General features: G+C 46.1%; 5 protein-coding genes across 6 annotated transcripts in view; 3 read left to right on the top strand and 2 right to left on the bottom strand.

The window, feature by feature from the left end:
• The window catches only part of TMCO1 (transmembrane and coiled-coil domains 1), an 18,747-nt gene extending 12,318 nt beyond the window's left edge, over nt 1-6,429 (top strand). The window contains exons 6-7 of one of the 2 annotated variants that reach the window (XM_074151897.1): nt 719-863; nt 6,071-6,429. In XM_074151897.1, the coding sequence (XP_074007998.1) occupies nt 719-863; nt 6,071-6,169 (244 nt within the window). In that variant the 3' untranslated portion in view covers nt 6,170-6,429. The remainder of the gene's footprint in view (nt 1-718; nt 864-6,070) is intronic. The other variant, XM_074151898.1, reaches the window with a different exon arrangement.
• A 1,746-nt stretch (nt 6,430-8,175) lies between these two features.
• On the top strand, nt 8,176-16,966 carry ALDH9A1 (aldehyde dehydrogenase 9 family member A1). The gene is made up of 11 exons (XM_074151587.1): nt 8,176-8,450; nt 9,049-9,194; nt 10,277-10,406; nt 10,710-10,844; nt 11,338-11,534; nt 12,382-12,522; nt 13,242-13,430; nt 14,462-14,549; nt 14,945-15,086; nt 15,565-15,677; nt 16,064-16,966. The coding sequence occupies exons 1-11, from the start codon at nt 8,270-8,272 to the stop codon at nt 16,156-16,158; spliced, it is 1,557 nt and encodes a 518-aa protein (XP_074007688.1). The 5' UTR covers nt 8,176-8,269; the 3' UTR covers nt 16,159-16,966.
• A 203-nt stretch (nt 16,967-17,169) lies between these two features.
• MGST3 (microsomal glutathione S-transferase 3) lies at nt 17,170-24,682 on the bottom strand. The gene is made up of 6 exons (XM_074152338.1): nt 24,584-24,682; nt 20,999-21,122; nt 19,805-19,878; nt 19,055-19,112; nt 17,816-17,888; nt 17,170-17,409 (listed from the first exon to the last, which is right to left on the bottom strand). The coding sequence occupies exons 2-6, from the start codon at nt 21,113-21,115 to the stop codon at nt 17,300-17,302; spliced, it is 432 nt and encodes a 143-aa protein (XP_074008439.1). The 5' UTR covers nt 21,116-21,122; nt 24,584-24,682; the 3' UTR covers nt 17,170-17,299.
• Nucleotides 24,683-26,868: 2,186 nt separating this feature from the next.
• LRRC52 (leucine rich repeat containing 52) lies at nt 26,869-31,046 on the bottom strand. The gene is made up of 2 exons (XM_074151772.1): nt 30,416-31,046; nt 26,869-27,125 (listed from the first exon to the last, which is right to left on the bottom strand). The coding sequence occupies exons 1-2, from the start codon at nt 31,044-31,046 to the stop codon at nt 26,869-26,871; spliced, it is 888 nt and encodes a 295-aa protein (XP_074007873.1).
• A 1,069-nt stretch (nt 31,047-32,115) lies between these two features.
• Nucleotides 32,116-48,998, top strand: NUF2 (NUF2 component of NDC80 kinetochore complex). The gene is made up of 13 exons (XM_074152153.1): nt 32,116-32,341; nt 34,102-34,176; nt 34,986-35,062; nt 35,749-35,810; nt 36,762-36,859; nt 37,457-37,530; nt 39,409-39,505; nt 40,472-40,534; nt 41,316-41,453; nt 42,403-42,543; nt 43,351-43,526; nt 45,390-45,525; nt 46,561-48,998. Exons 1-13 carry the CDS (start codon nt 32,219-32,221, stop codon nt 46,708-46,710), a joined length of 1,410 nt encoding a protein of 469 aa, XP_074008254.1. The 5' UTR covers nt 32,116-32,218; the 3' UTR covers nt 46,711-48,998.
• Nucleotides 48,999-68,708: the final 19,710 nt, after the last annotated feature.

Below are 68,708 nucleotides of genomic sequence, written 5' to 3' on the forward strand. Positions count from 1 at the left end.
GCCTGATACCCTGGAATGTGGACCTGGAGGAGTTCCAGGAGCAGGACAGGCCCCTTGGAATATGTGGTATCATCATGCCTCTGCACTGCTTTCATCTTCAGAGTTAACGCAGGGAAGACTGTTGGTATTAAGCAGCATTCTGTTGATATCTCTCTTAAACATCTGTCCTGTGCTGAGAAGTATAGCTGCTCTAGGAAAGGAAAAGGTGTCTTTTTTTTAAGCAGAGCATAAACCAAATGCTCTTCTGCCTAAAGCAAAGAGTTGATTTACTTGCATTAACTGCAATATAGTAAGGTGATAGTTATCCACCTTTTATTCGAGTACTGACTGGGTTCTGAGAAGTTACCTGCTAAATTTGACGTTTAAATATGCACCACTAAACTGCAAAACACCAACCAAGGCTTTATGGACCAACAGTTTGTCCAGCTGATCGCTTAAATAACTGTGAAACAATTTGGCTCTGACTATGGCAAAGCTGTTATTGAGGGAAGCCTACTAACCTTGTGGATGATTGGGTGTGGAGGGCTTTGTGACAGAAATGTATTTAGCCTCCTTGGTGTAGTGTATATAGAGGTGGGCTGGAGAAGGCAGCATGGCCTTTTAGCTTTCCGTGAGGCCTTATCTGCTCTGGTGGCCTGTTGAAGTCACTCACTTGTTCTTTCTATAGCTGAAGACTCTTTTACTGTCTCCAGTTGTAATCCAGTGCTCTCTCTTCTAGATTTGATGGCCGAGTGGTGGCAAAGCTTCCGTTTATCCCCCTCTCATACATCCAAGGTCTCTCCCACCGCAACCTTCTGGGTGAGGATTATACCGACTGCTCCTTCATCTTCCTTTACATTCTCTGTACAATGTCAATCAGGCAGGTGAGTACATTGCTGTGTCCCTTGCATGCGAGCAGGGAAAGCACATCTACATCCATAAAGAGGAGTCTATTATTCCTGTCCAGTTTACACGTATAATCTTTGATCTGTTTGTGATTTTTGTGTTTGCCTTCATTCCTGTGCTTCGTATTGAAAGCAGTTCTAGGTTGGGAGCATAAAAACAACCACTATCCTGGACTGGTGTGGAAGACTTCCCTGGAGACTTGCACCAGGATGCCAGGGCAGAGTTGGCAGAAATGGGTTCCTTCATTGCGTTTCTGTGTCTGATAACTTTGTGGATTGCTGTACTAAGAGATTGTCTCCATCAGAAGCCAATCTAAGTACTGCTTCTTAGTAATTACTGACTTACAGAATATAAGAAAAGGGAAGCGTAGCATCTTCGGGGAAACTTTCTTGGTGGGTTGAGGTTCTATAAAGGTTCAGTCAGTTCATAAATTTGCTAGAAAAGTGAGGAGAGAGTTAAACCTGTTCTTCTGGGTTTGTCCTTCGTGTTTTTGCTGACTGCCTGATTTTTTTTTTTTTTATCAGAGTCTTAAGAATCTTGCTTTTGGTGTCAAGTCTCTCCCGTGTTAGGGATGTGACACAGAAAGGGGATCTGGTATCGTAAGCCAAGAGTAGGTTATGCATTGGTCTTCAGCAAGGCTGCTTAGTCCCACCTTTTGAAAAAGAGAAGCATCAGTGAGAATAAGGGAAGTGCCTGTTCAGGAAGGCTCGCTAGCAGCTTAAGTGGCAGAATGGCTGGTGAGGACAAGTGGGCCTTCTCAGTGCAACCAGAAGTCTACTTTTTTTTTTTTCCAGATTTCTCCAGAGAGTGCTGGGGATAAGTTAATAGACTCTGGGGGCTGGATGAATGCTGGTGCAACTAGCTGCAAACGATCTGCTCCCTGTATTTATATTTCCTTTTTTTTTGATTCACTTCCTGAATTCTTGCTGCTTTTCTCCTTGACCGACTTGTTGCTTTTTCTCAGGGGGTGTCAAGGCACTTAGAAAGACTTAAAGTAGATCAGCAAAGGAAAGTGGCGTGTTATGCCAGCTGCTGTCAGAAGTTTGGATGAGCTTGATGGAGCAGCTTAATAATAGAGAGTTCTTTTAGTCACAAAGTGCATGCTGGTGAATCGAATTCTCCATAGTCCTCTGTATTGGGTCCTTGGTACCAAAGTCCAGGGGCTTCCTCATTCTGTTTGCTGCAAGACAAATCTTGTTTCACTTCCCGGTAACTGGGGCAGTGTTTGCTGCTTTTAAAGAAATGAGACCCTTTGAGCTCTTCAGATCATCTTCCTGAATTCCTGGGATCATAGAATGGTTAAAGTTGGAAAGGACCTTTAAAGATCATTGGGCTCCCACTAGACCAGGTTGCTCAAAGCCCCATCCAGCCTGGTCTTGAACGCTTCCAGGGATGGGGCATCCACAACTTCCCTGGGCAACCTGTTCCTTCAGGGTGATGTGGATGACATGGTCTGATGCACCGGACAAGATTGCCTGAAGGAACAGCTGCTCTGTTACTCACCTGTTACCTGGGAAGTCTCTTCTTTTCAATGTTGCAGATTATTATACGAAACTAAATAAAGGTAGCAAACCTTTTCTGCACCCCTTGGGTTGATAGGGGAACTCCCTTGCTGAAAAATCCCCTGTGGACTTTTTTTGTCCAAAAATATAATTCCTGTGATTGGTTCTAGTCCTGGGAATTTCCTGATGTCTCCTGTTGTGAAATCAGTAGACAGCATGAACTTGAGTGGTGGTCCAGTCTGGTTCTGGGCAGAAATACTGAGCTGTTTGCAGTGGGTTGGGCTTTCAAGAGACATTCCAGGAGAAAATTGCCCTGTGCTTGAGAGTTCATGCTGATGGCCCTGTGGAGGACAGAAATTACTTTATTGCTTTGGAGAAGGGTGGTTTTGCTCTGAAGTGTTAGATTGCAGTCTTCATAGTGCTGCCTTATGTACATGGTTAACTATACCTACAATTCTCCAGCTGTTAGGCAGCTCAGTTTCTTCCTCCTGGCTGCATAGAGGGAAGGGCAGAGACCAGCCATGTTAATTTGTGCAACAGCTAGGAACCAAAGTTGTGATTGCTGGCATCCTGCTCATGGCTTTATTACTATTTGAAGCAACTTAGGTGTTAACAGCATTGGGAAGAGGACTTGGAAGGGCTGAGAGAGGCCAGGGGAGAGGGGAAGAAAGTAATTAAGGGCTTAAAATGGTGCCAAAGACTTGCTTTCCGTGCTTTCAGTGACCTTGGAGGTGAAAGTTTTGTGACCTTTGTGTTTCACTGTGTGCAAAAGGGGAAATCTCCCCAGGTCAGCTTCAAAACAGCTGTTTGCCCAAGGGAGGAGAACTGATGTGGGAGTTAGTATCTGGCTGCTGACACAAGAGGAGAAGTGGAGGTGTACCAAAAGTCAGGGAACAGTTTGTGAACAAACTAAGGACACTATACATCCTTCAGCTTTCCCTTAAATCCTGGAGCTGCCTGTGAAGGGATCAAAGGCAGGGAAGAGAGATGTCCCTATGGAGCCTAAAAGTTGAGGAACTCTTCTGTGTGTGAAAAAACAGTGACCCGGTGGGAAATGCAGGGGAGTATGTGAGGGTGGGGAGACTAACTGGACAGTGATTAAACTAACATTAGTGGGATGGGTAGTAGCAGCATCAGGCAGTCTCTTCACGCAGTCCTCAGGCATGTGGGGGGTGATAAACTCTTCAAACGCTGACTGGGAAGCTTGCTGCCTGTGACCTGGCCAGCATCTCCCAAAATAGTCAACTCGCAGTGAGTAACTTCCTTTGCGCTGTTCCCAGCTCTCCCTGGCACGTAAATCCTGTCCCCTAGTTCCTCCTGCCTTCCTGTTTGGAGAGGGGAGGGTTGCTGGGAGAGGCATTCCAAGGGTCCTTGAGCTGTTGGGTTTCAGCTGGGAAAGTCTGCTGCTGGGTTGGGTGGGAGGCATAATGTCAGGGTTACATCCTCTGTCCCCCTCCTGTTTCTGAGCTCCCAGCCTTCACCTGTGCTATTTGTGAAGAGGAATATGCTGCTGTTCCTCAGGCGTTTGCTGGTCTTCATTTCCTTTTCACACATGCCTGAACTGTAGATTAGGCTGCTTCTCTCTGATATGTGTTCCCAGTGGGAAGAGGAGCCAGTAATTATTCCTACTGCCAGGAATGCACTTTCCCACATGGCCTGATCTTGAGGCATGGAACCACTGCCTTGCCTTTGAGGCCCCTTCTGGGTTTGAAAACAAAAGCAGAAGCACCTTCTGTTCTTCCTGAAGTCAGTTGAGGAGAGTTCAGATGAGGAATTTGAATCCTTAGGTCTTGCAGTCTTCCCTCCCTGCTCCTGAAGGTGATGGTCTTATTTGTATTGGAAGTAGACTCTCAGGCTTCCTTGTGCAACATGGTGGACAGAAAACAGGCCAGTTTTCTGCTGAACCTTGCCCCAACCCTGGTGTTTCCAGCTGTGTACACTTTAGGATTGCTGTCCAGCAAAACTTGATTTGCAGCTAGTGCAGGAGGCTTAGCTGCCTTCCACAGCAAGGAGTGGACTCCTATGGAAGGATAATGCTGGAGGGTGACTATAGTCTTGAATCCACATACAGACAAGCCATCCTCTCTCTTCTTCTTGGAACTGCTAAAGCAGATGGAGTAAACCTTAGCACCACAGTTCTCCTCCCTTGATACTTAAAGGAACAGGGAAGTGGCAGCGCTTCCATACGTGCTCTGCTCCACTGGTGAGCCAGTACAAAGCTGGTAGGATCCTGGTCCTTTCTGTTGCTGACCCTGCAGCACCCTCTGGTGTTGCTGGATCTGTCCACTTGCCTCCTTTGTTTTCTCCCTTCTGTCTATCTCTTGACTAAGGAAGCTCTGAGAAGAGGAACCACATGAAGGAGTCTCCCACAGTGAAACGCTCTCATACATATTCAGTTGCTGAATATCAGCCAGTGGGTGATCTATGCAGGCTATGAACTAAAGCTGATGTAATTTTTTCAAGTGTTCCCCTACTCTCCTTTCATGCTTGTGTGGGGGCTGAAACCTTCCTTTCCATAGTCTCCACCTGGAAAGATTTCCAACTTTTTTAACTTAGCTACTCTAGAATTACGAAGCTCTGTGTGCTGCTTTTTTTTTTTTTTTCATTCTCCTTCCATGACCAAAAAGTTCAAGAACCCTATGACCTTGCTATATGACCTATCCTGACAGTTATTTTGGAGAGGATACTCAGGTTTGAAGAGAATCCCCCTTTCATTGTCTTGATAGCCAGGAGTCAGCTGGTGACATGAGGGGGGCACCATGTCACGTCTTGTTTTCTTCTTTCCCTCACATCAGACCCTATTTTGCCAGCATTGCACGAGCATCTTGAGCTGCAGTCACCTACAGTGAAGGATGAAACTGAAAGAACTGGTAGCTCTTTGTAGTTGCACTGCTGCAAAATTTAAAAGGGATTTCACAGAAATCAAGAGAAACATCAAACTTCTAAATATTCTGCTGTGAGGTTTTCAGGTAATGCATGTCTCCACTGAACCATTGTTCTGTCCACATCACTAGCGTTCATGTTAATTCTGTGCCTAAGCTCCTGAGTTGAACTTGGCACACGCTCTGGTTGCCATGTTGCTGACCCAAATTCCATCTGTGTTAGGAGAAAACCTTCCTCGCCAGCTTGCAGACCCTCAGGCTCTGATAGCCACTGTCAACGGGGGTTTCTAGAACATGTGAAAACCAAGGGCTGCGTTGGTTCTGCCTGTGAGCAGATGTTAGGAACCTGCAGCTGTGCGTGCACTGCAGTCAAATTGCAAAGATAACTATTGCAGGTTGATTTTTAAACCCGTGTGTGTAGACATTAACGAGGTACTTGCCAGCTGGCTGTGTAGTGTGTAGCTGGAGGCGGAAAAGAACGCTCAACCGAAATGTGGATTTAATGATCAGAAGGTTTTTGCTGAAGTAGGGGTGAGTGGCCCAGCTCTAATTGTAGCTGTTGCGGATAGTTGTCTGGCTCTGTGCTAAGCTTTTTTTGAATGTATAGGGATAGAAGTCCAATATATAGTAGTCAGACTGGTAAGGCTATGTGGGTGAGAACCTGAATCTGTTGAAACTAATGGGAAGGTTATATTTGTAAGGAGAGTTGGTTTTTTTGTGTGTTTTTTTTTTTTTTTCTCTTTTGGTGTCTCCCTTGTCATGGTCTGACACTATCCTGCTCTTCTGTTCTTGTTTTTGCAGAACATTCAGAAGATGCTCGGTCTTGCTCCTTCCCGGGCTGCCACCAAGCAAGCAGGGGGCTTCCTTGGCCCACCACCTCAGGCTGGGAAGTTCTCCTAAAGCACAGTTACAGCCTTCACTGAAGGTCTGACCAGTGCACAAGACTGCCTTTGGGAGGTAACAAGATGGGATTCTGCACCAGGCTTCATATGTCCTAAACCAGCCTTTGCAGTATTTGCCACAGTCTTGGAAACATCTTCCATATGGAGTATTCTACCAGCGGTCGCTTGCTCATCAAACCAAGAAAGTTCTCAGAAGATCACCTGACCTTTTATTTCTGAGAAATAAATGGCATGGGCATGTTGATTTAGATGTCTCTTAATTGTGCTGTAGGACAAGTAGAACATACCTTGATGTAGTGCGGTTGATATAGTCTATGGCATGGAAATCAACTTGGGTAGCGAGAGTAAGATCTGCAAACTAGATAACTTGGAAAATCCAGAGCAACCATGCTGTGAGTGACTCTCGTCTTAGACACACTAGCTGTAGCATTGTGTAGTATGGACCTGGGCGAGAAGGTGTGCTCACCTCCAACATGGAGGGTGAGTTTTTTCTTGGCTGTGGTGACAGGAGGCACTGGAACCTGCCCCTGTGCCAGGCTGTCTTTCTGGAGTTTGCAAGTATTTCTGGGCATCCTGTCAGCCTGGGGCAGAGTAGAGTCCTACAGAGGCTTCTGTGGCATTATACAGCTTCTGTAAAAGTCAGTTCCTTAAGCAGAATCTACAACAAACCTTACTTTCACACTTTACTTGAGTGAACTGCTAAATTATGCCAGTGCCATCCACTGCTACTGAACCCTTTACTGCCTGAGTGGTTATGGCAGCAGCGGTTTTGCTCGTGCTCCTTGGTTTTTTCGCTAAACAGCCTGATGACCAGTCTGCATCTTAAATGGTTTCCTCCTCAGGCCAGGAAGCTCTCTACTCTGTCTTCTGCTTTGCCAAATAATTCTCTGTTTCAGCCTCGTTGGCTGGAACCCACTCACCTTGTTTAAAAGGGGTGAATAAATCTTGCTGCTGCTCTCAAGTTAGGCTGGCGTGCTGACCCATGGGGGCTATTGAGTTCTTGCTTCTGTGACCAGAGGTTTATCACGTGGTACCTCTTACTGGGAGTTTTTGACTAGAGGCCTGGCAAGAGGATGGATCCGTGCCTTATGGCTGTGTGGAGCATGTGCATTACCATATTACAGGATTAATCCTCGCTAATAAGTATGGGGCATTTTTCTGTCATTATTTAAAGATAAATTATGAGTGTGGAACCCCTGTACAGTGTTCTGCCTCTCAAAAACAAATATTTGGCAGGTGAAGGAAAGCATCTGGCATACACTGATGCTGCATTTTTGACCTACCACCATGTCCAGTGTAGTTATAAATTTCAACCTGGAGCAGCCCCGGCTGCCTAATTCCTGTTTTGCTTGTGGAGCCTCTCGTAGTTTAAGGGCCTGATCCCACAGAAAAGCCAGAAGAGCCCCAGCTGTTACCTGGGTGCATCAGCTTTGTTAGAAGTAGCTTATTCCGCAGCCTGTGGTTGTGGGATCTTAACGAAGACAGCCCAATCTGATCGAGCATAATGACAAACTGCACCTTGATGACTTTGGAGGTGATACGTGCAGTAGGGTAATCTTCCCTGCTACTGTCAGAAACTCCCCTCAACAGCTCTGCCCACCTTGCATCACACCACACTTTGTCGCTTGCACATCCCGAAATTACCTGAAAATTAGGCTAGAGCGGATCGCTGCTTGCCTTCTGCTGTCGTTGGTTTGATACAGTAGTTCCCTGGGGGCTGTTAATCGTTACAATGAACCGGGGAGAACAGCTTTCCTATCCTCAGCCCCCTAAAAGCTCTGAATTCTTAAGAATCTACGAAATCGAATGAAAAAAAAAAAAACCAACAAAACACCAGCTTTATGAGCGCAGGGAGAGCGCTTTGGAGCGCTGCTGCCTCCGCGCCGCCAGGGGGAGACAGAGCGCCTGGGGGGCCCGCGCCCCTCCCCGCACCGGCACGCGCCTGCGCGGCGGGGCGGGACGGGACCCGGGGCCCCGCGGTAAAAGGCGGCCGGGGGGGGGGGGGGGGGCGGTGTTTCCCGGGGGTGGATCCACGGGGTGGGGGGGAAAGCAGCTCCTCGCCGGTGGGGTCGCCCCAGCCCACCGCCTGCCCACCCGGATGCTGGTGCAATCGCGGTTGCCGAACCTCCTGTCCCGGCTCTGCGCCTTCGCTCCCAGCCTCGCCATGAGCAGCGTTACCGGCACCCTCACCGTCCAGCAGCCCCTCAACTACCGGGCGGGGGCCCGCGTTCAGCCGGCCGACGGCGGGCAGGCCGAGGAGGTGTACGAGCCGGCCACAGGTACCGCCCCGCCGCCTGCTCGGGGTGTCGGGGGGGGTTCGACCGGCGCTGCGGGGCCGGTTCCCCCTCTGTTGCCTCCCGTGTTCCTTGCCCCCGAGGGCCGGGTGCCTTCGGCTTCTCCTGGCCGCCCTGGTCTTGGCAAGTGACGCGATTTAAACACTTCCAATTTTCCGTTATTATTATTTTTAATTGGAGATCCCGAAGTTTCAGCAGAATCACTGCGAGGAAGAGAGCGTTTAGCCCTTCTGGGGAACGTGTAATGGAGTCCTGGAGCTGCTGGTAGATGTATAACGAACTCCAATGGGAAAGAGAGGAATTCTGTAGCAATTAGAGCTAATTAGTAACTAGAAGGACTGTGGAGAACGGCGTATCTTTTAATTCAGACCAGCTGAATCGCAGCACTTCTTCTGCAGCCAATTACGAGTCAGTGGGACCCGTACCATGAAGTTCTGTAGCTCGGTATAGGTGGCTGGACTGATGTCTTTGGGCTTTGATGCGAGATAAACCGTATTTATTTTCTTTTCTTTTTTTTTTTTTTTTTTAATGCCCCTCTTCTGAGATTTCTGTCTTATTTATTTCCTGCTTTAAATGTGCCCAGGTCGTGTGATATGCAAGCTGCTCTGCTCTGGGGAGAAGGAGGTGGATCTGGCCGTGCAGAGCGCAAAGGCTGCCTTTAAAATATGGAGTCAGATGTCTGGCATGGAGAGGAGTAGGGTGATGCTGGAGGCTGCCAGGATTATTCGGGTACGTTTTGGGAACTCGCCTCCCCTTTTGGAGAGGGGTGGTTCTGTCTCTGAGCTTTCTTGTGGGTTAATGTGGCTGTTGGGGCCTTCCAGGAGGACTTCCAGAGCTCCAGGAGGAGCACAGGGGTTAAATGCACCTTTGACCAGAAGAGACAGTGGGTTGGGCAGGGCTTCGGTCTTATCGCTCTGTTCAAGGCCGCTGTGTACCTTAATTCTGGTAACGGACATAAAGCTGAAGCCATCCAGTCAAAATCTTGCAAGGCTCATACTTCTCTTCACACCTCCAAACGTTAAGCTTCACTGCACGTGATTTCAAAGCTGAAATTGCGTAACTGTAAGATTTTTGAACTTTCAGCCTGTGGGACGCTGTTGTCATGTGACTGGAGTGTGTCTTGTTTCAGCCATAAAAAAAAAAATTCAGGAATGCTGGTTTCTATCTTAGACACCAGATAATACGTGTGGGAAAGAGGATGCAAGTAAGCTAGCTTTGTCACAAACTTCTTTGCGAGGTAAGATGTTCTTGGGCACTGGAGTTGACTCCCATCGAAGCACAGATCTGTAAGAAACCAGACCTCCTTCCCCCAGTGTGTAAACACGATGAGAAGACTGTTTTCTTTCTGCCAGACTTCTGCAGCAGGGTGGCATTTCTTCTCCGGGAGATGGTCTGTTAAGGGGCGCTTCCCAGCTGTGTTGCTTTGTCCATCCTTCACTAAGTCCTCTGCATCCATTTGGAACTTACTGTTTGCTGTTCCTCCCGCTTTAGTTCTGTGAATCTTAATCGTTGTTTGCCAGCTGGCTTCTGACTTCAGGTTTGCTCATCTTTTAGGTAAGCAGGGGTGTTACGCAAGACTGGACTAGCGGTGAACCCCAGCGGCTGTCTGTTTGACTTTCCCCTGTGGTCAGTCGCTACTGGGAAACTGATAAATAGCAGCTGCGACTGTAACTTTTAGAGATGACAATTTCTCACGGCAGAGCCTGGCTTACTGATGGCGGGGCCTTGTTCGGGAGTTGCATGCTTGAGAAGTGGCTGTCTTCTACTACGGGCTTTTCTGACGCGTTGTCACCGTCCTGTGCCTCTTACAGGAGCAAAGAGAAGAAATTGCCACCTTGGAAACCATCAACAATGGGAAATCCATCTTTGAAGCCAGAGTGGACATCGACATATCGTGGCAGTGCCTGGAGTATTATGCAGGACTGGCAGGATCTCTAGCTGGTGAGAACGTTACTGGAGTTTGCTCTTTACTCTCTGTCCTGCCACTCGTATGCTCTGGTAATTTCCGTGGCACGAGACCATCTTTGCTGTTTATTTCTCTAAAAGATGGACTACTCCTTTTTCTAAAGGTCTTGGAAGGATTTTCAGAGATCTCTACCTAGTGCTGCCGTGCTCTGTGGGCACTTATGCACCTTCTGTGTGACTCTTGGTCCCAATCAAAGTGAGATCTGGCTGCTGAGGCTCTGGTAAGACAGGAAGGGACTTTGCTCTTCTCTACCTTCTGGCTGTTTTTCTTCTTTGCAGGTGAACACATCCAACTTCCTGGGGGATCCTTTGGGTACACTCGGAGAGAGCCCCTTGGGGTGTGTGTTGGGATTGGAGCCTGGAATTACCCTTTCCAGATTGCCTGCTGGAAGTCTGCCCCGGCCTTGGCTTGTGGTAATGGAGACGCTCTGCCCGCGCAGGCTTCTCTTTGAAGCCAAACGATCGTGTGGGGGAGAGTCATTTGGGGGATAAAGTGTAAGATTCCCTTGAAGGAGGTGTTGAAGGATTATCAGAACCTTCAGGCTGTTGCTCTTGCAGAAAGGGAAAGGAAATGGAAGCGGGAACATGGTATATGCTAAGAGGGCAGGAGTGCATCAGGAAAAAGGCAGATCGCTTGGCTTTGTGCCGGACAAGGAAGGTCCCTGGAAGTGTCTACCAGTGCAGGACCAGCAGCCCCATCTCCCCCAGCCCTTCCCAGCAGGAAGGTGCAGTTCCTCCCTTCCACTGGTGCAGTGTTCAGCTGAAACTGTTTCCTCCTCTCTTGAGGGGATTTTCTGAGATCTGTTGAGACAAACTCATTGTGTTGGGTGGTTTGTTTGTTTGCTGTTCTTTTGCCTAAAGCAGTTTGGCTGTTAACCCCACCTTCCCTCTGTCTGGGTTCCCCTAGGCAATGCGATGGTCTTCAAGCCCTCTCCCTTCACCCCTGTTTCGGTGGTGAGGTTGGCAGAGATCTTCACAGAGGCTGGTGTGCCCAAAGGGCTCTTCAACGTGGTGCAGGGTGGAGTGGCCACAGGCCAGTTCCTCTGTCATCACCCAGATGTGGCCAAAATCTCTTTCACCGGCAGTGTGCCAACTGGCGTCAAGGTAAAGGCACCTTCTCACTCAAGAGACACAAGAGATCTGTAGTGCCAGCCTTTCTGGTGTGCTGTGGATGTCGATACCTCCTTGAGCTTTTGTGCGTGGGGTTTGTATAGATGGGGTGCAAGTTGGCATTTTGGGGTCTGAGCAAGGAGCTTGCACGTACAGGGTTACGCTGGGGCTCCAGTTAGCCCACTGGGCCATGGGCTTGGGCACTCGGTCCTTTCAGAGGAGCCCCTTGGTCATCACTTGTTTAGCCCCTGGTTGCAGTGAAGTCTCTGAGCTGCTACAGTGGGTATCTATGTGGGGAGGAGGGTAGGTAAGGCAGAGCAGCACTGGGAAAATGTGTGAGCGTTTCTGGCAGGAATAGTTTGGTTTAGCTGCATACTACTCACTGGTTTTAAGCAAGAAGTTAGTTTCTGTGAATTTCTTAGCCTCAATTTATTTTTCGAAAAATTAAAAGTTCCTAAAAAGACTTAAAAGAATAAATTCTGATTTGAAAGAGGAGAAATGTTGCCCCTTGTATTCTCCTTACCTGTGTGTACCTATGGGGTGCAGTGACACAGATGCAGTTACAGCTGTCCTCTGCTTTTGCTGAGCACAAGACTTCCTGCAAATGACTCCTCAGGTTTTGTTGATTTTTATCTTTGTCAAAAAAACAAACCCCAATCCCTCTGAGACTGTCCCCAGTCTGAACTAAACACATCTAGGAAACCCAGCTTGCCTTTCGTGCTGCCTCTGTTATTGGTGAAGGGCCCTGTGGGAACTCTCCTCTTGAGCATCTCTTGCCTCTTCCCACCAGCTTCCCATTTACCAGTGGGTCACTTGTCTCTTCTGTCCTTGTTTCCCTCAGATCATGGAGATGGCAGCTAAAGGGATCAAACCGGTCACCCTGGAGCTGGGGGGCAAATCCCCCCTTATCATCTTTTCGGACTGTGCCTTGGAGAACGCCGTGAACGGAGCCCTCATGGCCAACTTCCTTACGCAGGGTGAGGTATGTGTCTGCAGGGCAGGAGCAGTCATCCTCGCTGCGGCAGGGTGGTTTGAGAACCAGGTGGCAGAGCCAGCCTGTGACCCTGTGTGATGAGGGATGCCCTGAAGCACCCATCTCAGTGCCTATTTCCCTGTGCAGTGTCACAAGGGATCAGAAGGGATGCTCTTGCAAAAGCCAGTGCAGGGCGTCCCAGTAAAGCGTGCCTTGGCCGATGTCCTGTTCTTCCCAGAAGTGGAGCCTCTTTAGTACCTGGTACCCAGATCAGAGCAGCTGCTCTTGTGCCCGGTGCACAGAGCTGAGAAGAAGCTGTGCTGGTTTCAGCAGGTTCCAGTCTGGTGTGCTGAGCCACAGCCCTGTGGGGGGTCTGTCCGTCCGAAATTTGGGATCTCCCCACATGCTGCAGGTTTTCTGTAATCCTGTTGGAAAATTGTCTTACCAGGGTCATCTCTGGGAACTGGAAAGTCATCTCAAGTTCTCTCCTGCTTGTGACTTGATGCGTTTTTGCCACATGGTGGCATCAATACCACTGTGTTCAGCATGACCCGTTCAGTGCAGTCAGGAGCAGCAGGGTAATCTGGTCATCTTTGTCACTGGGGACAAGTTAGCTATTTTAGCAGCTGTGGAGGGGTTTTTCTGAGAGGCCCTGTAGCAGGACCCAAGCAGGGAAGGGCTGCAGAGTGCTGCGTGTCTGATTCTGAGCTGCCTGTCCTCCGTTCCAGGTCTGCTGCAATGGCACACGGGTGTTTGTGGAGAGGAAGATACTGGATGCCTTCACAAAGGAGGTGGTGAAACGCACCCAGAAAATCAAAGTTGGAGACCCGCTTCTGGAAGACACACGGATGGGAGCTCTCATCAACCGGCCCCACCTGGATCGTGTCCAGGGCTTTATCAAGCAGGCAAAGGAGCAGGTGAGATTGTGATGCTGCTTTGTGACTGCCCTGAAACATGTCTCTCTCTTGTTAGCCGGACAGGCAGCTGCTTTCCTGACTCATGCCTTCCCAGTTAAGCTGTTTTTTTGTTGTGTTTAAATTCCTCGATAGGTATTTTGGGCCACTAGATTAAAAGTGACCCAGTGCCTGTCTCTGAATCAGCGTTGAAGGTGACATGGCTTTTCATATCCTGATGTTGCCAAGTTCTAGAGTTTGTGAAGTACCAGCATGGCAGTGTGTAAAATGGGATAATCCGTAATGTTTGGGCTGGTTTTAAGTTGTGGTGACACCTTACACACTTGGCCGTTATCTCATTTGGGTTCCAGTTTTGTTGGTTGGAGAAAGAGCCTGCTAAGGATCAAAGGCCAAATTTACAGCCTGCTGGTAACAATCTCTTTAAAAGCAGTAAGATCTACCCAGGCTTTTTTGTTTTTTCTCCAGCTTTTATTGTAAAGCGTAAAGATGTTGTAAATGTCAGTCCTAGGTATATGACTACGTGTAGCCAATTTGGGGGTGTGCTGGAGAAGAGGAACTACAAGTGAAAGCCAGGAGAGCTAGATGAGAATTTGCAAACAGGAAGAGGAATGGGGGAGGAGGGAAGAAATGCCCATCTCTAAAGTGGGGCATTTGATGGAGGTAGGTGTTTCTTGACAGATGGAGTACTAAAGGACTGGTAGACTCACTAATGAGGGAATTCACACCATGTGAAATTGTGGAAGTTAATGTGATGCCAGCTGAGAATCTGCTCCTAGTTCTAGTTGCTTCCCTCCAACCTGCACTGGCTCCTGTGGCACTTGCACCCCAAACCAGCATTGTTTGGGTGTTTAGAATGGGTCTCGCTCCCTGACTCTGATCTATCAGTGAGAAGTCCTGATCTGGAGAGACACCAGGGAGGGCACAGGCACGGTTTGTCTGATAGGACTGTAAACCTATGGGCCAGCCAGAGCTGCAACAGCCGAGTAGGATGCTCCTGGATGTGTCTGCCTACCTTCTGCTTGGCTCTTTTTCAGGGAGCACAGGTGCTGTGTGGTGGGGACTTGTATGTGCCAGATGACCCGAAGCTGAAGAACGGCTACTACATGCGGCCCTGCGTGCTAGGTATGATCCTTCCTGTTCATGATACTACAGTCTTCTACATGGATGTTGCTGAGTTTCTTCTGTAGAAAGCTAGGTTCAGCATAACCTGTCTCTGTGTACATCCACAGTGTGGACAGGCACTGTTTTGGGTGTACTACGGAGAGCTGAGGCACCTAGGAACTGTGTCCAGAGAAGTCTCTGCTGTTGGAGGGTCTGACGGGACATGTGCAGTTAGTGTCTTTGCCGCCTTGAGATGCGGGGTGGTACTTGCTCCTCTGCTAGCCAAACTGGGGGGCTGTGCCACGCTGTGGCGTGTTGTGCTGAGTGCTGTCACGAAGGCCCTGTGGGTTGCTGAATGCACAGGCTGTTCTGCTAACTCTTCCTTCTGAAGGACATGTGCTCTGCTGTGCTTCCAGGGAACTGCAAAGATGACATGACATGTGTGAAGGAAGAGATCTTCGGGCCTGTCATGTCCATTCTGCCGTTTGACACAGAGGAGGAGGTTGTGGAGAGAGCCAACAACACCAAATTCGGCCTGGCAGGTGGTGTCTTCACCAGGTATGACTGGGTAGCGTGGATGGTGTGGAAGCAGTCTAGGTAGGGGAGGAGAAGTATTTGAGGCTCCTGTTGTGGTGCCTGGCATGGGCACAGATACCCTATTCCAGAAAAGCTGGAGCAAGGGATTGGCAAAAGGGAACTTTGTGCATGACTGTGCATCTCCTCCTAATTTTTCCTGAGGGGTTAGGTGGGCCCAGCTGTCCTTCACACTCCTTCCAGCCTGCGCTTGGCCTGCTGCCTGCCTTCCTGAATCTCCAGGAGACTTGCACCAGGAGCCTGCCATGCTGCTGAAAGCATGCAAAGACAGCTCTTGGCTGCTTGCCGCGGTCTGCTTTGCTGGTGTCCTTGTCCTGCCCTCTCAAATGCAGTTTTAAGTGTCTTTGGGAATAGGTGCTACATCATTTAAGCAGGCAGAGACAGCGTAGGGTAGGAGGGGACGAATGGGAAGGGATCCAGCTGAATTGCCTTTTTCCTGCAGGGATATCCAGAAGGCTCACAGGGTAGTGGCTGCTCTCAAGGCTGGGATGTGCTTCATTAACAACTACAACATCAGCCCTGTGGAGCTGCCTTTTGGAGGATACAAGGCATCAGGTAAGCTCTGTTTGGCCTCCCCTGGGCTCAGCCCTCCTGCACAGGGGTGAGGATGTGCCTGTTTCTGTGATGGCAGATGCGAGCCTTCTCTCGCTGGGGCAGCAGCGCGCTTTGCTGTGCCTCTAAGAAGCGAATGCCACACTGGGAGCTGAAAGGGAAGCTGGGGAATGGATTACAACTTTATAGTGAGAAAGCAAGGAGGCGAGCTTTAACATACGTGACCCTCCTTGCAGCTGAACTCATCCATTTATTAGTCTGGGCTTGATCAGAGGCGCTACCGTGAGGTGGCTTGTGTTGTGGTATGACTATGTGCTGGTGCCAGGGGGCATGAGTGGTACCTGGCACTGCCTGGAGCTGTGTTCTCACTTATGACTTGTCTCCCGCAGGATTTGGCAGAGAGAACGGGCGGGCGGCCATCGAGTACTACTCGCAGCTGAAGACTGTCTGTGTGGAGATGGGTGATGTGGAATCTGTGTTTTAGTGGCTCTGGGGCCTGCTCAAGGGAGCATCAGCCACTTATTGCCTGTCAGCCAGAGATGTGGATCATGTACCCAGCAATAAAGTGCTCCAAAATTGTAAGTGCCTGGGGGGGAACATTGTTGGAGCAGCATGTAGCCACCCTGCTCCTGCAAGGGAGAATGCACACACAGGGCTCAGCCTGTGGGCCTCTCTGTCCTGTCTGGTGGAAGAGGGAAACCTCAGAGTAGGAGGCAGCAATATGGCTTTCAGCAGCAGCTTGTGCCGCTATGTAGGGGTTACCAGAGGCCTGGCCCAGGCTGCCTCCCCTGCTGTGTGCCTTGAACCCCATTGCCTTCCACCCTTAGTCCACTTTGGTTTTGGCTTCTTAACAGGTATGACCCTACTCGGTGCACATATAAGCTCTTGGACACATTGATATGCTGTAGCTAGAGGCTCTGTCTATTCTCTGACTACATAAAAGCCTTAAGGGTAGGATTGTGTATTCCCTCTATCCCTCTTGTAAACACAAGTTCTGGTTTTTTTCTATCTGAACCTCACTTCCAAGGTGGGACAAAATATTGTGGGGATGGTGGGCTGATGCTGCCTGGGACAGGTATGGCCCTGAGAGTTCATCTCCACACAGTATGGAGCATAACCAGAGCGGTAGCAAACTCCAGCATAGGATAGAGTGCTGCCTCTCTTAAGCGAAAGCTATTTGACTTCCTTCCTATAGGCCTACTGTTCTTTATAAACATGATGAAGCAACAACTGTAAATGTTTACCTACATCTTTTTTTAGCAATCAAATAAATATTAACCCTGGAGCATCTTATCACAGAGTGGCATGAATTGAGGGGGACAGAAATAAGGCTGCTGCTGTATGGGTTAAACATGTTGTAAGAAGGTTTTTTGGTCACTAAAATCATAAAAGCTAGGACATCTCTGCCTGATGGGCAGAATTCTGTAGTCCTTACAAAACCAGAGTCATTCCAGCATTCTGCAAAACTTAAGAAAACTCTCTATAACTTTAGAATGAAAATACAGAATTGACAACTTCCTTTTATTGAATGAAGAGGAAAAAAAAACAAACAGAAAATGAAAACTTCTAAAAGAAAAGACAACAAAACTTTCTTTAGTTTCCTAGACAGCCATCATGATGGGCAGTTAGCCCCGGCAGATCCAGCCGAGGTGCTGGAAAGCTGAATACACGCTTGTGCCCACCAGCCCAAGGAGTGCAACTGAACCAATGGCCCCTCTCCTTCGTTTTTTTGGATCTGGAAAAAAAGACATCTTTTGTCAGTTCAGCAGCCCATCGCTGAGAGACTAGCCCACCCTGAAAATTAAAGAGGGAGCAGGAACTAGAGAAATACCTCAAGGCAAAACAGCAGCTCAGGCCATGTACCTACCCTCAGTCTGTGCTGTTATTAGACTAGTGCTCTTCATCAGTAGGAAAAACGTACTGCGGAGTTAGCAGCCTGTGGACCTGCACCCTTTTTCTCCACACCCTGACTGGAAGCTTTATGCTGCTTCAAGTGATCAAGTGTAGTATCTGTCGTTTGTCTCAGTGGCCAGTCTGGCCCAAACCACGACACTCCTCAACATGAGCTGGAGAAAAGAGCCCTGAGGCCACTGTGGACTTGAGTTTCCAAGAACCTTCTGTGCTGCAGGGTAAAGACCTACCTCCTGTGTAGTAGCCGTGGGCATAAAGGATTCTCCCAAGGATCCAGGTGACACCAAGCCCTGTGGCAGTCCGCTAGAGACAAAGAAGCAGCATTAAAGGTTTTGGAGATTTGCCACTTAAATGCGCTTAGTTGTTATAGCAGCCCTGCTTCAAAGTGATCACCAACTACAGCATGGGTCCTGACCTTGCTAAGACAGCTGGGAGTCAGCCCAGTGGTGGTGGGCGACTGATGCAGCACATAAGGGTGAGTTTTATACAGGAGGAGTCCTTTCATGACACCTATGGGGAGGTAGCGTGTAATGTGCTGCAGAGCCTTGCTCTTTTGCAGCACAGCTCTTCCCAAGCAAGAAATGGTGAAGTCATACAGGCAGCAGGTGCAGAATCTCATTTCATCACTGTCCAGTTAGTGAGCCAGGCTATGTGCCATGGTCTTGGAGGCTGCTGTTGCCCCAAGCCCCACTCTACTGCCTCCAGCAAGTGTACAGGGTTTCCTGTTGCAGGTGTTACAAACTCCCACCTTGCCTCTTAATGTAGAGCCTGCTGCAGCGTGCCTCCAGTTTGCCAGATTTGCCTATGCTGCTTCCTTCCCTCTCTAAAAAGGAATATTCAAGAAAGGCGTGATTTGTCTACTGGTGGCAAAGAAAGACCTGCTGGTTTTGGCCTCTCCCACATGTCCGCCTCCTCACGAGTTGTCTACATCTTTCAGTTAAAAATAATCCAGGCTTTTTTTTTGATCCTTCACACACCTCCTTTGTGGTGGAAGTAAGTGGGAAGATTACCATGTTCCCCATCTATTCTTATCAGATAAACTTTTTATGGAAAGTGTGCTTAGAAGGGGAGCAAAGGGTTCCTGTCCTCCACGCAACCAGCTGCTGAGTAGCGCTGCTGTAAGCCCAGCAGGACCCTGCAGGGCTTGGAAGAGCCAGGCAGGGTTGGAGAGACCCTTCTCACTCATGAACTGGAGGCTGTGAATGCTTCAGTTTGTCCAACAGGGCACCCTTAGGGGAAGGAAAGGGGTCTAAAGCTGAAGCAGCATTAATGAGTTTATCAAATACCTGTGGCTCCCCTGCACAAGACCTTCTACAACTACATTTTCGGAAGGGGCACAGCTGTGAAGTGCAATGTGGCTAGTGAAGCAGCCTGCTGCCTCCAGAGGGGCTAGCTTGTCCTGCTGCCCCCCCAGGCAGGGAGCAGGGGCAGAGTGCTGTCCTGCAGACCTGCACTGTAGCATCACTTACCGGGTGGTAGATCCCACTGGTGCCTAAGAAGAACAGGAAGGCAGGGTAAACTTCCAATCTGAAAATAAAGTGAGGAGGTTATGTTTGTGCTCAAGTTGCTTACAAAGAGGAAACGCTAGAAATGCAGAAGCTGCGAGCATCCCCTGCCAAGGGCTCTGTTGGGCATTACTGTTCTGAGTCTCTGTGCTCTGGAGAACTACGCTCGATGCTATGGCCACAGATAGAGGAAAAAGGGAATCTGAGCATCTTTTAGGGACTTCTCCCTGTCTGTGCCTCTCTCCAAGGCCACCAGCTCTTTCTGTTTTGTGCCCTAAGACCCTGCTAAATGCTACTTGCCACCTCTTAATCCAGGAGTTGTTCCTTCCAGCACCCTGCTGATGTGCTGTTGCAGCCTGGTCCACAGTAGCTGGGTGGGACTTAGGCCTCTCCTCAGGGAGATGGGGGCAGCACAACAGATCAGCAGCCCCCAGACAGGCTCTTCTGGAAACAAGATTTCTAATATCTTAAGATCCACTCATGGAGGCGAAGACTTGGGCACTGGGGAAGAGGATGCTGCTTCGCAGCCCTGTCTCATGGCTTACAGGATGGTAAGGAGCCAGCATGGCCCTACTACTAAGCATCACCTGGCTGTGTGTTTTCCTCAAGCCTTGAGCCTGAACCCAAGCACTTGGCAGCAGCGAGTCTCTAGCTGTAAACCCTGCTCCACAGCCCTGTGTATTTTCAAGGTCGGCATTCGTACATGGTACTCACGTGTTCTGGTGTGCACGCTGGATGCAGTTGAATACGTGTCCGTGCTCAGGGTCTGTGCTGTACATGGTTGGATACTGCCAAAAAGAAACCACCACAGCAGCAAAACATAAGCAAGCGCGGTCTGGCCTCGGGAACCTGGTGTTCTCCAGCAGCAAGAGGTAGCCCAGTGTGGCATAAGCACTCTCGAGATTGACTTGCGTTTGCAAGTTAGAGCCTGTCTCCTGCCCTGTGGCCCACAAATGCTTTATTGAAATTGCTGCTTGACCCAGGCCCGTTCCTGAGCAACCTGACTACTGTGGAGGTGGCCCTGCTTTGAACAGAAGACAGCCAGGTACTTGGTGACCTCCTTGTTTAAATCCCACCTCTCTGCAGGGGAGAGCAAAGCAGCGTTACTGAGGACATCACCCAGAACAGGCTGGAAGGACACGCTGCCTTCCTCACCGCTGCAGAGCTGAGGAGCTGCCCCTTGGCTGCAGAGTCTTCTCCCAGCAGGAGATCCAGCGCTCTGCGCACCACGCACACCGGGCACCTTTGGTGTAATCCTGACTGCATGCAGTAGGAGGGGGGGTCACCCTGACAGGCACACACTGCCTACAGCACGCACCCGGGGCTGTCCTTGCTCCCACCCCTTCTTGCCACTTCCCCGAGTGACCCGGGGAAACTGCAGAGGAGCGTTTGTGCTCAGAGCCAAGTGGCACGGCAGCCTCCGCATGCCATCGCCCTGACTCACGGGCAGGATCAGCCATCCCCACCCAGCCCACAGCCCTGCCCGGCTCGCGGGCTCCTCCATGGATGCGGAGGGAAGGTCACTTTGCAAAACCGCTTGTGATGGCGCTCACGTGCTCCCTCTGAGCTTGAGAAACACTCCCGTCGCTTTTGTTCCACCACCCTTTGCCCCCAGCGCTGCACCAGCCGCCTTTACAGGGGAAAAAGGGCTGTGAGGTTTCTTGCTCATCAGCGTTTCCGAGCTCAAAGCCTTGCGCTTTCAGCCGTCTCCGCTCGGTGCCAAACCCCAAGCTCTTGTCGTGCCGTCTGCTCCCGTCTGGAGAGCCAGAACGGCAGCTCTATCCCTTCTGTACCCGTTCGCTGGGGCAGGAAACGTCAGCAAGTCACCCAAAAATAAGCAAGGCGTTACCTAGCTTGTCCCCTACAGACCGGCTCTGACCTTCCCGTTCCCCCAGCCCCAGCACTCACCTCCACATTGTACTTCTTGCGGGCCCTGGCCACTTTCACCGCGAGGTGGGTGATCAAGACGAAGCTGGCAGCCCCCGTCAGCATGACGTAGCCGTACTCCTTGGAGAGAACAGCCATCTTGGTGCTGTCACGGAAAGAGAGCCCGTTAACTATTCTGGGGTGTGACTGGAGAAGTGGCAGCCCGCTCCACGCAGATACGCACGTGTGGAAATGTTGCTGAGCGTGATCCCAAGCCCTCCTAGCACAGGGGGTGGCAAAAGGAAGGGAGAAATTTGGGGAGTTGTCACCTCCCTTGTCACCTCCCTTGGTGACACCTCCAGGTTGGTGCCTGCTGGGTATTGAGCAGTACAAACCACGGGCGCCCTGCCCAGTTCCTATCAAGCAAGCCTTAAAATCACTTAAGCGTTGGTGGGACGTGGTGTCTGGAGGACCCTAGTCCAGCCTCCAGCTCACAGCAGGACAACAGCCAACAGTGGGTCCCACCAGCTCTGGCTGTGGCTGGCAAAGTCCCATCAACTCACGGACCCAGTGCTGTGCCTGCAGGGATGCTCTGGAGAGGAGGAAAGACACCGAGTGTTCACGGCCACTTCCAACACCGGAGCCGGGGGCCGCCAGGGAGGTCGGGATTCAAAGCAAACCAAAAGAGGTGATTTTTCATCTCCCTGCCGAGGGACGGTGCAAACGCAGGCGGTTTTCAAACTCAAAACACCCAAGATCTGGGCATAGGAGGTAAGTTGGGAATTGTAATACAGACAAACGAAAACTGGCTCGGAAATCCCCGGAGCTGAAAGGAGCTGGGCTACACGAACCGTCAGTTTGTACCACTAAGGTCATCCTTACATGAAATAATAAAACCTACCACAATAGCAATAACAACCACCTTCTTGGTAAGGAGGCACTGGCCAGATGAGTGATGCTCACCCCTGGAGCTTCAAGGAACCCTCTCAGAGTCACAAGTCAGTGAGCAGCCCCCAGCAACACGCAGCTGCTGGCACTTGCCAACATCTGCACGAGCAAGGCTGCTGGCCAGGAGACACCGGGGTCCCTGTGGTTTGCACCAAACGGTTCTGCAAATGCAAAATCTCAGGCGCACAGGCCTGAGACTTCCAGGAAACACGGAGCAGAAGGCGAATCCAGCAGCCTCCACCACGCTGCCCCGCCGCAAGGCTGCGTTGCATGCTTCCCCCTCCTTCCCGCTCCCCATCTGCTGGACCTGCCACCAGCTGATGGTGCTGGGAGGTGCTCAACAACCAAGCGCTCTGGAACCCTCCCCGGCTGCACGTGAGCACGAGGGCCCTTCCCCACAACCATCTGGCACAGGTCCTCTTGCACAATCCCAAACCTCAGATGTTGTCTGTCTGGTGTGACTGTCCTGGTTTGAGCAACATGGGACTAATTTATCTTCTAATGCTTGGGAAAATGGCACTTTTAGAAGACTCTGGTGTCTGGATTCATGAAAATATTTACTTTATAACCGGCTGTGGTATGTGGGTTTCAAGGCCTCAGTGTTTTTAAGCCTTGCCAGGGGCAGGGATGAGGAAGAGCAAGACCTGGGCACTTGACCCAGGGTGCCCAACAGGATTACTTCATACCATGAACGTCACATTCAATATAAATTAGGAAGTTTGCTGTGAAGTTCTCTCTCCTTTAATGGCTGCGATCCAGAGAACTCCTTGCCCCGATGCTGGACCCCTGAGCCCTTCCCTTCGTCCCAAAGCCATAGCGCTCGCAGTGTCCGACATTTGCTGTCCCTGCTGGGGGTGCACAGCTTCCTGCTGATAGCAATGGCTGAGTATAATCCTTGTATATTTTATATTGGTATGGGGATCGATACTGGTTCTTTAGTAGTATTATGAATGTTAATTATTTAGTCTATTAAATTTGTTTACACCTCAACCCTCAGGTTTCTTTATTTTTTTCCCAAAGAGAGGTCATCGAGTGAGAGAATAATTGTCTAAACGACGATAAATTGTTGTGGGCTTCTCAAACCATGATGGTGACCCAAGATGGTGCTGCCTGACAGAGCACAGCAGAAGACAGCAGAGACCCCTCTCCAGCAGTGAGACAATATCCTCTCCAAACTGAACCCCAGCTGATGCCTACCTCCACCTGGTTGCTTCCACCACGTGGCAAGGTTTTGGTGTCTCCTGCACTGTCCCACCAGCACAATCTGTCACTGTGGGGGAAAATAGGCCACCTCATGGAATGGGTGCAAACAGGCTTCCTATTGCAGCAGCGCCAGCACCCCTCACGAGGGACCTTCAGGGACTAGAGGGTTTTATTTCTCATTTGCAAAGGGATTATTATTGATGGAGCAAGGTGAAGACAACAGCTGGCTCCATCCACTCGAAGTTTGATAAACCGTTATCAGTAAGAACACTGAAAACCTACAGTAATGAAGAAAAGTCGGCTGCACCCACGTGTAATAGACGTTAGCGCCTGCCAGGTGACACGCTGAAAATACAACACGCTCCCACCCAGTAGAGCAGGTTGGTGGTCACATTTTCCCCCATCCAAATTACAAGGTTGGTGGAGAACCCCCGCCTGCCAGCAAGCACCAGGCATTTTATCTTCACAGCGGTAAATCATAATCGGGGGTTTTATCTTAGCAGCAAAGAGCTAAAAGTCATAATCTGGGGTTTTCTCCTAGCAGCAGAGAGATTCGGCCACAGCCCAGCAATAAACCAAGTGGATGATAAAGCTGCTACTCCTCACGCTGCTGGTGTAAGACTCCACTGCGAGCCTTTGCTCCGGTAACCTGGAGCCACATAAAGCACTTTGAAGCGCTCAGGACTTTGGGCCCCTCTGCGATGGCACACCTCACGGCTGGGTCCGGATTCTGGTGCCTTTCGGGCAACCTTTGTCTGCAGCCGCAAGGACTTTGCTGACAAGCCCAGGTGCGGTGCAGAAGCCCTAATTTCTATCTTCCACGCAGCAACGTTTCGGGCCGGAGCCACAGAACCAGGAGATTCCGGAGCATGACACAGCCCGGGCTGGGAGCTGCAGCAGAAGAGCTCCCTGGGGGTGCTTTTACTCCAGAATTAGAATCATAGAATCATCTAGGTTGGAAGGGACCTTCAAGATCATCTAGTCTAACCATCAACCTAACTCTGACAAAACAAAACCATCACTAAACCATGTCCCCCAGCACCATGTCAACCCGTCTTTTGAACACCTCCAGAGATGGTGCCTCAACCGCTTCCCTGGGCAATTAGGGTTCTTATCAAACTTGCCCTAACACTCTAATTATTACTATGAGTCAGCAAAGCCGATGAAGTCTCCTTGTGCAGACCCACGCCTGGGTTCCGGCCGGGCTACCAGACGCGAGCTCAGGCTTCCTCCGAGAGCCAGGAGAGCCTTTCGTCCCCTCCGCCCCCGGGCGAGCCCCAGCCTCGGCCCGAGCCCGCCGGGGTGCGGGCAGGGCCCCGCCGCGCTCCGCTCCTCCTGCGGACCCCCTCCCGCGGGGACAAAGGGCAAGCCGGGGAGGAGCTGCCACCCCGCCTGCTATATTTTCTTTACCATCAGGATAATCGTGCGTTCGCGCCCCCCGCCCCCCCGGGGGTTCCCCGGCCCGCACTCACTCACCCTCAGGCGCGGCGCCGAGCAGCCCTTTTGCGCGATGCGGGACGGGGACGAGAGGGGACGGGGACGGGGACGGGGCCGGGTCTGCCCACGGCACCGCCCGCAGGCGGGGCCCCGCGGCGGCCGCCCCCGCGCTGCCGGCCAGTCGGGGAGCAGCCCCGGTGGGGGGCAGCTGGTGGCGTTTCGTGGGGTGTGTGTGACACGGGTGCGGGTGGCTGCCCGGGGGGGCTGGGGGGGCTGTGTTTGCCGTCACAGTGTCTTCCAGCGCGACGGGGAGGGTTGCTAAGGGGGCGTCCGTCCTACCCAGTAGCTCTGCGGGGGGGTGTGTGTGTCCCCATGCCGTCTCCAGTCCTAAGCATTGTTAGGTTAGGTGTTAATCACACCGATTACACCCCAAACAAGGATTTGAGCTTGGATTCACAGCCTGCCCTTTACTGGCTGTAGGACAGTATGGTAGTCGGTACCGTGCTTGCTGAAATCTTCTGCTTTTCCCTTTTATTTCACCAAATCCTGCCAGTATGAGATGAAGAAGCCAGTGCTTCACGCGTGGAGTTGCTGTGCCTGGTCACGTAAGCAGATACTTCCCTGGGCAATTAGCAGCATTAGTGATACGGAGGATCTTACTTATATCTCCCTTTATCCCCGTCTGTATATACAGGCCCTGGGACTTCGGCATCAAAACACAAGCCATTTCCAAGAACACTGGGTATCTGTAAGCAGTACTTTTTACATTAAAAAAAAAAAATCCCAGTTTTAGGGATATGTGATACAAAACCGGAGCTGGACTTCGCAGTTCTCTAAATGTTCATAATCATGGACAAGATGACACCAAGCTGTGTGGTGCTGTCGATACACCAGAGGGACGGGATGTCATTCAGGGGGACCTGGACAGGCTGGAGAGGTGGGCCCAGGTGAACCTCATGAGGTTCAACAAAAGCAAGTGCAGGGTCCTGCACCTGGGCCGAAACAATCCTCAGCATAAATACAGCCTGGGGGATGAGGTATTAGAAAGCAGCCCTGAGGAAAGGGACTTGGGGGTGCTGATGGACGAGAACCTGGACACGAGCAGGCAATGTGCTCTTGCAGCCCAGAAGGCCAATCACATCCTGGGCTGCATCAAAAGAAGTGTTGCCAGCAGATCCAGAGAGGCGATTCTGCCACTTTGCTCTGGTGAGACCTCACCTGGAGTACTGTGTGCAGGTCTGGAGCCCTCAACATAGAAAGGACATGGACCTGATGGAGCGGGTCCAGAGGAGGGCCACCAAAATGATCAGGGGTTGGAGCACCTCTGCTATGAGGACAGGCTGAGGGAGCTGGGGTTCTTCAGCCTGGAGAAGAGGAGGCTCTGGGGAGACCTCATAGCGGCCTTCTAGTACCTGAGGGGGGCCTACAGGAAGGCTGGGGAGGGTCTATTTACAAAGGCCTGCAGTGACAGGACGAGGGGCAATGGTTTTAAGTTGGAGAAGGGGAGATTTAGATTAGCTCTTTACTATGAGGGTGGTGGAACACTGGAACAGGTTGCCCAGGGAGGTAGTTGAGGCCCCTTCCCTTGAGATATTCAAGGTGAAGCTCGACAAGACCCTGGGCAACCTTGTCTAGTTGGAGGTGTCCCTGCTGACTGCGGGGAGGTCGGACTAGATAACCTTTGGAGGTCCAGGTCCCTTCCGGCCTGGACCAATCTATGAATCTATGGAGGTACAGGGGGTCTGGCTGCAGGAGGACAGACGGTGTCTTCTGCTGTTGCCAGTGTAATGGGGAAGAAACCAAGACCCCGTGGGATCCCAGGCCCCTAAAGTCCTGGGTTTAATCTCTTTGCTCTCGTACCTGCCTTTCCACAGCAGAGAGTTCTTGGATTCCCTGGGCTCCAGTAAGCTATCTAGGCTGGTCCCAATAAGCTCTGCTGGGCTTGGTGAACTCCCTGCCTACAGCAGAATGCTGGAGCCTGTCCCGTACCCCAGGTCAGGACAGGCCCCAAGCTTGACCCTGGTTTTCTGTGGTCTCATGATAAAGCGGGAGTGTAAATGCCTGGCACTGTCCACACCTCTCATATCCCTCTCCCCCCCAAAATGAATATTTTGCCAATGTCCCGAGTCCCAGTAGAAGAAGACAAGTGGAGGTAGCACAGTGAGTAAAACTGGAGCACAGAGACTTTTCTTCTCTTGCAGTTTTATTTCACTTCAAAAAAAAAAAAATAGCATCTAGAATGGGACATAATGTGGGAAATGGGGCAGGAAGGGCCTGCCTTCAGTTCCCATGATGGGCGTTCAGAAGGATCTGTAGGGCTGATCCTAAGCGACTGTGTCTTCCTCCTCCTCCTCTTCCTCCTCTCCCTTTGAAGTGTGGACTTCGTAGATGACGGCACAGACGCCAGCCAGCCAGGCTGCCATGGTGCCGGCAAAGAATATGCAGAAGCCAACGAGACACAGGAAGATGTAGTCTCGCTTGTAGAGCTGGGTCAGGCAGGCGGAGTGGAGCTGTGCCTCCGCTGCAGGCATTTTCAGGGCACGCAGGCCTTCTGGGGTGTAGCAGGTGATGTTGTCAGCATCTGCAGAGGGATAAGCGGAAGGAGGACCCTCTTGCCTGTGTCTTAAGCAGGAGTCCTGCTAGAAAAATGATGGAGGAGTTTGCTAAACTCCTGAAAAATGCCCACAGACTTCATACCTCTCTCCCTCCATGGCTTAGGCAAAATTGGACAGGCAAACCCTTGCCAGACCACAATTGCCAGGTTGCCAGAATGGTGTTGCCTCCATAGGAAAATGTTGCCCGTCGGATTATGCCACTGCGGCAAACTGCTGTCCCTGCACTGTTCATCTCTGCTGATGGAGCACTTTTAATACAAGAGCGCATGTGTTTGGCTTTTTTTTTTTAATCTCAAACACCTTCTGAAGTGATGTAGCCTAAATTATGCTGGAATAATGAGGCTTGTGTGCATTTGACAACTAGGGTGGTTTGCAGTTAGGTACAGCTTTACCTGCTGTGTGAGACAGGAAGAGGAAACTCATCAGTGATCCAGTTCCACTGAAATAGCGACTATACCCTGTGCTATTGTAATATACGCGGTGATCAAACAGATGCTGGCTTTTCCCTCTGAAGTTAGTGAAGGCGGAGCGTGGTAAAAGCACCATCTCCTTTTGGTGTCTGTAGAGTTCTCCACAGCGTGCTCTCCGCCACGGCCCTCTCCTTCCCCTGCGGGGTTTGAACTCCCTGGACCAGACACGGTTACTGGGCTGGGCACAGGCTGGTCGCTGCTTGATGCACCAGATGGATGGGCTTGAAGGAAAGGGAGCCGTGGAGAGGAACAAGCTGCAGGGGATTTATATTATATTATATTATATTACATTATATCATACATTACTGCAGTGGTTGTTCACACTGATACGTGTCATTGTCCTGAGTATAACTGGAGAGCTTTGATCTCTCTATTACCAAAATCCATCTAGATCTGGGCAACTTCATGTCAGCACCTAGACCGCATGATCCAGCTGAGTGCAGAACACTGGTGCCAAGGTGTTCTGTGAAGCAGCAGCAGCTTTTTAAAGGCCAGGATGGGGATCTCCTTGCCGCAGATTTCAGGGATCTGGCCCAACATCCCTTCACACTGGAGCTTCAGCTCCTGTAACAGCCCTCAGTTTGGGGCTGCCTAGTCCCGATGAAGAGGGACCCGCCTTCCCCTGCCCAAAGGCAGCCGGGTGTTTGTGATACAGGGTGTCCAGCCTATGTGCACTTGCCAGCAGCGTGAAAGCTTTGTGGAGCCCTCACACCAGTCTCAGGAGGCACATGGCCTCCTGCGGACTCACCCACAGCATCTTGCCAGGACACAGCAAAGCCCAGCAGAGCAGGGAAGTGGAGCAGCCTCCGAGGGCTCTCTGGTTTTTTTGGCTTTCCCATTTTCCAGAGCACAGTGCAGGGATGCATACTCATACCCCCAGTCTTTGCTGCCACTGCCTTTCTTACTCCTACCCTCCCAAACTGCCTGCAATGAGCTTTATTCTCCTGTCCCAGGGTTCAGTGTGTTATCTCCAATCCTACTGCTAAGAACAGTACTTTTTTTTACACTGTTCCATAACTGCCTGTAACTTGTATGTGGAAAATAAAAAAACTTTACTGTCTATAGGGAGCTGACTACATCTAATAAGACATTCTTAATTTGGTTCTGTCCTAACACCAGCTTCCATTTGCCCTTCCCTTTTCTCCCCTTGGACTCTGTTGTGGCCCTTTCTTATTGGATGGACGGACTTTCTCGAACAGTTTCTCTTTTGCAGCTCTCTCTCACCATTGTGTCCCACATTACTGGAAACCAAGCTTTCTCCGTTAGTATGCATTGTGCTGTGTTCCTTTTCAGTTTGGAAAAATCGAGTTCATGTCCTGCAGCTGCAGAACAAAGGTTTGCCCTTGGGACCAGTGTTTTTCTGGGAAAGGGAACTGGTGATTACCCTGCCTCATGAACACTCGATGTCCACGGCCCAGTTGTAGAATCTGTCAATATGATGGGAAGCAGCTGATTTTGGGATCCCAGATGATGTAAGGAAAGAAGTTTTGGAGACCCAAGAAATGGCTTTTATTCAGAAGCAAGCTGCGCTGTGCTGCTGTAGCCAATGGGACTCAGTGCTCACCTGCATTGCACGTACCTTTCTTATTTTGGAAAACTTAAAATAAAAGAAAACCAATTTGCTCTGGGGTGCCAGAGGAAGAGTGGGGACATATGGAATTTCCCAGTCATAAGGATACACACTTTTCTGAGCGCAACTCGTGTTCTGTTTCATGCTGACGATCAAAGGTCAGCTGGGACCCAAACCAGAGCTCCCATGGGAACAGCAAAGTGTTTCTCTGACTTCTGAGCACTGGGTCACAGTCTGATACAGAGGATCAGTCAAATGTACCTGCTCTGAGGGCTGAGAAGCACTGTGACAGCCAGAGGTTGCAGGATTTCTAATTTTCAGCTGTCCTAGCACAACAGCTGCTGTGCTCTTAGGACAAAGGGCATTACGTTCACTCTTCATGTACAAAAACGGGTCGATGGGGAGCAGAGTGTGTGATCACAGCCCCATGGAAGTTAGCAGCTAAACTCTCGCTGGCTTCCACAGTACCCAAACTTTTCCCAGAGAGCCTATTACCAAGAGATGACAGCAGAAGAGGAGCTGCCTGGCTTTCAACGCTGCTTTGTTTTCAGCATCGAGCAGAATCGCTGTAGAGGTTTCACAAATGAGATCTGCCTGCCAGGCATGTTGTGCAGTACAAGGCTATCGGGAGGTGTTTGAGGTGAAGGGGAACACTGGCCAAACGGTGGAGAACTTGAGGCTGGAGAGGGTGCCCCGAGCAGGTCAGAGCGGAGGCAGGAGAGTGTTTCCACAGAGAGGGGGGTTAACTGATCGTTATGGACGTGCTGGTACTGCAACAGCACCAAACGATCAGAGCAGATGGAGACAAGGCAGGAAATTCAGAGCAGCAGCTTTCTCAGCACAGATCTCCCCAGAGCTGTGTTGGGCTCCTCAATCTTGGCACTGCAGCCATGGGGCACTGTGACTCGCAGGCACAGGGACACCTCCTGAGGCTGGAGCCAGATCTTTTAGAGCAGCAGCAGCGTCCTACCTACAGGCTATGCTTCCCTGACTGTCCTGAGGATGTGAGCAAGTGTGACTCTCTATGGGTGGGGCACGTGTAACCCAACTGCACCAGTCCCTGTTTTGTGCAACACCAGAAGATGGGACACAAAGCTGACATGCAGTGGCACAGCCCCATAAACTGAAGTTTTGGGAAACAGAACAGAAGGCCCTCTCCGTTCCACACAGATCAGCAGGAGCAGGGGGAGAGAGGTCCTGCTCACACAGCCCTCACCTGGAAAATGAACGTTGCTCTCTGTCATCCAGGTGATGAAGTCCAAAAAGGAACAGTTGCAGTGCCACAGGTTGCCACCAAGCCCCAGAAACCTCAGGTTGGGCAGGTCCTGGACAGTGCTGGTGTCCAGGAACATTAAGCCCGTCCGGCTCACATCCAGGTGCCTCAGCCAGGTATTGTTGGCAAAAGCATCCTTCTCGATGGCCACAAGATTGGGATTGTCTGAGATCTTCAGCACCACCAGGCTGAGAAGGTGTGAGAACGTGCTGAAGGTGACCTGTGTGAGGTTGTTGAAGCTGAGGTCCAGATAGACAAGCTTGGCCACACCAATGAAAGTGAAATCCAGGTCATCCCCCAAGAGATTCTTTCTGCAGTCCAGGTAGACCAAATCAGCCAAGAAGCTTAATTCCATTGCCGGCAGGTATGAGATGTTATTTGCCACCAGAATCAGCTGTCTGGTGTCCAGCGGGATGGCCGCAGGGAACTCCTGCAACTGCTGCCCTGTGCAGTTCACTTCCAGGTACTGACAGCTACACCTGCTCGGGCAGTTGATCCTCTCTGATGCCATCCCCATCCCCATCCCCAAAAGAAACATGAGGCTCAAGGGCTGTGGTCTACCTGGAGGAGACATGGTCTAACACCTTCCAGGCCACTCAGCCCTTTGGGGACTGCAAGCAGCCCTATGCAAGCTGCGTTACCCTCACAGCCATGCCGAGGAGGTGTCTGGCTGCAAGGCTGTTGGGAAGCACTTTGTGTCCGCGGCTCACCTGACTCCTTGGCAGAGTGCCTATCTGGAAAGTGAGCCGAGTTTCTACATCAGCAAGTGCGGAACGGTGGCTGGAGCGTCTCCATGTCACACTCGGTGCCAGATGACACCTCTATGATAGCAGGGGGGACAGTGCCGTAACCTCGCTGGCCGAGCAGGCACTGCATTCAGCTGAGTGGAGATGCGAGGAGGCGCATGTCGGGTGTGAGGAGGCCTGTGTGGCATGTAACCATCAAAATTCTGCAGGGCAGGCATGGACAGTGCAATTTTGGTCACACATGGTGTCTAAATCCAGGAGGGGGTATTTATACTGATTAAGCAAGAGAGCCCTGTGCAACGTCAGGATGGATTGGCTTTGTCTCCTCTCAGGAAGCAGCTTAGGTTCTTCCAGAGGCATTTTTGCAGGGGACAAGCTTTCCAAAGCTGCATCAGCTCCCCCTGCCGACTTGCCGTGCTGTTCCTCCGCCTGCCCACCTCCCTGCAGGAACACCTGCCCTTGTCCCTGACAGAGCTGCTTGCTCCCCGCCCGTGCAGCGCTTAGCACACCGAGCAGCCGGCCTGTCTGGCCTCCTTCCAAAGCCCGGGAGGGACGGCACGGCGCCGGGCCCGCCCTGACAGCAGCCATCGCTGGCAGCCCAGGGAGCCGCCGCAAGCACCGGCTGGAGGCGGCACCTGAGATGGCGGTGGGAGCTGCGGCACCCCACAGCCGGCGAGGGACAAGGCCGGCGCTGAGGGCGGCGAGGGGGTGCAGCCAGCTGTGAGGCGCGGGGTCGCTAGGCCCAGTCTCTCCCCTCCCGCCGCCCTCGCCCCGTTCCGAGCGCCTCAGGCGGCCCCGCCCCTAACGGCCAACGGCTGCCGCGCGCGCGCGCGAGGCGGAGCCTGAGAAAGACCCGCCTCCTCTCCCGCCGGCGCGGTCGCGGATAGGCCGTCGGCCGGCCTGCACGTGACGCGGGGCGGGGGCGGAGGGGGCGCCCGCCAGATTCAAGCTGCGGCCCGGCGAGGGGCGGTTGGTGCTGCGGCCGTTGCCTGGCGTCGCCATGGAGGCCATGACCTTCCCCCGTTACAGCCCCGACGACATCGTCAACTACCTCCGTAGCCACGTTCTGGGGGGCGCCGAGGCTCGGAACCTGGTCAAGAGCGACGTGTTCGGCAACCCCAAGGTGGGTGAGGGGGAGGCCGCGGCCTGCGTGGGCAGGGCGGGAGTGACAGGGGCCCTGCCGGTTTCAGGCAGCTTCCTGACCGTCACGGAGGAGGGCCTTTGCCTGCTGTAGCGCCAGAGGTTTTTCTTGCACATCGGTTGGTTTCTTGGGTGATCTTCCCTATCGGTTTACACGGTGTTTGGTGTACAGCAGCACACCAAGTGACTGTCCTGGTTTGAGCGACACGGGGCTAATTTATCTTCTAGTGCTTGAGAAAACGGCACTTTTAGAAGACTCTGGTTTCTGAATTTGTGAAAATATTTACTTTATAACCGGCTGTGGTATGCGGGTTTGAAGGTCTCAGTGTTTTCGAGCCTTGCCAGGTGCGGAGATGGGGAGGAGCAAGACCTGGGCACTTGACCCAATCTTGACAGGCACTTGACAGGATTACTTCATGCCATGAATGTCATGTTCAATATAAATTACTAAGTTTGCTGTGAAGTCCTCTCTCCTTTAATGACTGTGATCCAGAGAACTTCTTTCCTTGGTGCCAGACCTCTGAGCCCTTCCCTTCCTCCCGAAGCTGTGTCTGGCATTTGCTGTCCCTGCTGCGGGTGCACAGCTTCCTGCTGATAGCAATGGCTGAGTAAAATCCTTGTATATTTTATATTGGTATGGGGATCAATACTGGTTCTTTAGTAATATTAATACTCTTATTCTATTAAATCTGTTTATATTTCAGCCCTTGGGTTTCTTTATTTTTTTCCTGATTCCCCTTCCTGGGTGGGGAGGGGTCATCAAGTGATAGAATAATTGTCTAAATGATAAATTTTTGTGGGTTTCTCAAACCCTGACAGTGAGGTGATTAGGTTTTCTGATGTGGCAGACCAGTCTCGTAGGAGTTACAGGGCTAAACCTAGAGCTTCTCTTCTTTCCAGCTTGAGAGAATCTTGCTCAAGCCTCACCAGGAAGGGAGTGCCTTCATAAACAGGCAAACATGAAACTGGTACACGGTCTGTCTTTTCAGTTCTGTGGAACTAGGTTAAAATAGGCACTGTGTTTGGCATAGTGTCATAGTTTTGACAGCTTTGTTGAGCAACTAATGCCTTTAAATCAATTCTGTGAAAAGCAACTCCCCCCTGCTTCACCCCCTTTTTTCCCTGTATTGCTCTGCCCATTAATGTTAGTGCAGACTTGCAGTGTCCTCAACAAAAAAGAAGTGGCTTTAAATCTGAATTGATGCCTCAGTGTGATTTCTTGTGCTGTTATGTAAGGGCTTGTGCCTGCTGAAAGAGGAAGGTGGCCTTGTTCAAATAGGGAACAATGGGGTGATCCTTTTTCAGAAGCAAGATTGATTTGAATTGATCAGGGACTAGTGCTGTAAAAGAATAACTGTTTGGTGTGTAGGTATTTTTTGCCCCTCCATTTTAATAATGTGATGAAGGGCAATACTTCCTATGGGTTCATAGTTTCTGTGACCGTTTTGAGATTTTTGGTGCCATTTGGTTTCAAAACTGCTCAGTGAGCAGCAACGTAACTGAAAACAATGCATAGCTGTGGCAGTTAGGGCTGTAGTTGTCAGAGCTGATTGCTGTCTCTTACCACTCTCTTATGAGATAGTAATGCTTGAACTGCAAACTACTGGAAAGTAAAACTTAGTCTTGGTGGCTCAGTGAAATTGGCCTTTGTGTGTTAAAGGCAGAACTACTTTTATGGCCTAGTGTGGGAGCCCTGAATAATCAATCATACGGAATACTGATTCATGTTCTTTCTTATTGCAGCCTGAAGTTTTACACATGATTTACATGAGAATCCTGCAGAAGGTTTATGGAATCCGCCTGGAGCATTTCTACATGGTACGTCTGTAGTGGCAGGGGTAATGAAAAGTGAAATGAAAAAAATATTGTACTGAACATTAAATACTGAAGTATCTTTCTCTTATCTTCTCACTAGCAAATGACAAGTAGCTTACTGTTTTGTATGTTGTAATTGCATGAATAGGAGCTTAGAAATGCTGTCTCTATTGCAGAAAATTTGTATGTGAGATGCTGTATGCCCATGGTCTGGGAGGGATTAGACAAGCCTATGAAGGGACACTCTTGAGTGGCCTTGAACATACATACTGTCTTCTTGGGCATCTGGTTTTGGCCATGGCTGGAGGAGAGTCGCTGCTTAGATGTTAGACGGGTCTAGAAGGAAAGTAAATGTTGCTTTTAATGTTAGATCACCTCCATGAGGTTTAAAATACCAGAAAAAGTGACAGTGTACTACTACCTTCTCCTTCTGACTTCTTCATAAAACAGTTGAGCATATGAATTTCAGGGTGTTTAAAGAAAGAGCTTCTTGTTGTGATGTGTGTAATGCAGAGAGTGTCCTTCTGCACCAGTTTTGAACAAATTAAAACAGGGGGTTTAGACTGAATTCCAGAGTTTGTAATGTTGCTTCTTTATTATTGTCTTTCTATTTTGATCAGCCAAAACTGACACTCAGAATAGTCTGCTGATTAACTTGATGGCTTTCTTCAGCCTCTAATGTGTTCCCTGTGGATGGGGAGACCATCCTCAGTGTGTATAACCTATTTGAATTATGTGTGTTATGTTGTGGAAATAAATCTATGTATTTTTAAGGATTCTCTACTTACACATTGATTCTCTTTACTTTTTAGATGCCAGTCAACGTTGACATAATGTATCCACAGATATTTGAAGGCTTTTTACCTGTTTGTAATTTGTATATTCATATGTAAGTAGAAGATGCTGCATCTGTTCAATTGCTATTCCTTGTAAAGGTCCAGTTTACTAGAAGTAGTGGGACTTTATGTCTTTTTGCTGATGGTGCTTCCATACTTGTTGGCTCTGAGCAAACTGAAATTTGCAGATGAACGGGGACAGCAATGTTTAATAGAGTAAAATTCTCAGCAGGCAGCCATCTTGTCAAAATTAATGTATTAGCTAAATAATACAGCCTCACCAAGATGAAGCACAAATCTATACTTTGAATTTTTAGAGGGTCATCATTACATCTAGAAGAGGGATCTGAAGTACTTGTGTAAATTTGCTGTCTGAAGTGTATGTAGATATCTTTCATGGAATAAGGTGAGTATTAGACTTTAAGCTTCATTGCAGTTGTAAGGGGAGAACTGGCTAACAGTTAAGTGTAAGAGTTCTCCAATTAAGCTGAAAAATTGTTCTACAGGCAAGTATTTTCTCTACAGAGATCTTTGTGAAATGTTGTAAGAATACAAATGTTTAATGCTGATCTGTGTGGAGTCCTACTGTGTTATTCTCCTGAGACTTACTATTGTTATGTGCTTGTTGTGCATATGCTCTGGGATGAGAGGACGAGATCTGTTTTTTAGTAAATGGATATAATATTAAAACCTGAGTAATGGTCACTGCAGATAAATTTGCATTTGGTTTTCCTTGCAGGGAGCGCTTACTTCCAGTGTGCCGGATTAATGATTTTCATATTGCTGATGTTTTAAACCCAAGTAAGCAAGTGCATTGTAATCTTTGTGTTTCCTGGGGTGGTGGGTGTCATTTGATATCCAGGGGTCTCTTCTCCTTTGGCATAGCCAGATGGGCATCTAGTACAGAGAACTGTCCCTGGCTTGCAACTATCCTTCTGACCCTTGCTGTGGCCCTTAGACAAGCTGGTTCTAATGAGCAGTTCTCCTCATTATTCCTTATATAGGCTATCTAGTTAAAATAACTGAGGGGTGTTTTGAATGCTGTGAGTCTGTTGAACTGCTGGTCTGGGGAGTGGACTGTGACATACTTGACATGGTGTAAGAATAGACGGTAACAAAAATTATCCTGGCAACTCTGGAATGCTATAGGATTTCTTATGCTAATGCTTATGTAGGAAGTGATTTTTTTTTTTTAATTTTTTTTTTTTGCCTTACCCTTTTCAATAGTCTTTTTGATTCTGGTACAACACAAACAACTTAGAAAAGCCTATTCTGAGGAACTTTTTCACTTCTCTCTCTGTTTTGCCCTTGAATTTAAGGCTTTTAAGGATATTTCACAAAGTTTGCTTGAAATAGAGCCAAAAAGTCAAAAAAGTCAAAGCAGTTCAAACTGCTGTCTTCAGTTAGCCTGGTAGTTAGAATGAAGTTGTCAATCTTCAACTATGATTCTGAAGACACTCTTTCTCCTCAACTTCTCTTTTAATGGGAGGCTGTATTTTTACTTAATTGTCTTTCTCTTAGGTGCCATTTTCACTTGTTAAATTGCATTGAATTGCTAAGACACTGTAAGTTCATAGCTTGGTGCTAGTTTTTGTGTAGTCCATGAGATCTTTGCAAGGTGAGTGGGGGAAGAACTAATTTGGATTCTGTTTTGTAATTTCTGTCTCTTCTCTAAATTATGTTTTTCCCAACTTTTTCTATGCAATTGCATGTGGAAACCAGAATAGTGATGGTTTGCCATTCCTATTTCAGAAACCAAGAGGACAGCTCGTTTCTTGAGCGGCATTCTCAACTTTGTAAATTTCAGAGAATTACGACGTGAGGTCTACTTGGACTTACAACTGAACTATGTAAGATGGGGCGCCATGTTACTCCAGATACCTACTTCAGTATAATTAATGTTAACCTAGAACTGGGAGCATAAAGGTTGTGATTTTTTTTTTTAACTGCATTTAAAAATAACATGTTGGAATCTTAAATTAGCCAAGTAATATGGGAACGTACCAGTTCAATAGTTGTACAAGTTTTACATAATATATTACATGTTATAAGTATACACAGCTGCTGTAAATGGTTTAAGAAACCTTTGCAAAGGAAACAAGTTAGTTTACAAGAGTGGATGAGCTCGTTGGTATTGTAAAGGTTTCTGTATGACCATGACAAAGTTATTACTTAGGCTATTATCTTAATTTTTTTTCCAGTAACTTATTTCATAGTTTAGCTTGGTAAGTGAAGGTTTAACACCTCTCATTGTTTTGAGAAAAGATAGATGTACCAGTCGGTGGACTGAAGGTAGAATTGCAGGTGGCTTCTCTTCTGAATATCTCGGTAGTTCAGAGATGGTGCATTTCACCATGCATGAAATAATAATGAGCAGGGCTCTAATAGAAGCCCGGAGAGAAACCGTATTCTTCTAAAATAAGAAAATCTCAATATTTAATTTGCAGAAATTGGCTATGGAGAAACACCAACAACTGGAGACTGCAAATCAGGAGGCAGCAGTGAAGCTGGAGAAACTGAAGTGAGTGTGAGGAGGATGTGCTACTTGACTTGGCTGACTTTCCTGTTCAGTGTGTACAATCTGGACAGGCCGGCTCAATGGGCCAAGGCCAATTGTATGAGATTCAACAAGGCTGAGTTCAGGGTCCTGAAGCTGGGTCATAACAACTCCACACACAGTGATATATAGGCTCGGGGAAGAATAGCTGGAAAGCTGCCGAGCAGAAAAAGACCAGGGTATGTTGGTCGACAGCCAGCTGAATATGAGCCAGCAGTGTGCCCAGGTGGCCAAGAAGGCCAATAGCACTCTGGCTTGTATTGGAAATAGTGTGGCCAGCAGGACAAAATAAGTGATCGTCCCCCTGTACTTGGCACTGATGAGGCCCCCACCTCGAAGACCGTTTTCAGTTTTGGGCCCTTCACTACACGAAAGACATTGAGATACTGGAGTGTGTCCGAAGAGAAGCAACAAAGCTGGTGAAGGGTCTGGAGAACAAGTCTTATGAGGAGCAGCTGAGGGAACTGGGGTTGTTTAGCCTGGAGAAAAGCAGTCTCAGGGGAGACTGTATTGCTCTCTACAACTACATAAAAGGAGGTTGTAGTGAGGTGGGTGTTGGTCTCTTCTCCCAAGTAACAAGTGATAGGACAAGAGGAAATGGCCTCAAGTTATGCCAGGAGAGGCTTAGGATGGATGTTAGGAAAAAATTCTTCACTGAAAGGGTTTTCAAGCACTGGAACAGGCTGCTCAGGGAAGTGGTGGAGTCACCATCCCTGGTGGTATTTAAAAGATGTGTAGATGTGGCTCTTAGGGACACAATTTAGTGGTGGACTTATTAGTGTTAGGTTAACAGTTGGACTTGATTGTAAAGGTCTTTTCCAATCTAAATGATTCTATGATTCTATATGGGGTGCCTAAACAAGAACTGAGTAATTAAGCTGTGGGTTTTGACAGAACTGTTTGATAACTACTGCAGGAACTTTTAATTTGAGCAGACTTGGAATTCTTTAGTCCTTGCCTGACTCTGTTGCTGGTTAGCCTCCCTGGGAAATAAGCTAGAAAATATAGAGATGTTGCTGTTGGGTTGCGCTCAGAATTACAAAAGTAGCTCTACTGTTGTTAGGCTGGAAGAGCCACTGGCAGAAAATAAAAACGTGACCAGTGTATGGTTGCTTTGAGATGATACTGTATTTTGTGTGCTGGGGACTGAGGTGAAACTTCTTGCTGTTATAGTCGGGTTTCAGTGATAGGTCTTTATCTTTTCAATAGCTGCTGGAAGCCAATCTTTAACTTAAGAGATGGGTAAAGTTGTCTTCCTTAGTTATTTGACATGTTTGCCCCATTCTCCGTTTCAGGCCATTTAGTTCTACTGTCTGTGTCTTTGCACCATTAAGTTTTGGTTTTGCTTGTGGATAATAGGATGAAGAGATGGCTGGTTTCCAAGATAGCTTTCAAAACAAAGAGGTTTTTTTTCTCTGATAGCTGCTGTTGGTATGTGCTAGACAGGAGGTTCTCTAGCTACAGGTCTGTCCTAATGCAAGGTGTTTCTATGGCAGGTAATATTATGCAAATTTCATAAATGAAAAATCACCACAAAAATGGGTAGAAGTGTTGTTCTTTTGTGCTTTCCTTAACATGATCTTTAAACTTAGTCCTCTGTTATGCTTATACCACTTCTTGTCAAAATAGCTCTTTAAATTATGCTTCAACTACAAAATCTCATAAGCAAAGGAAAAGAAGATGTATTAATTTGAGACTGTCTTGTCCTGATTACTAAAGGTACTGGTTGTAAACTCTTTGGGGGGAGTGATTGTTTTATCTACTGTACTCTGACCTGACTATGATGATCCTGAAACTGTTTGATGTCTTTTTTTTTTCTTTTTTTTCTTTTTTTTTGCTTAGCACCATTCCAGTTGAGCATCAAGCAGAGGTCAGGCAACTGACAGATAACATTCGAGAACTGCAGCAACTACTAAGGCAGGACTGCCATCGGAAACAAGTATGATCTCTTTATAAATTTCTCTGAAATGCTGCTATGGCTTCTGATTGTGGGCAATCCTTATTTCTGTTGATTTTGTTTCCCTCCCTCTGCCTCTACAAACAATAAAGGGGACTTTTTCTCATTTAAAACAAAGATCATTGCAACCAAACGTCTTATCTAATCCCTAGCATCAGCTTTTCATTTCAATATAAGGAATGTGAAACGTACTTGAAATCAGACTTAATACACTTTTGTGTTCCTTTGGCTCTTTCTTTTTGAAATGCATTACTGCAATTACTTGGGAGATACCTGTGTTATTGTTCAGAAGTATGATGTGTATGTTTCCTGGTTGATTTTTTTTTTTTGCTTGGTTTTCTACCTGAATTCAAAGAATTGGAATTGGAGGTGAGCCGTTTCAGGAAATGAGGCCTAAGAAGGGTCACTCAAGGGAATGCCTGGCAAAAAGAGTAGGATTGATTACAGAGATAACTTTGCAGCAATGCCAACTTGCCTCTAAGGTGTTATAGGTAACCTTTTCAGCTGTTTTGGGAAGAAAAAAAAAAATCTGTGGTGGTTTTTTTTTTTGTTACATTAATTCCTGTCTGTACTAGTAATATTATTAACCATATGCTTCACTTCTATATTATTTGGGACCTTGTATTAACTTAGTTTTTTCTAAAGAACAGTATCTCTGGTGAAGAAGGTTGTGTATATATAGCGCTGCCAGGGTCAGTAAGAATAGTGGTAGTTCATCTCTTATCCACGTTCCTAGTTACCTACTGCTGGCTGGCGCTCCCACTGGCTTTTGTATCAATGTCCTCCTTCCCCATCTTTTAAATCTTACAGACTGCAATTTTGTCTCCTAGTTATAGCACTCCAAAGAAACCATAAATGGGATTTCTCTTGTAGACAGATCTGTGATAGAAGGGTAAAGGAGGCAGCAGCTGTAGAGACGCTTCTTTAAAGTTTGTTGCTTTTTTTTAGACAGCTTTGCAAGAAGCGATTTCACAAAAGAAGTCAGATATTGCAGAACGTACCCGAAAACTGGTAAGTATACCCCTATGTAGGTGTAGGCTGTAGCTTGCATCTCAGATAAACTAATAGATCATGTTCCTTTCTAGGATCAAATTATTTTTGAAAGCTAGGTAATGTTCAGGTGATGATGATTAGTTTTTTATAAAAAAGATTTGACTTATTTTTTTTTTTTTTTTTCCCCTCCATGGAAGCTTTGCTGCAGTAGCTTGTTTTGTTGTTAACTTTAAATACCCATCTCTGCAATGTAAAGTTCTGTCTGTGTTCAGGAAGCTGATCTGTTACAGGGCAAGACATCTGGACTTCTGAGAAGCTATGGACTTACCTTAGGTGCATGGAATGGCTGAGGCAGTCACTGACTTGGTGGGGACAAAACAGGAGGTTTTTAAGATCTTGCACAGGAAGCTTGTAGCTCTATCTATAAACCAGGTTGATACAGCTGGCCGTGAAACCCTGCAGTAACTGCCTGGGTGAGGGGCTCTGAAGGAGAGAGCTGCTAGTAATGTGTATTAGCTGCCAGGTTTTTTGTGGAGTACTAGTTAAATGTTGCTCTTGTGACTTAGTATTGCACCCCTGTACGCATGTTCAGGGATCAAAATGGACCGTTAACTGCTTTGATTGGGAATGTTAATGTTGTTCAGAGGAATTTTTTTAAAAAACAAACTTCCTAATGAGGAATGACTTGCAACAGAGAAAAGTACCTGTCTAGTCGTAAGATCCAGGCAAACCATGCCTCACAATTCCTCTTTGTTCACCTAATTGCTAATATTGAAACTGTGTTTGTCTTGTTAACTAGAATGAGCTTAAAGTGACAATGGCTGCTTTGAAAGAAGAACAAGAGCAGCTGAAATCAAAAATTGTGGAGAGTCCAGAGGAACTGAAAAATTACAAAGAACTGATGAAAGAGACTGTTAAGAAACTCAAGAAATCCAAGGTGAGGTTTTCCTCTGTCCACACAAGGAGATATTCTATTAGAAAAAGCACGTCTTACTGAACTGTCATTATCTAGAACTCCTTCTTGAATGACTTGTACTTCTAGTCAAAATTTAACAGAACTGTGGTTAGTCTGAAATGAAATCACAACTTCAGAGAAATATGCAGGTTGGTTGTGGAAGTGTGTGGACTTTTTTTTGTTTGCTTCTGTCAGTGGCTTTTTTTTTAAAGCAGGATTGCAGTCACTGCTGCTTTATCCTTGGTGAGTAACTGTTTATTTGTGAAACTAGGTGCAGAACTCTTGAATCTATGCTATACCTGTCTGGCTGTTTGCTCTCGAGATGACAATATTTTGGCAGCTCACAAATGTCCTTGGATTTAGAACACATGCTTCATAGTGTCTCTGTTGTCATTCACTGTTTCTGGCATTGGCTGTCTCTGCTAGTATGTTGAATGCTGAGTTTCCCTTCTTAGATTTTTTTTTTTTTTTTTTTAGTAATGTCCAGTCTTTAAACGTTTGCAGTTCATGATTGCTTATACATCAGTGGAGTAACTTTGTCTCCCTAGGCATTTTTGTTCCCAAGATGTAAACTTTATCACTGTAATTCCAGACATCTTTTATGATGCTTTGTATAACTCCTGTTTTACCAGTATAGAAGTTCTTCACTGTATAGCTCTTTCCTGTCCTGAAAGCTTTTATAACAAACTTTTATAGTTAGTTCAGTGTAAAACACTGGCACGTCACCTGTGCTTTCCAAATCAATGCTTTTTTTTTTTTAAAAAAACTGAAGATCTCATTTCAATAACTGCTAAATATTAATTCCAGTGTATGTTAATGAAACATTAACGGGGAAACAGGTATGAAAGTCAATAAACATTAATACTATACAAAATAACAAAATTTGCTGAACTCCAAAGCTGTTTTATTAATATTCTTTTTCTTCCTAAAGCAAGAAGTTATTGAGAAATATGAAAGTTATAGAGACCTGGTTGAGGTTCTGCCGTCATGCCAACTGGAAGTGCAGTTATATCAAAAGAAGATGGAAAGACAAGGAGCAAATGTGGAGAGACTGGCCAGTGTATTATCAGAGGTTTGTGCTATCCAAATTATATCTGGTTAGGGAGAACTTAATGTCTAAGCAAGATAGGTGATCATCAATAAATGCCTGCATTTTGAAAGCTCCCATCTCTTCTCTGTCCCAAAAAGAAAGAATTTGGATAAAACTCATTCTTAAAAATATTAGTAAAGCATAGCTGCTGCTTTGCAGCATGCCACTGGCTAATGTACTATTGACCACTTTTAATAGTCAAAGCCTTTGTTGCCATAGAAACCTGACCTAAAATAGTTTGAACTGTCTCGGGGTTGTTGGTAGGAAATGATGGAAGAAGAGAAGTGAGATCCAGTTTCTTCTGCCTAGAGAGCAGAAACTAAGAGCAAAAATTACTGCTTCCAGAAGAGTAGTGTCTTAAGTGCCTTTAATATTACTAAGCCAGCCTTTCCCAGATGAAATGTTTGTCACAATATAGTACCTTGATATTTGCTACTTGTTTTTGGGAGAATGCAATTGTTAGGAGCATTTGAAAAACGCTATGCAGTCGTTTGGGGTATTTCCATAGCATATGTTCAAATTACCCTTGGCTGAGAGCTACAGCAGAAGTCATAGTAACTCCTTAAAAATCATTCTAAGTGGTGGGATCTTGTCCATTTGGATGTATTTAAAATCAGATAAAGGCTAGGGATCTGGGATTTACCTGGGAGCATTAGTTAGCAATCAGATCTTTAAAAAGCATGAAGCTAGATCTAATCTTAATAAACCAACAAGGTATGTTGTTTTGATTATATATTTTGTGGCTCTTTTCCCCGTTTAACTTATTTCAATACTTCTTACGTACTCTAGGTCAGAAATCTGGAGGATCAGCTTGAGAGTGCTCAGATAGAGCTGAAAAAGGTGAAGACAGATGAAATGTCCTTAAAGAGACTGGTCACTGCAAAACATGAGAAGCTGTCTACAGCTGAAATAAGGATAAAAAAGAAGCGTGAAGATGTTGAGCAATATAAGCACACTGTATTTGAGTATGGATGAGTTGACATTTCTGCCTGATGCTACTTTATGTCTTCGTTATGTGCTACCAAAGTTTGCATCTGGTACAAACATGCAGCTTAGCAGTAAGAAGAAAATAAGCGATGTGGGATAGCTTTGTATGAAGACCAGTAATGCTGCAGGCAGGGGACTTGGGGTCTCAAATCAATAATTGCAATGTGACTTGACAGCAATTCTTTTATTGGAGCACTAATTTAATTTATAATGCTTATTCTTGATTCTTTTATCTTCTTAAAGAGAATGTCACATTGGGATAATTTTCCAACTTATCAGACTTCAACAAAGCCCCATTTGCCTTTCATGAATTTTTCATAATTTCCCTTGCCAGTTTTGCTCATTATCAAAGATGTTCAAGACCCATGGGGAAATGGGGCTTGTATCTCAGAGGAGTATTATCCTGACATGATGCTTCTAAAACAAAAGGAAAAGTGTCATTTGATCAAAGCCTCTTAGCCCATCTTCCTTCCTACAGTATGCTAAAGGCAAGTCACAAGGCAGTGTTTTACAGCACAGCAGTCGCTTCTGCAGCAGCAAACTGCAGCAATGTAAGGTCATGGCTTCACTGAGTTCAGAAGTGTTGAACTGTTATAGAGAAAGCTTATTATATAATGGGGTTTTTTGTACATGGATAGGAAAGGGAATATGGAAAATAATCAGCTGGGTAGATTAACTAAGATGGAAGAGAGACTTTTCTGCATTGTGGAAAGAGTCGGCTAAGATTTAGTCATGCTGAAAGGCTTCTGTGGTATGTAGAATGGCAGCAAGATTTGCAGGCTTCCTTTGCTCCTCATTTAGTGTATTGTACTAGATAAAGACGACTATATTATTTTCATTCTTATTTTGAAGGAAAAGTAGCTTTTAATTAATCTAGTGCTCCTTTATGTTAAAAGTTGCTGCCTATTTGTTTTTAATGTGCTAGATATTTCCCTTGAGTGATAAAATTAGATGCTTTGATAAGCAAGAAGGAAACAGAGGTAACCTTCGTTTGAAAACAAGAGTTTTTGCTGGTGAATAAGAGAATGTGTCCTGACTCTTCCCTCGAGGTAGCAAGATGCAAGTAGGCTCCTGCTAAGTGTGAGTGATTTCAGCTGTTCTTTAGAGAAAGCACCTGCTACAGTTCGAACTGTAAATACTGTTAAAAAAAAAAAAAAAAAAAAATGCCTGATATAAACTGTTAGGTGTGATTTGCACTTCAAGTCAAAGTAGATCTCCTGTTTCCCCACTAAGCTGTTGCTGGTTACATGGCAGCCCACAGCTGGAGCTATCTGAATTCACCTGCAAGCTGGGGAAATGCAATTTGGTCTTTGTTGGGATGCAGTCAAATGATGAACTGGAAGTTGCAGATAACATAGGTAGATGTATGGGATTAGAGCTCTAACTTGCTGGGAGGGGATCTGAGGCTAAGAAAAATGTGACTTTAAATTATGCTGAAAAATCAAGTCCAGCTATGTTGCTTTTAACCTGGTCCAGTGGTTGGTCTTCAGGCAGGGCCCTAACTGTCAGGTCACTGACACCTGTGCTGCATTACTGAAAGGCAGGAAGATGCAGTGTCCGTTGGGCTGGTTTCACTGGAGTCACTTGAGTTGCCTTCATTGGCAGCAACTGAGGATCTTCAACATATTCCCCTAACTCCACTTTGAATTTCACTTCTTGTACCTAAGTTGTTCTAGCTTAAAAATATTGGCAAATTTCCAAGCAAGTAAATTCTATACAGCATTGCTTCTAGAAGCTGTTAGTTTCGTGCTCGTAAAATGCAAGCTTTGCTTGTGGTGGGGTCAAGTTTAATCTGGAATTAGTCAAATAGCTCAGTACTAACTTTTTTCTCCCATCTTTAGATATTGTAACAGAATTCAGGAGAAGAGGGGTGCTGTATATGATAAAGTGACGGCCATTCATAAGGAAATCCAACAGACAAGGTTCAAAATTCAGCAGCTGAATGAGAATGCTGAAAAAGAAGACATGAAAGCCAAGGTGAGGGTTTGTTTTGCTTTTGTTTTGGTGTTGTTTTTTTTTTTTTTCCTAAAGGAATCCTGTTTGGTATTCTCAAAACTGATTTTTTAACTTGGGTTGTGTGAATAAAGGAACACTTATTGGCCCTAAAAATAAGTAGGCTGTGCAGGTCATGGTTTGGGTGGATAGTGGGAGGGAGAGCACTTGCCATTTGTGGTTCCACTGGGTTGCTAAGCCTTGGGCTTGTCTCTGCAGACTGTAGATGGCCTGCAGGAGAAATGAGCCTTCTGAGAGACCAGACTCTGGAATGGTGTGATTGACCAGTATTTTGGGGGGTGAAATTAAGCTTTGTCTTCCCACCTGTGCCTGTAGCAGATATTAGGCTAGTTCCATGGTGTCCGTTTTTGTATCATGGCAATTTGAGCTTTAAGCAGTCAATTATTTTTTTTGTTTGGCCACCGGGAAGTGAACTGTGAGGCTTTACAGTACTGCTCGTCATTATAACGCAAATGTTATCTTTTCAACAGCCTCCCTCAAATATAGGACTACTTGCCATGTCACAAACCCTTTCTTTCTAGGGTTTCAGGAAGATGACTGTCCATCTCAACTTTGGAAGGAGGCAGAAATCCTGATGGGTTGGGAGTAGGGGATCACAGTCTGCCTGTAGTATCTCATCTTATCTGTTCATTACTGAAGTACTGTCCGTGCTGGGAGGACAATAGTAGAAGTCGCTGTGGCAGAGATCTTGGTGACACAGGTTAACACAGAATGGGGCAGTAGTAGTGTGAATGCTGGGCTAGTGCAGGTGTTTGACCATTTTACTATTGTGACTGCTAGTATAAAACAGAATCATAATATTGGAATTTTGCTTGTGGCTGCTCTTATTCTTTTGATGTTTTTTCATTTTCTTGTGTTCTGTGAATGCTGCTTTTTAAGCCAGGGATGAGGTGTCTTTGAAATAACTTGAGGCCACCAGGCCACTTTTACTTCCATACTTATAAAGCATAAATGTTAACTTTGCTGATGGGTTCCCCTGCCTTTATCTCCTCTTTGTAGGAAATATACCTAAATCTGAAGGCTGGATTGGAGAAGCGTCATGATTCTCTCATTAAGATGGCGAAGAGTTATGCAGCCTCAAGAGAAGATAAAATTGCTGAACTGAAGAAGGGGCTGCTTAAAGTTCAGAGTCCTGGAAGTAGTTCTTAGACCTGTCTTCACTTGTATTTGACTTCATTATGTTTATCCTGATACCTGAACTCAAGAACTTCTGCTTTGTATGGGACATGTTCCAGGTGAAAGCCAGCTTTCTCAAAAACCATGTCGGAACACATTCAGCTTTCTAGACAGATCCTGATGTCATGAGCTTGCTAATGTGGATAAGAAAACACTTGGTCTAGCCCGATTGTATTGTTGCAGTCAGTATCTCATTTTAGTGGTAATAATGCAAGACTTGGTAACACCAAATTGCTTGACATTTAGACAGAATCCTGCTTTTTGTAGAAACTGTTCTGCAAACCTTGATTCAGGAAGACCTGGCATGTTGGTCTGATCTGAATGGACACACTGTTCAAGATAAGTCAGTAATAGATGATATTCCACTACCGTTATTCAATTAGGATTAAATCCTGATGGAGCAGTAGCGTCCATGTAAATGCCAACTTAGTCTCATCACGAATATTGGTGGCTGTAAACACTCAAGAGTATAATTTTAGTTAACAGTACAGTACCTCTAGATGCTTGAACTCATTGTGGGGTATTGAACCCTCATCTGTGTTTATTAGAAAGTCTGTGTTTGGGTGCTTAGTCCTATAAAAAACTATATAGATGAGTATTTCGTACTATAACTTGTGGTGGCACTCGGTTTGCCACAGTGTTTTTAATTATTTCCAGAAATAAAGTGTTAATTTTTAAAATAGTTGCTATAAGGATATTTAACCCTATTTCTCTTATGTCTTTTCTCTCCCCCCTATCCCAACTGACTTGGTACAATGTTCCAATTTAAAAAATGTTGGTTTGTACAATTGTGGAAATATGTAGTACTAGCAGTTTTTATAACAAAGGGAGGAGGACTCAAGCCTGTATAGATAATATCTTTCTGGTTTTGTATAATTCTTCAACTTCTCATATTAGCTAGAGTTATTAGCAAGTCAGTTAGGAACAGCAGGTGATCATTGCTTCTAAACCTCTTACTGAGGCATCAGACCCTTCTAATGTTTTCCTTTGAAGTTTTTTTTCTTAAGTTGTAGCATGTGAGACGTTTCAGTGAAAGTCTGTGTTAATCTGCAAATTTTAACCTAGCACAAAGCTTCTAATACAGTTTTCCAATTTCCACCAAATAGTCTGTGATAGGTGTGTGTAACGCAACTTTGTGTTTTTAGGTGAGTGGACTCTTCATCGCAACAGTCCTGCAATGTCATGCAGCAGCATCTGGTGTAGAGACTGGCAAAACTCTAACTGCTATGGGAGCTGATTTTTTTAAATTATTTTTTTTTCCCAAGAGCTAAAGAGATTAAGTACATGCAAGGCACAGAAACTCCTTATGGATTTCATGCACTAGGCCACATGTGGAATAATTAGTGATTTTTTTGGATATTGTGCTTCGGAAGTGAGTTTTTTAATGAATCTCTCCTGTTGTGCTGTGTGTTAAAGCATTATATTCTTCATGTGCAGGTGTGTTCCGCTCCCTTTGCCATAATGTGGATTCTACTGTGACACAGATCCTATCTATGGGCAGATGTTGCTTCTTATTAGCAGTACTTGCTAATGAACTTGATGTCAGTGCAAAACTGTGTGATAATTTTTAGGTATTTCCAGATTTAAAATATTGTGGAATTCTTGGAGAGATGGCAAGGCTTGTGTAATTTTCCCTGAGCTTTCTCGAAATATCCCTGCTTCTCATGTCTGTCTAGCCTATATCCCATCTTGACAAAATACAGGAAGCCAAGGGTTCCTTCTTTTAAATACTCTGAGACCTTTAGGGTGTAGCTTATCTCTTTTTTCTTCTTTTTTTTTTTTTTTGTGATGTTATAGATATTCAAAGTAAACTCATGTGACTTGGAATTTTATAAATAAAACAGTAGTATCTGCTTTCTCATAAAGACTGGTTGGAGGTTGTTTTCTACAGCCTGGGTGTTACAGCAACTTCAGGGAATGATTCCCAAAATCTTCAGATAGATATTGCAAGGGATCACTTCAGCCAGCAGGTGATTTTCACGGGATAAGTTTACTGTTCTTCAGCAAACTGCATATGAAGATCAGGATTCTTAGGTTAGAGAGATCATGCTTGTGTAGTGTGGTGATTAGGAATTTGCAGGAGAAAGAAAATGCTAGATTCTGGTTCCTGCTCTTGGGTTTTGCAATACTAGCTGTTAGGTAAAATAAAAGGCCACAATATGTGAAGAAATAAAACTGATTTCCAGGGAGAAGTTTATATATTTTACAATAGGCTCTTGTGCTTTCAGTGTGGCCTATTTGTTTGTACTTAAAATACCTATAAATAAAACACAACCAAAACTATATTTTATCTACTGATAATTGATTCCTAGGTGTGAGTCTACTGCTGCTTTTCAAGAACTTCTGATCTTGAGCCATATGGCAAGGCAGTGGGGGAGTTTTAGTGTCATCTGAAGGGAGGCAGTGGAGGGAGGCTGGCTTTGCTAAGGCAATACGGCTCAATTTCCCTCAAGAGGGCAGTGTTACTCAAAATTTTATTAGAATCATAGAATTGCCTAGGTTGGAAGGGACCTTTCAGAGCATCGAGTCCAGCCATCGACCTAACACTGACAAAATCCGCATCTACCCATCTTTTAAATGCCTCCAGGAAAAGTACAGATTTTTCTTGCTGCATTTTGTGACTGTGATCTCTACCTATTTCACTGTACTCCTGAGAAGCCTGGTCCTGGCTCTTCCTTAGCTCCTACACAGAGGAAGCCAGCCATCCGCTGTCCTTATTGTTTGGGTTTATTTGTTAGTGCTTCTGTCTAAATGCATAGGGCCCTCTGCCAAGGCCTAAATCAAAGAAAACTGCAGAACTCCTTTATTTTGAGACACCGGTGTGAAATAGTGAGTTATAGATGGACATCTATCATGAAGCTGATAGAGGGGAATAGCCAGGCCTAGACTTAACGGAATGACACCTTCGCAGCCTTCCCTGTGGTCTACCCGTGAGAGTAATTGAATATCAGTAGCTGCTATACAGCTTGGCATGACACTGTTTAAATGTGTGTTTGATTTATTCTTTCTTTATTTATTTATTCTGTTTGCATGTACCTCAGTATTTAATATACTACATAAAGCTTGGAGTGAATTTGCTTTGTACTGCTTGGGCTGCAGTTAGGTGATCTTTGGGAAACGGGGCAGGATGTAGCCCTGATCTGAGCATGCTAAGCTGTGTGGGAGATTTAATATCTGCTCCATCTTTGTATAAATAACCTGTAAACTTGGCTCTACACCTCTGCTTGCGTTCTTGATTAACCAAGTAACTCTGATGCCAATTCAGATTAATATAGAGCAGAGCCCAGGCACTTGCTTTGTGCTCTGATTTAGCATGGTCTGGGTCTTACCAGAGCTTTTCTTTAGGGAACCTGCATAGATCAGGCAGTAGCTTAGATCACCCAGAAGGTCAATATGAATATAGGTTATCACTCAAAAGGTCACTTTCCAGGAGCAGGAAGTTTAAAATGAATTGTCTGTCAGCTTGTCCATAGCCTGTCCCCAAACCTCTTTCCTTAGAGCAGAATGGTTTTAGCTTAGAATTTTATTTTTTTTTTTTAAAGTGTATATGGGAGGAAGTGGGTAGAGGAGAGGGCGTGGAGCTTATTAGCAGAATTGCCTTATGCAGCTGGGTGAGTGCTGTACATTAACACCAAGATGAAAATACCTCCTCTTACAAGCTCAAACATATGAACATCCAGAATATATGTATGGACAGCACAGCTTGCACTTCCTGTTATTTGTGAGTATCCTTCCTTTGCACAGAATCCATACCATAAACTATTAAAAAGGAAGGTAAGTGTCTCCTGCCCATGAGGATATGTTGTCTCAGAGGGAGAACAGGGCTTTGTTCCAATTTTTTGAAGAATGTAAACCAACTTTAGTATCTTTGCAAGTAGAAAAAGTTGTTATGGGTAAGATGGGAGATGCGTAGGAAATTTAGATTATGGTTTGGCACAGATGGGGAGGGACACTCAATCAGGGATTGGAGCGATAGGTTGAGGAGTAATGGTTTTAAACTGAAAGAGGGGAAATTTAGACTAGATATTAGGAAGAAATTCTTTGCTGTGAGGGTGGTGAGGCACTGGAACAGGTTGCCCAGAGAAGCTGTGGATGCCCCATCCCTAGAGGTGTGCAAGGCCAGGCTGGATGGGGCTTTGAGCAACCTGGTGGGAGGTGTCCCTGCCCATGGCAGGGGGATTAGAACTCGATGATCTTTAAGGTCCCTTCTGGTTCTAAACATTGTATGATTCTTTGAACATAACTTTAAGAGGATGTGTGATGCCTTTTCCCCTGCAGGTATGTCTTGCTGCTTCTTGTGAAGGAAGGCAGACTCTTTTTCACGTCCCTGTTTTGCCTTTACTCAAAAATCTTGCCAGAAAGATGATCTTCAGAACTTTGACTTGAAAGACCTTTTTGTGTTAGGCTTCGGTCGAAGTGAGTAGGCCTGGGTTAGGTGAGTGAGTTTTGTATTTTTCAACAGCACTTCCTGAGGCCGTTCTGCTTTAGGATGTAGGATGAGCTGGAAGAGAAGATGTAGGTGCGTTTGGCCACTTGGTGGGGCTGTTGGCACAGATAGCGCTGGTGAACTCACTTTTTGTTTCTGCTACAGCTTTGCTGAGGAAGCCAAAGGAAACTTGCTGAATCTGCAGCCCCGGAGTAACAGCTTTGCAGCTTGACATTCATATATTCTAGGATTAGCCAAGACCAGGTAAACTAAAAATTAAAACTTTTTTTATATAAAACTTTCAGACAACTCGTGGTCAGTTTTGTGTGAAGATCATCCAAGCGACTACAAAAAGCTGCTGTGTCCTTCTTGGTGGTGGTATCTTCTGACTGGAGGATACGAAGGGTGTTTTGAGGCTGCCAGTACCTGGCATGTTGCACTACAGAGTAGTAGGACTCAGCTTTGAAGTGCCCTTTTACCTTTAGTAAAGCTTGCTCAGGCACTGAAGCCATCTTTAGCTGGCACTGAGTCTCCAAAGCTTACAGACACAGGAAAATAAATGGCTAGATAGCTGGGAATAAAACCAAAGAAAACTTTGAGCCGAATATCCAGGTTCCCTTGCCTGTGAAATGCCTTGTTTTCCAAAGCTAAAAAGGTAATGGTCTGTTTTTTGAGACCTTCTAAATGGGGACAGAACTATAAGTGACATGATGAAACTCCATAGCAATTAACACTCAGTCCCTTCCATGGCATTTAAGGGACCCTATTTATTTGTGGTACTTCTAGTGCTAAAATTAGTATGAAAATCATGCTGGATTTTCTTGATGCCAGTGGGTGCAAGAAAATAGGTGGTAGGTGTGTATCAGCACTGCTTCTGTTTCTTCAACCTGAAAAGTGCTCTCCTGCTGTTCTGCAGTCTATTGCTCAGTAACAGCTCAGTAACAGTAGGGTGACGCCAGAGTGGACACAACTCAGTAGCAGTTCTTAAAAACTGCACTGGTGTCTTGCAAGATCGAGACCAAGCTTTTATTTTGTGCGTGTGCATGACTTGATGGGGATTGGATTGGATTTGTTCTTCTCATTCTTCATTGTGTTGTGTCATTTCTGGTTTTGCGGTGCCAACGGGCCAGAATCAGGTTTGGCTCTTGCTGCGCTATGTATTGTATGATACTTCCTGATGGTCTTTGTCATACAGTGCTGACAATCTAAAAGAGACAGTGTGGCAGTTAACTGAAACAACCCTTCCAGGGTGTCACCAATGTCACCGCTTATATGCGCTTCTTTGCTAGTTGTAGTGGTACTGCTAGTTTCTGATTCTGGCATCCTCGAGTTGTACACGTATAGTTACTAATGAGGCCTGGGCTATCTAAGACAGAAGAATCCACAGGACCGTGCTTTATTCCTCAATACGTTCATTGCTTCAATGTGGCTGTGATGCTACTGCAAACAGAAAGTCCATCTCTAGGAGTTTTAGGTTGCTTTTTGGGTTTGGTCTCATTTTCGATGTGGAAAGTCGTGGGCAGAGCTGTTGCAATTTGGGAGTAAACACCTGCAATGCCTAGAGTGAGACAGGTCCTTACAAGTACTAAAACACAATCATTTGAGGTACACACTCTGGACTCTGGGAGAAAGGAGGTTGCAGGTGTGGTTTCTCACTGAACAAAGCCCAAGAAGGCTCAGTTTGGTTAACATGAGGTTTTTCTCTCTTTTTTTTTTTTTTTTTTTTTTTTTTAATCCCCCCAAGCAGAGAGCAAGGTGTCTCGGAGCCGAGTTTCCTAATGGGTAGCAAATTATACAGCACTTACTGCAAAAGAAGAGTGTAGAGGCTGTGGCAGTGGTATTGTGAAAGGCTATGTACCGAAAAATATACTTGCAAAGAGAAGTGGACATTAGAAAAAATAATAATACTGGTTTTGCAAGCTGCAAGCCCTACCGGAGGGGGCTGGGAGAGGCCAGTGTTTGTAGAAAATGAACAAACAAAAGGAGGGAAAACCCGGGTTATGTTGAGGTTTCCATAGCAACACAATACTTTTCCTGGAAATATCAAATGATGAGATCTAATCTATCTGCTATTTAACTCTTGCATGCAAAGCCTTCTCGTTTCTCAACTTACCTGCCGTCCTTCACAGCATCCTCTCTGGTGGTGGGTGTGCTGTCAGTGTGCAGTGGTGGCCTGCGTGGGAAATGGTGTTCTTGGGACAAGGCTGTTCCTGTTCTGTTTCCCCTGTTCCAAAGCACAGAGGAAAGGAAAAAGCTTATGAAGCAGAGGCAGCACGTGTGCGAGGGGCTGTGTGTAAGAACGACTTACTGGCGGAGCTGATCTTGAGAAGCTTCTGTTTCTTGCAGGTCCCAGAGAGGACGGGCTTAGCTGGTATTGAGAGCAGAGTTGCCAGGCAAGTACATTGCTGAGATGTTCTGTAGCCTGCAGGGTTTACTGCATAAGGATGTGTTCTCCTTGGAAATGATGCAGCTTAGTGCCTGAGATCTGTGGAAAACTTCTTGTGGATGTTTAGAGAGTTCATCAAAGCCTGACTTAAGTTAGTACCCAGCGGTCTATAATTTGTCTGAAGAACCTCAGATTTGGGAATCCTTGATGGTAAGGGAAGCTTCCTGTGGAGGAAGGTGGAAGGGTGGCAGTTTTTACCTGAAAAAGGACAACTGACAGAGTGAACAGCATGACAAAAGTCCATGAAATGACTAGTGGTCTCAAAAAATGTAGAAAGGAGTGTCTACTCTTCCTTTCTTGTGGAGAGAAGCCCTGGGGGGATGTGAAAGACCCACTTCTGGTACAACATTGAGGAAACAGATTCTGTTCCCTGCCTTCTTCCCATAGCAGTAACACGCTTTGCTCCATCCTCTTCCTTGCCTGTGGTGCAGCTCCTGGCAGGCAGGGTAGAGTGAGCTTTGCAAGATGGGCTTCTATTGGAATAGAGAGCTGCCTGCAGCAGGAGACAGGATGGTGGTGGTGGCAGCAGCAGACTGTCATGAGGGTGGGTGTCCTGGAGGTCGTGGCTCCTTGCCTTGAAAGAAATGGTCACAATCTTGACGGCTGTGGGAATGCCCTGCAATGACTGACCACTGTCCTGCTGCTTGAATCTTGCTCTTTGGAATTGCCTGCTTTGCCCTTCTCTGACAGCAGGGTGTTTGTAACTCATTCTGGAAGTATTCATGAGGCTGTGATGCTTACCTGGCCAGGGAGAGTGCCTGGGGCTGCTTCAGCAGAAGGCAAGTGCAGCTGATTTAACTGTTCAGGTCATTTAGCTCTTCCTTGCATTCCTTCTGCTTTTATAGCCTGTTTGGCTGTTGGTGGAAGATGGAAAAATATGTTTGTTTTTCTTTCTTTCCTCGCCACCATCTCACTATTGTATCTGAGGTCTCCTGAATGGTAACTAGTTAGGAGAGCATGGTCCAGAGACAGAAGACAGGTCCTCCAAATGGTGCTGTATGTACATTATATGCATACACCTTTATAACTGCGTTTAGGGTGGAAGAGTTCTTGACCTTCAAAGCAGTGAAATTTGGAAACAAGCTTGCAAGCTGCCTGGTGAAGGCACTTGGATAAACCATGGAAAGAATCTTACAGCTGAAGAGGAGACTCCTCTAGAAGGAAACTCTGGTTGGGAGAGGCTTAGAAGGAACTTGTGTTGCTGTTCATGCCACAAGTTCTCTGATGGAGGATTTCTCCTGGACGTTCCTTGCATGTAGAGAAGAGTCCCTTTCCGCCCTGCCAAATTTATCCATTAACTAAGCTGCTGAGGTTTACTTCCCCAGAAATCTCAGAGTTCCTGTCAGATGACAATGACAGACACTGTTTTACCCCTTTCTAGAGGGCATATGAAGATTTGGGGAGACTTGCCTATTTCTGGGAACGCTTCTACTTTTCTTTTCTGCACTTGCATTGGTGCAAGCTAGAGTGTTGGTGTGCTTTGTCTCATGCTATGGCCCTTGTTATTACTGCAGGTCTGAAGACTTAGGATTTTGGGTGAAGAGCTGTGGTGTGTCTGTGTAGTGTAGGCTGTTTTCAGTCTCTCCTGTTATGCCCAGCCAGGCAGCAGGTCTCTAGGTGCAGTAGAGGGAGTTCAGTAGCCTGTATGGTATCCCTGGTTCCGTCACTCTCTGGCTTTGAGGAGAAAGCAGAGTCTACAGAGTATGATGTACAGTATGACATTGGACTTCTGTATTTAGATGTATTGTGTTACAGCCTTGTTAAGGGCCTGACTGGCCAACCCCTGCAATATTCAGCAAAAGCAATATTCTGTTTTAATAACTGGTGGGCTTTCACTTTTTTTTTTTACTCTGATTGTTGTTCTGTTATTAACCTGTTAATGCTTATTGAGCCCTGAAGATCTGTGGATAGCAAACAACCTTCATTACAGTATTTGAACCCCTCTGAACTGGTTTTCTTCTAAGAACAGTAATCCACGTATGTGCCAATAAATAGGAAGCAGTAGTTTAATTTCTCTTAACAAACCATCCCCCATCTTTAAACATTTATTATATTTCCTAATATTTCTCCTGACAGCCACCTGTTCAACTTCTGACCTGTTTGTAAAAACCTGCACACCATCTATCAGAGGGATACATGCACTTACAAACTTCTGTTCTGTAGGCATTAAGTAAATTATTTCTTTAAGATCATATGGCAGATCTATAATTAATTAAACCCTCCATGATATTAGCGCAAAATAATTTAGCCTTTCTAAAAAGGTAAATGTAATTTGCCGATCTCGTATTTGGAAGAATGCTTTCCCCAAAATCAATTCCTTTAGTTTCCAGAGAATAGAAATGAGAAGCAATCTCATTTTAATTATATCTCTTTATTGCTAACAAAGGAATGATTTATGCAATTAAATTAACTGGCTAGAAAATTATTCTCAGCTGGGCTGTCCTAATTCTTTGCTTTCTGAATTGCAGGCTCTTACACTTCTCTATGTAGATTAATTTTTCTGATATGCAAACAATGCTCCTTGTGTTCATTTTTAACATTTTTTATTCACAGCTCCCCTTTTCTTAGTGTCAATGACATGAGTAATATTTGTGCACTGCTGGGCTCTGATTCAGGCCTCTTTTTATGTAGAAAGATTGGAAAAAAATCTTTTCTTTTGAATCTCATTATTGCCAGTGCAGAGCAAGGTTTTGAAGTTTTCTTATCTATTGCTGAGAAACAGCAGCAGGAACATGGAGGGACTGCAAAGATGTCAAAGGATGCAAACTTCTGAAGGAAAATGTATCAGCATTGAGAAGACAGGTGAATTTGCAGCTAGTGTTAAGAAAGCATTTTTTTTTTTTATATATTCTTCTTAAAACCCTGTCTCATTGAGCTTCAGCTTTTTGCCTGGCTGCAAGGCAAAAAAACCCATAAAATCTGTCTTATGTTGTACACAGACTTAATAGGGAAAGAATTTTGGATTTTCTTTCTGCCTGGGCTTACCTTGCAGGGGCTGGGCCAGAATGTTAGCTAGTGATATTTGGGCTGAGGGGAAAATTACTGTGTAACAACACATTGTGACCATGTGCCAACACAGTCTGACATCTTCTGAATGGGGCATTGGTGTAATCTCCTGTTTTAAAACAGCAGTGAACATATTGTGGAGCACGTGTTAGCGCCGTCTGAGCTGTCCTGCCCTGTATCAGTAGAGATGTGTCAGCTGGTCAGTGTTTGCTGTGTTGGCACTCTTGCATTGCTATCAGATGGTTTTGAAATTAAAAAAAAAAAAAAAAAGGCAACAAAGAAAAACCAGAGCTTTGTCTGGGTTGGTGTGTGGTGCTTTGGGTATGGGAAGGTCTGTGCCATTGGGTTTCTGAAGACTTTTGAACTGCCAGGCAGGAAGGATCAAGCTATGACGATTTGGATGGGACAAAGCATTCTAGGCCAGTTTCCTTTGAGTGTGGATCATCCAAGGGGGATCTTCCTTCTGGTCTGGATAGCCGCTGGGTGGGTGAGTGACGGGGTAGTTAGTGCAATGCTTGTTGACTGCGGTTGTTGGCGATATCCTTGAGGACACCACTGTAAAAGCAGAACAAACTGAATTTGCTTAGAAAGTGGGATTGCACTTATTCTTTGAGAAAGGTTCTTCCAATAGTTACCCTTGGCTTACTGTCAAAGAGTGGGTTTTTTTAAATTATTTTTTATTTTTTAACATTCCCCCCCTTAGTCCTTCAGGCTCTCTGCACTGCGTCGTACGGTTCTCCATTAATACCTTGGCTCATACAGGAAAAGATATCTCACAGTGCCTGAGGAGGATGCCATTTGGGGCGAGTTTACAAGCCGTCTGCAGAGCAGGCTTTGAGTTCAAAATGATCTAGACTGAAGGAATGGTTAGAAATCAATAAGATGAAATTCATACAAACATTACCTTTAGGGAGGAAACATTTGATTAAAAAAATGAGAAACGACTGCCTAGGCAAGCGGTACTGCAGGAAAGGATTTGGGTTCATAGTGAATCATAGCTAAGTGAGTCAGAGTGATGCTCCTTCACAAAGAAATCTTGTTCCTGGAAATATTAACAGGAGTGCCATGTGCAAGTTGTGGGGTTGGAGGAGAGATACGACTACCCTGTGTTACTTGGTGAAATCTAGGCTGGCAGAATGCATCCAGCTTTGCATGTTGCATTTCAAAAGCCAAAAATGGAAAATAGTGACCTGTGGACTAAGTAACGACAAGTCTGACAAGGGACAAAACCAAACTTCACTTATAGCAAGGGAGAATTAAGCTAATACCAGGAAAACCTTAACCATAAGCTTCAATGCTCGCATATAAGGTTGCCAGAATAAAACCCTGAACCCACTGGATGTGTCTTCTGGGTCCCCCAACTCCACGTGCTTCTACTCTTAACTCAGCAGAACTGAATTTTTTTCCTATCCTGCAGGTTACCTGTGTTCCTACAGCCTGTGTGGGTAGATGGTTTCATACCTCTTCTTCATCTTTGCTTAGCTCCTCTTCCCTGCTACCTGTTCATTCTACTTTGCCAGCAAATTCCAGTGGGGACTGGTACTGAAAGCTGCTTCTAGTAGTGACTATGGAAAGGTTTTACTTCGCAATGACAGAAATCCTCCATTACTTTTGGAACAAGGAGTGCATGTAAACATACATGGAACACAGTAAGCAAGAAGATGCACTCATAGTGGAAGGGAATGAAAGATGAGAAGGGAAATAAATTAAAAAAAACCACAACACAAAAAAAAAACCAACCAAAAAAACCCACAACACCATCACCCCTCTCTCCCCCCAAACAAACAAAAATACCCACCAAACCAAAAAACCCACAAAACTAGCCACAAACAAACCGAAAAAAAAACCTAGCCAAAACATAAACCGGCTCTTTTCCTACTGTTGGTGGCAAGGTGGTGCTTCACTGGCATCTCAGATTGGTTCCCTTATGAAGGGCAATGTAAGCTGCAAAAACAGGACAGTCCTTTGCTTCATCCTATTGAAATAAGGGAGGTGGATGCTGCGGTACCAGGAGATGTCCAGTTGCAGATACATCTCCATGGAGCTGCTATGGGAGGGGTGGGGAGGGAGAGCAAGAGCCAAAGCCCTCAAACTTCCAAAATGTTAGGAACTACAGAGTCTAAAATGCACCTAATCTTTCATATGCCAATATCTTTAGAGCTATACCCATCTGGAGTCTGAGTCAAAATCAGATTCGCTTTCTGTTCAAATCTGCAGATTTGGAGAATTACACTGTGTCGGCAGGGGAGGGGAGAGAGATTTTTGGTAAGATGATGAAGGAGATGTGGGTACGAAATGGCAGCATTAAATCTTTGTCAGGGGATCTTAGGAAGGATAATGTCTTGCTACACAAAAAAAACCCCGAAACAGAGATAATGGACATCTATATGAAAGCAAATGATATGTAATTTTTGAGCATGCTGGAATTTTCCCTGGGTAATGGACTCCTTGTTCAGATGTCATCTTTTAAGTTCATTAGCTTTGTTCCACCCTCCGCTTGGTATTGTAATATATATTCTAAAACACTGGTTGCATTTTGTTTCTATCCCCGTGTTTCAAAATATTGGCTGGGACAGCTTTAGTTACCCTTGTATTATCTCTTGCTTGAGATCTGAGTTTTAATATGATTTGGAGGATGAAATACAGGTTCACGTATTTTCCGTGCTGCTCACTGTAGAGCAAGGAAATTACTAACTTGACACCTTCCGTTTGTCTCTAGGTTTTTGGTTGTGCGATGCTCCCTGCCAAATGGGAGTGAGTTATAGACGGGAACTGTTGGGTTTTTAATCTTTGGTGCTGTATGCTATGGGCAGAGTTTTCAAGGGGCTCTGATGCTGTACTTCTGATGAGAGTTTTGCTGTTCAAGTAGGGTTGAACACCCCCCGTGTTCCTTTGTGGTTTATTTTTCTAGCTTGATTATGTTCTGATTACTTAAAAAAAAAAAAAAAGTATATCTCACAAAATACTAAGTTTTATACTCCCACTTGATCTCTTCAAGAGATTCTGGGCAGAATGCTGTGGTACCAGGAAATGTCCAGTTGCAGGTAAAGCTCCATGGAGCTGCTTTGGGAGGGGAGGGAGACCATGAGCCAAAGCCCTCAAATTTCCAAAATGTTAGGAAATGCAGAGTTTAAAATGCACTTCTTACAAGCGCAGCCACACAATAGTAACCCTGTCAATGAAAGTGACAGTTTCAAGGATTAGCTCCTTTAAGAAACTCTGCTACTATCTGAGTTCTGGACTCCTTTTCTGTTCCTTTACAAAGGAAATAAGAGCAAGCGAGCTCCAGATCCTCTAATAGAATTAATCATCTCTCCATGGACCATTTCCCAAATGTGCCAGGATTTAATTTCACACTGAGTGATATCCAGATGAAAAGCTGTACTTGGTAACACAGGGAATCTCACCTTCTGTAAAGTAGATCTCTATTACGGGTGGCCGTTCTCCCTGTGAGAGGATCCTCGCCCCTGTGCCTCACTTGTTGATTGATGGTACAGAGGCAGCTGCCTGGGAATGCCTTTCCTCTCTCGGATAAAACTCAGTGCTTTGTGAAGCTGCTGTAGATGTGCTCTCTGCATGTGCTTTTCCTCCAGAAGAGATGCTGGGGTTTAACCTGGCTTAAGAAAGGTGCATGGACCAGGGAGGCGTGCAGTCTGTGCTCTGTCTGGAAAACTGTGTGGAATTTGAGGACCTTGTCCATTTGTCCACAGTTTCCTTAAAATAGGAGAAAAAAACACTAGAAAGCCCCATTTTGTTCTTGTTTCATTCTTTACTCTTTGCTGTTATGTTTTGCCCAGAATTTTTTTTTTAAAGTCTGATATCTTCTACTTTTATTTCCGCTCAGGTTCTCATGAAGCAGGACTCAGCTAGATGGAATTTGGACTTGCTAGCATCAGAGCAGTATTTGAATAAAAACAATTGTCATGTTTTTTTTTAATTGTGTAACATGAAACTTTTAACTAAATATTTATTAAAATATTTATTAAATTTTTAATTTTAAACAAGAATGATACTTCTTGGTTGGACTAGATGATTCACAGATTCATAGATTGGTCCAGGCCAGAAGGGACCTCCAAAGGTCATCTAGTCCGACCTCCCCGCAGTCAGCAGGGACACCCCCAACTAGACCAGGTTGCCCAGGGCCTCGTCGAGCTTCACCTTGAATATCTCAAGGGAAGGGGCCTCAACCACCTCCCTGGGCAACCTGTTCCAGTGTTCCACCACCCTCATGGTAAAGAATTTTTTCCTAATATCCAATGATCTTGAAGGTCCCTTCCAACCTAGATGATTCTATGATTCTGTTTATATCAGATTCTAAATATGAGTGCTAAAATCAGAAGCTAAAACAATCTGTCTCACTACCTTGAAAGAGATGCAAGTACTGGAAAGCTTTATGTTGTCCTTGTATCTTCATTTCTTCTGACTTTTAATTTCTAGTCTTTCCCATCTCCCAGTAAATTACTGAGAGATAGCTCCTAGCTATATCTTATGAGCAGCAGAAGAAATGAAGCAATGTAAAATACAGATAATATATACTGAAGACACTGTATGTAATTAGAGTATATAGTTGTGCACCTAAGTGCTCTCTGTCTCATTGCATTTCGCAGAGAAACACCGTGCAACGTTAGGCTCAGGGGTTTTATGCTGTAGCCTTTTAAAATCCGTTTTGTTATTCTTGTCTTCTTGGAACAAGATCTAGTTTGGAGCTGGATGATCTCCTTAAGGTCCCTTCCGACGTGAATTACTTCATGCTTCTATGAAGATCTGTACGGCTATAGTGTCCAAATTGGCAACAGCCGCATCGCTTCTGTGAAGCTTTGTGCTGAAAGACAAAAATGAAACAGCTCAGTGAAGTATTTGCTTCTGAATGTCATGAGGCTCCTGTCAACCTGCTAGATTCTCTCTGAAAAGCACCTCAGTCCTCCAGCTTATGGACCCGTCCCCACTTTTGGTGGTGTCTGCCTACCTGCTGAGACTGCTCTGTCTCATCATATCAGTTGTTAATAAGGCCATTAAACAATGTTGGTCCCAGTGGCCATCCCTTAGGGATGCCACTGGTGACAGACCATCAGCTGATCACCAGGCCCAGAGAGTTTTCTGCCCACCTTATTTCTGACCACCCTGAATTTCCATTTTGATTTTTTTTTTTTTCCCCCCCTCTTGCGCCAAATGACCTCTTTCTATGAGGGTCTTAGTGTCTAGAACTGTCTTGGCAGAGAATTGGCCACTCCATTGATTCCAAAGGGCTTTTGCAAAATTTTAAATATGCAAATAATAATAATAATTATTGCTGGTAATAATAGTAGCAGCATGGGATTTCTTTATTTTTTTAGATTTCTCTGTCCTCTGCAGATGCCACTTTAATGCAAATCAAACTTTGCGGATTGTGTTACCTATTGAAAAATAGTTTCAATTAGAAATTCAATTACACTGTCTTGGGGGGATGGAACTGACAGTTTCTTTGAATTTTGCACGTTATAGAGGGCTCCAAAGTGCCATAAATCTGCTAATTGATTTCTGTACCTGTAATGTTTGATTAGGTGTATTTTATTGTCTTCTTGGTTTTAATTAACCCCAGGCTTGTCAAAATGCTTCCACTGACAAAGGATATATGATGAACTGAGATAAACTCTATTAACAGAGGCTGACTTTTGTCAGTAATTGTTATCATGCATAAGAGTTATTAGAAATTATCACACACAAAAAGAAACTGTACTTTTGGTAACAACTTTTATGGACTGCTATAAATCTGTTGATTGCCCCCTACATGCAGGAGATAAGCAACTGTGAATGACAAGGGGTCCGAAGGAAAATCAATCATTTGCTAGATGTCTTATAAATATTAAGAGTGACAAAATGGGAAGAGTTATGAAGTCTAAGTGCTGAAAATCAAATGGATGGTAATACACCTAAACTTATTCCCATTAGAGATTCTGAGGACTGTTGGGACCAAGGGCACGACTACCTCAGGAAGCTCTCGGTTTTAGTGAAGCAGGACGTGTTACCTTGGCTGTGGAGCTCTGAAGGACTAAAATGATACTGAGCCTTTTGCTTCTAGGCCCTTTGGGGGGGTCCAAATCTGGGCTGTTACCACCTGAAGACAGGTGTTACCCAAGAAGCGATTGCAGAGACAGTAGTTGAGATGTTTTTGCTGAGCGCAGAGGTACGTCGTGATGCTGCATGCTGTTTGCACGGTCTGCCGTTGGAAGTGTTTTATCTAGGAATACAATAGCAAACCTGACAAACCATCTCTTAGACAAATCAGGAAAGAAGCGTTGATATCCTCATTTTTACTAGTGTATCCACCTGTATGGACTTGGTTTATGTAAGATCTTTAGATAGTAACATACATGAACATGTGAAAATCTGTGCGTAAGTATTTTTGGCTGAACTGCAACTTTATCTGTTGCAGATCTCTGCCCTTGTTTGGTCTCTGGACCCTGTGTTTGTCTGGAGCTCTGTCTGAATGGGGTGTTAATTCAGGCATAGTCCTGTGAACCCAACTGAAATAATATTGTGAGTATAAACAGAGCAGTAATTAAGCCATACAAAGACGTAGCAGTATGTGACAAACTTTCCTGAATGTTGATAGGACTACTTCCTAGAAACATTGTATAAACTTGTATTTTGTATAGGTAAGGCAATGTTTGTCAATTTTCTTTTCTTTTTTTTTTTTTTTTTAATATATGTGAGGAGACCACATGGGATCCTCAGGAGCTGCAGAGCCCTGTTTGCTGTCTTCTGTCAGCTTCTGTCTAAGCTTTGGACACTCTTGGCTGCAGCAATTTTAAAGTTGCTTGATAGATCTTCTGTCTTGCTCAAAACGGTTAAATTTAGCTTGATTCTTATCTATAGCTGGCAGGGTATTTTTAAACTGACTTTCATTTTCTTTGCTGCTTTTTCTAAGAATTGTCACAATGACTTAACAATACAGGTTGTGTGAGTGTGCGTGGAGAAAGGAGCAGAGCGGAGCCTTCCCATGCGGAGTCACGTGCAGTCCTAAAAACTGTTTAATAGTGTTAATATTTTGGGGAGCTTTAAAACATCTCTGGAGCTTGTGAGGTGCGAGGGCCTCACTCTGCTGTCTTAGTTTGGCCCCAAAGAAGTGCTTGGGGCTTTTTGGAGCAGTCCTTTTTCTTCCTGGGCACTGGGCACGGTAGTGTTTGAGTGGTAGGAGTGTCTGGAGTGGATCTGCTGCTGTGTAGGTCCATGGGTGTGCTGGGGTGGAAAAGCACAGCTGGCACCAGGGAAGCACTGCTATGGGTGCATCCCTCAGTTCCCTACAAGGGAAAACCACATAGCCTGCTGAGCCTCATGGATGAGGCAAGAAACCCCATTGTGCCTCAATCCCAGTTTCCTGTGCATCATTCCTGTGCAGGACACACAGGGAAGGTATTTTGCAGCATGCCGGGTTCCTAAGGACTATGTGTGTCTATGTGAGTTGCTACAGTGAGAACTGCATCGCTGGCTTCTGCAGCTCGATGGGGGCATCTTGGTGCTGGACTCCTGACGTGTCACAGGTGAGATTCGCTATGGGAATCTCCCCTTTCAGTTGTATGAGGGAGGGGAACTCTAGCAGCTGAGAGTTGTGATCTGGCGTGATGTTTTGTGAGTTTTCAGAAGTCTTAGACATCCCATAGCCTGTGAAAATATGAGTTGAGACCAGCAGAGGAGAGGGGTGCAGAGAAGACTAACAATACCCTGCATTGAGGAGGTGAGACGGATCTTCTGGGCATGGTGTACTGGGAATGGTTCTGCAGGCTGGACGATTCAGACTGATTTGCTGTGTGTGGTGTAGGAGTGCTGCATCACAGTATTGCAGCTTTCCTACTGCACTTACTAATTCCTCCAGTCTTTGGGGGCCAGTTGGTATGTTTAATAGCTGCACCTCTCTTTTTGTTTGTCTTAGTTACATAGCTCTGTTTAAGAGTTTCCATGCAAGTCTCGTGTGTGTGAGAGTGCACATATATCTATATTCCCTCTTGGGGTATGCTGAAAACAATCCATTTAGAAACCAGGTGTCCTTGTCTCTCTTGGCATCTGCTTAAATATCAGTCAAATAGGAGAAGGTAAATCCTAGGATGCTTTAACAACTGCTTGGGCTGTGAAGCCCTCGGCTCTATCTGATGGGATTTGAAGGTCACAGTGGTTGCCCACATGTGAAAGATGTGTCCTTATTCCCCATAGATAAAGCAGACCAAATTGATCTATCTTAAGGTGTCTCTAAACTGAGCTGAGACACGTGCGTTTCAGTCTGCTGAGACCAGAGGTCGCTGTTTAACTGTAAATGGAGACCCCCTCGCTTCTCCAGGGCCACCTTCTCTCTATTGTGTCCAGCTCTTAACCTGCTCTGTAATACCTCAGGCTGCTTTCCCCTTACAAAAAGACTGCTCTCTCAAAAACTCAATGCTGGGCTTCTGCGAATGAGGGGCTGAATGGTGCAGCTAGAGGAGAACGTGGGACAGTGTGGTTGAGCTCTGTTTCTCTGCAGTTAACTCTTGCCCCGTGCTTCTACCAACAGGTCCTGCAAATAACACCTCAGCCTTAATCTGCAGCTCCTCCAATTCATTCATTCCTGGTCTGTGGCGTTGCCTTGTTCATAGCAGACATCTCCTCTTTTAGCCCTGGTGGCTGCCTATGAAAGGAGAAATGTAGGTTGTGCTGAGCAGCAGAGTAGCCACCAAGGCAGCGTGATGGGGGTGGTCTAAAGATGAGAGGGGCACGGACATGTAGGTGATCTGGTCTCCCTTCTGTCTGCAAGTCTGGAGGAATGAGATGGGACAGAACCATACGTGCCTTTGGGTAACATGGCCTTCTGAAAGTGAGATGCTATAGGAGTGGAGCATGTACAGGATCAACGCCCAACATTTGTGTTTAGGTGGGCTGTACGGTATTTTGGGTGGGGTTGGGAGGCTGTCTGCCATGGCCCTTCCTGCCACACAATTGAACTGAACTGACTGTGTTTGAGCAGGAGATTTGGTACGGCTCAGAAGCCTCCTTGCACTTGGGCTCTGCAGGTGAGTCCATCTCAGTCACACTCTGGAACAGCTGTGTGTCAGGCATGCCTCGTTACATGGCCCTTGGTTAAAACTTGGCCTGAGTAGCAGCACTGCACGGAAACCCATTCTGAAGGTCATTGAGCCCCTCTTGTCGGTACTGGAGGTTAACCGCCTGCTGCTACACACAAGTGCACTGCTGCAGAGGGGTATCGTCCTCTCCTGGGCAGATCTCTGGCAGGAGGCATAGAGCTGCACCACTGAGCCCAGCTGATCCTGACCTGGCTGTGAGCATGTCTGCACCAAGTACGCTCTCAGGCAAGGAGAGCTGGCTGAAAATGCTTAGCTCCTTTTATCAATCTCCATAAAATCCCATAGGTCACAATTTGCTGCAAGTTGCACAAGTAAACTAGCATCTTATGTTACCGTTCCTTACTGCTGGAAAACACTTTGGCTTTTAATTTCATTGCTTCTCTCTGGAGAAAAATCAAATGAGAGCTTCCGGCAGATACGATGGACTCTTGTGCCTTTCTCCGGGAGAATGGTCAGAAATGCACAGGCTTGATGAGGTGGGACATCCATGGCAAACTGTGCTTTGCATCACTCCACTAATTCAGTATTCACAGCAGACTGAGATCCAGCAGTATGTTCTCAATTGGTTTATTATAGTCAATACTTATTATTAATAGATATGAAACAGACAAGATCTGAGCCTTTTGATGTTGTAAATCAATATAGATCTGTTCACTACCCGAACCTGCAGTCTAGTCTCAGCAGAGCCACAAATCCTTACTTAAAACTTCAAGTCTTTTGCCTAGACTTGTAAACTTATTATGGATACCTTTGTCTTGGCAGAAACCGGTTTTTCATTAGCCCTGCTATTCCAGTACACGTGGGGAATAAGCTATCCAGCAGAAGGCACTATTTGGCTAGAAAGATTAGCGTGGGGTGGTTATTTTGGCAAATGCCGTGCAGCTAGCCAATACAGCCACAGCAGCGCAGCTGTCACATTGAGCGTTACCTGTATTTGGGTGGACTGGAGTTGTGCCCCTCTTTCTTCAGGAGCAGAACTCTGCATTCAAAGCAGTGGGAGTGTAGGAAACACTGTAGTGTCTAAATAACTTGCAACATCCTGTAGTGTTACTGCACAAAAGGTCTGAGTTAATGATCCAGTTGATTTACAAGTCAACTGCATGACAATAGAAATTAATATTCACTGATGAGCCAAAGTGAGAGGCCTTGAATTTTTTTTTTTTTTCCTCTCTAATGGTTTTGTGTCAAATCTGTGGGTGAGTTCATATACATGTTTATGGATCAGAGGCTATCTTGGGATACATAGCGTTTGATTAACTTTTGGGCTATTCTGGAAAATGCAATGCAAGAAATCTTGAGTGAAACTACCCAAGTACTGTGCTGTTCTGTAAAGATTTCCTAGTACCAGTAGATGGAAAAGGAGATTCCTGTTCAAATGTGGCTTTGTTTAGGGGACAAAACGTAAGAAGCTGAGGCCAGATTCTGTTTTCCTTTTCTGATTTATACCCAGTTGAGCTGCACCATTATAAGATCATAGCGAGAGGAAAAACTATGGTTATTAGGGGAAGAAGGTGGCACTTTTCTTTAGATTAACTGATTGGTAGTTAAAAACAGACTTGCTGTGAAAGCTACTGGCTGTGGCAAGTCCCTTCCCTGCAGCAGAAGACTGTATGGAGGAGACTTCTGTCTAGCATACTAGTAGTCAGAAGTGGCTACTTAAGCTTTGTGTTTAAACCAAAGACCCGTAGTGTCAATCACCTGCCCACCCAACACAGATGGGTGTTGGCTGACTGAGAGCAGTTCCTTGACACCTGCAAGAATGGCTTTGGACATCTCTGCTTTTGAAATTTTTCTCCTTCCTTGGGCTGGGCTGGGCTGAGCTGACTAATGTCCTGTGCTGTGCCTGAGGCAAGAGGTTGCATGGACTGTTCCCCATCAAGCCTGGGCCATGTGGGAGATAAGGACCTCCAGGGATGCACCATCCTTCCTTCCTCCTTGCACTGAGCATGTCTTTTACTCAGACAAAAAGGGGAGATGAGCTTGTCTGGTATCTTTGTTCTTCTACTCAGCGCTAGCAGAGACTGGATGCAGATGACTTGTCAAAGGAGCACATGATACGGAGCTCCTGGTCCTGCTTTCTGCTCTCCAAGGCCCAGTAAGGTCTGTAACATCCCCAGGCTGCCCATCTCCTGTAGCTTCTTTCTTTCAGACCCAGTATTTAGCAAAACTCCTCTAATAGCCTTTATGGTCTTAACCCAGTTTCCTTCAAAACTGCCATATGCTGTGAGCTTTGGGAGGGATTAAGAACATGAGAAGGCTGCTCTTTTAAATCTCATGGAAAGGAGGAAATGTGGTATTTTGAGTGCCTGCAGGCAAGGAATAGAGGAATCTCATCACTTCTGTTTTAGGGCAGAAAAAAACCTTATGCCTTTCCCAAATTTAAGACTGCCTCCTTCAGCAAGCATTTTTCCTAATCAGAGAAAATGTGAGGGAAGTCTCACTTGCTGTTTTGTTGTCGTATTGGGTGATGCTCTGAGATGCTTCTAAAACTTGTGAAGAAACGAGACAACATAGAGGATGATGAACTCCAAAGAAGAACCAGATGCTGCAGAGATGGAGTTGAGCTTCCTGCTGAGTAATGGCTTCCCTCTGTATCAGCATTAGATCTGTCCCAGCTGTTAGGAGACTTTTGCAGGGTAGTGAGCCAGCCTGGTGCTGTCTTCTGGACTCTGTTGTGGCATGTGATGGGAATTAATATTTAATTTGGGAGTTAAAACACCTGATACTAGGGATGGCCCTTCAGACTGGACAAGATAAGACAGATTTCAGATGCTGGATCAGAGACAGCCTCCTAGCAGGCACGCTGGGGAGTTGGTGATCCTGGAGTTAGGCTTTAAGGGTCTACACGTGATAGGCTCAACCTTTTCAGGATTTGTAGAGCAGTGCTCCTATGGGCTCCCATGGAGCGGGGCTGTCTTTCCGGATGGCTCAGTGCTAATGTGTGCTGGTCCTTAGTCCAGATCAGCTCGTGAGGCTCTGGTCTCTGCCACCTGAGTGAAGTCCT

Source organism: Numenius arquata, chromosome 8 (genome assembly GCF_964106895.1).
Source record: "Numenius arquata chromosome 8, bNumArq3.hap1.1, whole genome shotgun sequence".
Lineage (NCBI taxonomy): Eukaryota > Metazoa > Chordata > Aves > Charadriiformes > Scolopacidae > Numenius > Numenius arquata.

What these genes read in the sequence shown, in the direction of transcription:
- LRRC52 (XM_074151772.1), bottom strand. Translation starts at nt 31,046, where the DNA reads ATGTCTCCTCCAGGTAGACCACAGCCCTTGAGCCTCATGTTTCTTTTG. An exon ending in GAGCAACGTTCATTTTCCAG is followed by an intron (nt 27,126 to 30,415) that starts GTGAGGGCTGTG and finishes ATCCCTCTGCAG; the next exon opens with ATGCTGACAACATCACCTGC.
- NUF2 (XM_074152153.1), top strand. Translation starts at nt 32,219, where the DNA reads ATGGAGGCCATGACCTTCCCCCGTTACAGCCCCGACGACATCGTCAAC. An exon ending in GCCTGGAGCATTTCTACATG is followed by an intron (nt 34,177 to 34,985) that starts GTACGTCTGTAG and finishes TTTACTTTTTAG; the next exon opens with ATGCCAGTCAACGTTGACAT. An exon ending in GTGAAGCTGGAGAAACTGAA is followed by an intron (nt 37,531 to 39,408) that starts GTGAGTGTGAGG and finishes TTTTTTGCTTAG; the next exon opens with CACCATTCCAGTTGAGCATC.
- ALDH9A1 (XM_074151587.1), top strand. Translation starts at nt 8,270, where the DNA reads ATGCTGGTGCAATCGCGGTTGCCGAACCTCCTGTCCCGGCTCTGCGCC. An exon ending in TGCCCCGGCCTTGGCTTGTG is followed by an intron (nt 10,845 to 11,337) that starts GTAATGGAGACG and finishes GGGTTCCCCTAG; the next exon opens with GCAATGCGATGGTCTTCAAG. An exon ending in GTGTGCCAACTGGCGTCAAG is followed by an intron (nt 11,535 to 12,381) that starts GTAAAGGCACCT and finishes TGTTTCCCTCAG; the next exon opens with ATCATGGAGATGGCAGCTAA.
- MGST3 (XM_074152338.1), bottom strand. Translation starts at nt 21,115, where the DNA reads ATGGCTGTTCTCTCCAAGGAGTACGGCTACGTCATGCTGACGGGGGCT. An exon ending in CAGCGTGCACACCAGAACAC is followed by an intron (nt 19,113 to 19,804) that starts GTGAGTACCATG and finishes CTTTATTTTCAG; the next exon opens with ATTGGAAGTTTACCCTGCCT. An exon ending in CCACGGCTACTACACAGGAG is followed by an intron (nt 17,410 to 17,815) that starts GTAGGTCTTTAC and finishes CTTTTTTTCCAG; the next exon opens with ATCCAAAAAAACGAAGGAGA.